The sequence below is a fragment of the Eucalyptus grandis genome, chromosome 9 (assembly GCF_016545825.1).
Source record: "Eucalyptus grandis isolate ANBG69807.140 chromosome 9, ASM1654582v1, whole genome shotgun sequence".
NCBI lineage: Eukaryota > Viridiplantae > Streptophyta > Magnoliopsida > Myrtales > Myrtaceae > Eucalyptus > Eucalyptus grandis.
The window spans coordinates 14,224,016-14,295,601 of record NC_052620.1 but is presented as its reverse complement, the minus strand read 5'-3'; the positions used below and the strand labels follow the sequence as shown (position 1 = coordinate 14,295,601).

Sequence of the window (71,586 nt, the reverse complement as noted above, 5' to 3'; positions counted from 1 at the left end):
CTTGTGGAATCGCCTCTTTAGCACATTAATATCAATGGTGTTAATGGATAATTATTGCAGAGATTTAGCCCTCAATTCAGGGACCAAGATACGACTTAGTTGGGGCATAAGAGTACCATAGATGTCATAACTTTCCTAATTTTCAATGAAAAATCTTAGTAAAGTTATATTAAAAGGATAATAAAAAAGGCAAAAATATTTTTAAACTAAACAAAAAAGGGAAATATATCCACAGTCATTTGTGTTTTTAGTGAGGTCCATTCCACATTGGATAGAAAAAGTAATGGAAACTATTATATTAATATTTTCTGTTAGTCAAATTAGATAAAGTCCCAATTGAACCAATTTGACAACTTTAAATCTTGACTGTACTATTATAAGTTTTATAACTCTATCACGCATTCATGATAAATTTCAGAATTTTCAATACATTTATTCATTTTTTATGTTTCATCATCGCTGTTAATTTTTTCAAGTATATTAAGATAATTTCATGGCATAAAATATATAAAAAAAATTAAAAACCATTTAGACGAATTTAGTCATTTCTCGCATTTCATGATAGAATTTTTCTTAATTTATATTGCAGGTTTTACCATATTTCATCTAGAATTAATTTATTGTCACATAGATTAGGAGACCCGCTTTTATTAGACTAGCGTACTTTTTTTATGCGTCACTCACGGGCCCTGTCCCAGGGCATTATATCAAGGCTTTGTTTTAGTTTTACTCGACACGACTCGGGGTGCTCTTTCTTCTCTTTATTTTTTTTGTTCTTTCTTTATCTTTACTACAGATTGATTAATTCTATTGTACGAGCACTTATGTATGGAATTATAGACTTACATGTACAAGGAATAAAAATAAACAAATAAATATTACTTGAAAAGATGTTTTTATGAAAGAGAAAAGGTACGATACAAGCATTAAGTAGGGCTAGTATAACCAAATCCTTGATCCGGATTCTCTAGTTCACAGAAGTCAAGTGAGTAGCATGCCTTAATGGGTTTTTTATCCGTATAGAATAGATTAGTGGCAGCTCTAACATAAATTTCGTTGAATAATGATAAATCAAAATATGATAGAGAGAGTTTGGAAGAGTTCGTATGAAGTTAAAGCACCACCTTAAATCTACTATATTTCAACTCGGTATGGTCGCGACAGTGCTACGCCATCAAGATACCAGAAAGAGCAATAAAAAGGCGGTCAAAGGATAAATTTTACTCACTTTCCACTACACGTTTTTGAGCCTCGCTCAGCATCATCCACTTGGGCGACTCTCGAAGAACTTTGAAAGCGTTGTAAATCGGTTTACTTTGCCCAAGTCTTAACTGAAAATTAACTTTCTCTGTCTGCATTACAAAATTAAGCCAATGTAAGCATCGAGATTCAAGACTTCGAAAACCACGAAAGCTAAACAAATAAAAACAAATTGATCAGTGCAAGGCATGCTCCAGTAGAGAAGATACTTGTCTAAAATCAAAAAGAGAGGTCATCTCTTAACACACTTAAGTCTTCTAACTTCACCCTTTCTCATCACCCAATAGATCATTTCAAGATCTATCTAAGAGATCCTAGCCCAAGCGAACCAACACCAAAGCGAAAGAAATTACCTGGACTTCCTTTATTGCAGCACGCAGCTCAGCTGTATCTTTGACGTTCTTGAGATGTTTAATGATCGCCCAGACCACATCCAATCGATCCACAATCTTCTCCAATGGCTCCACGAGCTTCGGCCAAGATGGCTCCACTGTCCTCTCTAGTTCCTCCAAATCACTCTCCTTAGGCACAATACACACATTACAAACAATAAGACCTCAAACAACAATCTTGACAAACATCGATCATACGAGATAGACAAAAGATCGTTCATACCAACTTCTTCAAGAGAGCGTACTTCCCAGGACGGACATGCTTGGCCTCGATTGCATCGTATGGGGGGAACTCGAAGTCCTGCAAGAGCGGATTGCTCTCAATGTTGGCGCCAGCCATGAGGGGAGAGAGATCAGGAAGCAACCGCGGAGGAGCAGGTGGTGGAGAGGGATGTAGAGGTTGACTTCCAAGGTTTTGGAGGCGGAAGGAGAAGCTGGAGGACCGGAGGGATCAAGGGAACGACCGTTTAAAGAGAGAATGGTGTATTCCAATGATGGTGGAGGAGAGAGAGAGAGCAATTACATCATTATTAATGTGTTGGTATGCACACGGGAAGGATTTTCTGAAATGTCTGGTTGTCACATGACTGTTTATGGACTTGCCTTCATTAAAGCGATGGAGTTCATGTCATAAATGTGGAACATGGTCGACGCCATTTTCCCTCGTACATTTTGTGAATTAGAGTGTTTGAGGAAGGATAGCACGACGGCTGAAGATGCACATATTGAAGCGTAAAAATTTAGCTTTCATTATTTATTCATTCCAGTATTCCTTCATCCTTCCTAGAATCATCTTGCCCCGAGTATCGTGCAGACCTTAGACTAAAGTGATATGTAGGCAAAGAGTGGTGTGGTGGGTTTTTGAGGTTCTAATCTAAACCTCCATTCAAACCCCAAAAAAAAATTAAATTTATGAGTAAAATCATAGGGTGCAAAATTTCGATTAATTTTGATGATCAACATAAAAGTTAACGTGACAAAAAAGTACAACAACTTTCTCGGGTTACTGTTCACTGTGCTCTCTTCTTGGGCGATTTATTCACTGTTCCTCCTGCTGCTCGAGCAGCTGAATTCGGACTTGCTGATTGGCGATTGAAGCTGGTTCTTGGTGGGAAGTGGCGCCTCCTACCCATCCATAAAACCCACCGAAGATGCTCCTGGTACGTCCCTCCTTATAGACTCGCATGGCTCTTCTAGGTTAGGGTTCTTCCTACTTGGGTTGCTGCTGTGTTTTCTTTGATTGGGATGGATTGGGAGTCGGATAGAACCCGTGTTGTGGATGAAGGGACTAGTTCCCATGGTCTATCTCCTATTACTGCTGAAGGAGCCCCGTCGACAGCTTTACCATTGAATAATCAGAACCTTGGTACTATTCCTTCTGGTATGGAGGAGTTGCGAGATTCCCGTGCATCTGCTGATGCGCAAACCGTCCGTAGGGGAAGGTCCCGATCGGTGAAGCCTAAGGGCAAAGATGTTGCGAAGAATCCTTCGGGCAAGACTTGGGTGGCTGTTGCCAAAACAGTAGCCAAGGGCTACGACCTTGTCTATACGGCCCCAACCCTGGTTAACAACAAACCCCGCATTGAGATAACCGACCGAGACTTGGAAGCTGCGGACCCAAAGATGCATGAATGCTTAATGGGTTACTTCCTTGGTCGCCGGATGCCATTTAAGGTGGTTGAGGAAGCAATGAAGAAGGCTTGGGGCTCGAATCCGGTGGATGTCATGTCGAATGGGAAAGGTTTATTTATGTTCCACGTACCGGACATAGAGTTTCGTAGGAATTTACTTGAGGGTGGGCAGATTCGAGTTGCCAGTGTTCCCCTTGTTCTCCAGCAATGGACCCCGGGTCTTGAGCTGCGAAAGGAAACCCACCTTTCGGTGCCTGTGTGGGTCAAGCTTTCGAACATACCCTTCTCTTGCTGGTCTACCCAATTCATCGGGAAGATTGCTAGTGCACTCGGGAAACCGTTGTATGTTGACCAACGTACTGAGCATGCGAAGAGCTTGTCTTTTGCGCGGGTTTGTATTGAAATCACAGCTAATCAACCTGATTGTGAAGTTATTGAGACAGTACACAATGGTAACATATGTGAGATAGGTGTGGAGTTTGAATGGAAGCCCATTGCTTGTGCGGGTTGCGGAATCTTTGGTCATAAATGTGCTGCTAAAAATAGATCCGCTGGTCCTTCTGATGTTCGTGCTGCTAAATCTCGTCCCTCAGTAGAGACTGTGCCTCAAAACCAGCTGATAGGGGAGTCATTGCTTCCTCTTTGTTGCTGCACCATCTCGAAGTGTATTCGAGTCTCGGGACTTGCCTCGTGAGAATCCTCCCCAGGCTGTTGCAAATAAGGTAAGTGACCCAGGTACAACCTCGGATGGTTCCTCAGCTCACGCTATTGTTTTGGAGGTAGCGCTCCAAGCCAATTCTTCTTCTCCATCTCAACCTGCTTTTGTGCCGAGTGATTCTGTGTGGCAGCAAATTAAAGGTAAGAAGAAGAAGAAGCAGAAGACTCTGGCCCCTGCGTTCTCTTTTGAACCCACCTCTCCTCCTATAGGTGGGCAGTCTCTTAAGTTGAAGGAAGCTGTGCCTACTGAGATTGTGCCTGTACAGAAGCCTCCCAAAGGTCCTTCGAAGCTCTCAGTAAAGGGCAGTCCTGTGTCTTCAAACCATGATGCTGATGACTCATTACCAACTCCTGTCATGCCCCTTGAGAACCCGGATGATGAAATCACTGGTTTTTCTTCGTCTAGCGATGAGGATGAGATCCCAAGCAAGCCTCCCTCTCCTAGAGCTCTTTCAGGATCTACTGGGTTTGGGATACAAGACCAACTTCTCCAACTACATCCTGACCCACCTGGACCGGCGCTACCAGTGGTCCCGAAGGTGACTAAAGCTAGTCGCAAGTCCTCCAAGCGGAGGTAGTTCTCTTCTTTCCTTGGTTCATGTTTTTTGGATTTTGGAGTATCAGAGGGATGATGAACCCTGTTAGAAGGGCTAAGATTAGAAAGTTTGTTGCTTCTAATAGTCTTAGTTTTGTTGGCCTTTTTGAGACTAAAGTCCCCGAACCGTTGTTTGTTTCTATTTCGTCTACCCTCCCGAGAGGCTGGAGCGCTCGCGAATTATGATCATTCTTCGCGTGGCAAAATCTGGATTGGATGGAACCCAGATTCCGTTAATTTTGAGTTGATTTCTCTAAATGACCAAGCTATCCATGGGCGTTTGAAGGGGATTTCTTCTAACTTTACGTGTTGCATCTCTGCTGTCTATGGGGAGCACACTTTGTGCGTCGTAGGCCTCTGTGGGCTGACCTTATTCTTTGTGATGATTTATTTCAAGATACTGCTTGGCTCGTTGCAGGCGATTTCAATGCAATTAAGGATCCTACAGATCGCTTCGAGAGCTCTAATTCTTGGATTCCTTGCTTCGATGACTTTAGACTCTGCCTTGATCAAACGGAACTTGAGGACCTTAGGTACACGGGTCTTCGTTTTACCTAGTCCACTTCTTCGGGGTCAGGCAGGAAAATGCGGAAAATCGACTGGGTGCTAGTCAACACTAAATGGAGAATGGATTTCTCCTTTTCGGAGGCGTCTTTTCTTAATCCCGGAATTTCAGACCACACCCATATGGTAGTTAGGGTTGTTGATCCGAGTTGGAGAAGGAAGCCCTTTAAATATTTTGATTTCTGGGCTGATCACCCTAACTTCCGTGATTCAGTCCGTCAAGCGTGGGACAGCCATGTTTGGGGGAGGCCCATGTATAAGCTGGTTTCAAGATGAAGATCCTAAAGTGCCGCCTAAAAGCACTCAACCTTGAAGCCTTTTCAGACATCTCGATGAGGACTCGGAAGCAAGGGAGGCCTTGCGTTCTACCCACTTCTTTTGCACTCGGACCCCAATAATATCACTCTTGCTGAATTGGAGAAAGGCCACGTCGGACTTTTGTAGATCTTCGAGGCCAAGAAGAATCCTTCTATAAGCAGAAATCCAGAGTTAGATGGTTGAAAGAGGGTGATCGAAACACGAAATTCTTCCACAACTTTGTCAAAGCCAGACATCTAAACAACCGGATTCTCTCTGTTAAAGACAATTCAGGTTCGGTTGTTTCAGACCCCAACTTGGTGCCGCAAGTCTTTGTATTTTTTTCTCAGATCTCCTTGCTCCGCATTCGGGTTTGACGAAGCCTGCGTTGCATGAATTGACATCACTTATTCGGAAGCCTCTTTCGGATGACTAGGTATGTTTGCTTACTTCACCGGTCTCGGATTCTGAGATTAAGAATACTTTGTTTTCGCTTTCTAAGGGCAAAGCCCCTGGCCCTAATGGGTTCACAGCCGAATTCTTCAAAAATAACTGGGACATAGTAGGGTCCTCAGTCCTTGAAGCTGTTAAAGACTTCTTCTACTCGGGTTGCCTCCTTAAGGAAGTGAATGCAACTATTCTAGCTCTTGTTCCCAAAGTGCCGAATGCTTGTGAGGTTAATGACTTTAGACCAATTGATTGCTGCAACACTGTCTATAAGATTATCACTAAAATTTTGGCCAACCGGATTGCAGTGGTCCTTCAGGATATTGTCAGCCCGTCCCAAAATGCGTTTGTCAAGGAAAGGAGGATCAGAGATAATATTTTGCTTGCTCAAGAACTGTTTGTCGGATTCCACCTTGACCCATATCTTCCAAAATGTGCGGTCAAAGTAGATTTGCGCAAGGCTTATGATACAGTTGATTGGGATTTATTGGAACTTACTCTTGAAGCTTTCCGTTTTCCTCAGTGGATTATCCGGTTGATCATGGTCTGCGTGCGTACACCCAGATTCTCGATCTCTATTAATGGAGAGCTCCACGGATTCTTTCCTGGAGGTAGAGGTCTTCGGCAAGGAGACCCGACGTCACCATATCTCTTTACATTAGTTATGGAAATCTTCTCTGGGATTTTGAACCTGAAGACTTCTGTCAAGGAGTTCAAGTTCTATTGGAGGTGCAAGGCTCCTAAGCTTTCTCATCTTTTTTTGCTGATGATGTTTTCCTTTTTGCCAAGCGGATTGGAATTCGACAAGAATTCTCAAGAGAAGCTTGGACATTTTTTCATCATGGAGTTGACTGATTCCCAACAAGAGTAAATCTGATATCTTCTTGTCGGGTGGGACACCTTTGTTACGGAATAGTATCCTTTTAGAGTTTGGTTTTCGAGAAGGCAAACTTCCGGTTTGTTACCTAGGGGTGCTGATAATCTCATCAAGGTTGGGAAAGGCGGATTGCCTTCAGCTGATTAACCGTATTACGGCTAGAGTTCATTCTTGGGCTCATAGATTTTTATTGTTTGCCCGAAGGCTCCAGCTTATAAGGTCAGTTCTCCACTCGATTCAAGCCTTTTGGGCTAGTGTGTTTACTTTGCCGTCCTCGGTCATTTTAGGTATTGAAAGCATTCTTCGCCGGTTTCTGTGGAAGGGCTCCTCCCTCAATAGGGGGGGGGGGGTTAAAGTTTCTTGGTTGGATATTTGTGTGCCTAAGGATGAAGGAGGATTGGGTATACGATCTCTGAAGGACTGCAACAAAGCCTCTATGCTTAAATATATTTGGATCCTCTTTACAGACAAACAATCTTTGTGGTGTCGGTGTATCCATTCAAATTTCTTAAAGAAACATAATTTTTGGGTAGCCCCTCAACCGTCTGTTTACTCTTGGGGCTGGAAGAAAATTCTTCAACTTCGTAGGGGGTTTAGGCAGTCGTTTGGCTGGGAAGTTGGGAATGGGCAGTCAATCTCATTATGGTTTGACAATTGGATGCCTTGTGGCCCTCTCTATTCACTGGTCCCTGACTCCTGCTTGAATGACCTAGACCTTCTTGTGCATTCGGTTGTGGCGACTCTCTACTCTCATGCAGCTACTTCCTCCAGATTACGACTAGAGGAATGGGATCTCTCATTTCCGACCCTCTCTTCGGCCTATGACTGGTTTGTTTGGCGCGTAGACCCTTCGGGATCGTTTTCTATAGCCTCTGCTTGGAACTCCATCAGAGTCAGGAAGATTCGAGTCCCCTGGGCTCCTTTTGTCTGGGATGGGGCATTGACCCCTCGTTTTCAATTTTTGATGTGGCTCATCATTAAGAATCGTTTGCCGACACAAGTGCATCTTCTTGCTTTTGGCAGGATTGATCACTCGGTCTGTATTTTCTACAAGTCCCAGCCGGACTCTATTGACCACATTTTCTTCGAATGCAACACCTCAGCTACTCTAGTTTACTTTTGGGCTTCTAGATGCAATTTGCCATGGAGAAATGGCACTTGGGTGGACAACCTTCTTGGGCTATGAAGTTTCTAGCGGGTAAGGATTTCTTTCATAGCATTGCTCGGTTTTCCTTTGGAGCTTTGTGTCATCTAATCTGGAAGAAAATGAATGACATGATATTTCGAGGAGATACCTTAGCTATTTATGCCCTCAAGAACCACCTGTTTAAGGTGGTCGAAGATAAGGCCATTACATATAAGAATGTCTCTGACACTCCAAGGAATCGTCGCCTTGAGAGGTTGGGGTTTTGACCCGTGCTTTTTCGTTAATCCTCCGGTGTTTTGAGCTATCGGGTGTTGCACTTTTCAGCGGTCTTCCCCTAGTGCGTGGAGGTTCGGTTGGAGTTGTTGTGCCCGTTGCTTTGTGTTTTCTTTTCTTGTACCGCCGTCTGCTTGATTATGCGGCCCCTTCCACTCTTCCTGTTTTTTATGCAGTTAGAGTGTAAATTTTTGGCGCCGTTTGTACTTTTGTTCTAAGCTCAATAATATATTCTTACCATTACCAAAAAAAAAAAAAACATAAAAGTTAACGCGAAATTTCAGGAATCATGATGTATAAGTATTTGATATAACTTGCATCGAGAAGCAAAGTGGAGAGAGTGGATTGGCGGCTTGTTCTTTTCGTGGTTGCTTTTTCTAATCAAACGAAGCAAATAGCATGAGAATTTCACCTTTTGCTACATGTTTGTCTGGATAGTTCCATTCGTTCGCCTGGATATGGCCCACCCACCATCCAAGGGTGGCAGGCAATCATATCGTCCACGAGATAGCTGACACCGTATCGAATGTGGATTGGGAATGGGTAATTATTGAATGCATTTTGCTGTGAAAGCCCAAAACTTTTGTCCAATTTTCTCGTTCAGATCATGCAACGTGTGCACTCTGTACTGACTATAGGCCACAGGTAGCAGGATAAGTCAAATCTGTCCGAGGACAGCAAGCCTGGATGCATCGCCTGAGGTGACTATCAAGGTGGGAAAGGAGTAGAAAGTTGCCACTTGGCATAAGCAAACAGAAAAGGACGATCGAATCTTCCCGCGATTAAAATATTTTTATTTAAAATGGAAGAAAAACGAGGCAAAAAGAGATTTTGGAATCATTCTTGTGATTTGGTTCCACTCAGTTTTCTGTAGAAACCTGTTCAAGGAACGAGCAAGATTAGTGCTCAAGCAATGACGAATCAAGATGACACGCCTAAAAGGGTCTAAGATCGCTTTGCCTAACAGATTATGAGAAAAGAAATTGATTCTTTGGATGGAAACAATTTACTTTCCATTCTACTTTTTATCATAGTATGAACCACAAAGATTATTGACGTAAACTACAAGATCAATTCATCATTTATTCCATTTGATGGGAGATTGTCATTGTCGTGGAGAAACGAGGGATACCTTTCCCAACAAATGAACTCAAGCTGTGTTTGCTAATAGAAGTAGATCCATAGACCGCAAAATTACAATTTCTCAACATATATACCTTTTCCATATTTATTTAAACGTTGAATCAACTATAGTCTAAAAGCCATGTCAATTGAAATGAACAATCATGTCGTATTTGTTCTCCCATTTGTACTTGCTCAATACCTATTACCGCTATATTAGTAATAGTTGAATATAGTTTATATTATTGTGGTAAGTGAAACTTACAAAGGAGTATTATAGTATCCACGAAATACATTTACAACCCCTGCACATAATGGCAAGTTTGTCTAAGGTGGAACCCAACACGATCCAATAACCAAATGTGTGGAATGTGCATCCATTATATGTTTTTTTTTCCCGATAAGAGTAGTAGTTCAAGGTCGAACTCATGAGGTTGGGTGATTTATTGAAATGCAGCCTTAGTGCGGATTTATGAAATAGGAAAATCTTGGAATGCAGGAAATGAAGTGAGCTGATCAGAAAAAGAACTACAAAAGCTTTTGTGGGGAAGAAATGACGTACATATAAAGAGCTTGTGAACATAAACTACATACATGCCAGAAAAAAGACCTAAACCATTCTCACTGTGGCCTTAAATAATATAACTGAAAATCAGTTGCGAACAACTAAAGTTACGGGCCATATCTTTCTGGGACCATGGATCTAGGGTTTCAAATCTCAATCACGCTTCTGGTTTACACGTATGAAGCGCATGCTTGTTTACTTTGCATTCAGCAGAGCGTGCCACGCCTATCTCCCAAAAGCTCTTTTTGCCTCGTTTTTCTTCCATTTCCGTGGACACCTGGTGCCGACGACGAACTAGAAACAAGTGCCGACGACGAACTAGAAACAATCTTTTAATCATAGGATTATGCAGTCCATAATAAACTATTCTCGTACCATGCGATGATTCTCGGAAATGATCTCTACAATCTTTTGAAGTTTCTCGATGAAAAGGACTCCTCTAAATTTGGACGCTAGCGATGCACTAAGCATTTAAAAATGGCTTTTCTAGCTTTATGATGCGGCACCTAACTTTAGTTTTTTTTTTTTTTTTTTTTTTGCGGTAACTGAGAATCTGCCAAGCCTGCCTTTTATTTAGGCTAATCGGAAGACTAGCACAAGACCTCACCACCATGGCTCTCCACTTAAGACCCTAGCGATTGTGGATTTCAAACTTTCGACCTCGGCAATGAGGGAGAAGCTCTCAACCAACACAGCCACCTACCAGTGGGTACCTCACTTTAGTTTTTATATATAAATCATCAACTTTTTTTTTTAGTTGGTATTTACAATCCACTTGAAAGGGATGTTTTTCTCATGAGGTTTATACTTTGGTCTTTTACTGCTGGCTTTTGTAATCGTGGCTTCAGTTGGGTGGAGTGGAGGTTGCGAGAAGATATTGGGAATTCAGATTTCATGAGATAGTGCCGAAGAATTTTGTTAAAAAGTAAATAGACAAAGACATGTCAGTAGCAAATTCTTCAATTATTAAAAATGTCCCTTTTCTTTAATTGGTTGTAAAATAAATTGACACTACTAATCCTTAAACTTTAACCCAATGTAACTATCATCTCAGACTTTTAATTCATTCAATGTGTCTATAGATACTCATACTTATAAAGCCAAAGATATTCATACTTATATTAATCTAGATCTCGTTCCTTTTCATTTAGACTGATAAGATTTTCAATTATCTAAATCTTGTATGTGATTTTTTAGATTGATAATATATATATATATATATATACCTTTGGATTTCCCATTTAAACATTTAGATTGGGTAAGTACCAATTAATATAAATAGATTAATTTCGTTTATTGATATCCTTATGAATAGAAAATAGCGGGAATATTAATCCGATACAGCATTAAATGAGTTTTTACTTTTATTATTATAGAGATCATAAGGTAAAACTTACTTAAACCAAACTATCTTAATATTTTATGAAGACTAAAAATGTAATTCAAAGAATAGCTTTTTTTTTTCTGTTGATTTAGGAAAGAGATTGAAATGAAAATATTTTTTAAAATTTGAGCAATAGTGTAATTATGAAAACTTGTGGAAAATACACAAGAACCAATTTGACTTCATTAGAAAGTTGAGAACCTAAATTGCACAAATTAAAAGTTTAAGAGCTACATTGAACAATTTCTGAGTAGTTTAAGAATAACATTATATGAATTAAAAGTTTGTGGATAATGTTGCACAACATGCCAAAGTTTCGACACTGTCAGTGTTATTTCCCATTTGTTAGAATATTAAAATCTCTAAAGAAATGCAAAGGTTTGAGAAATCGCTGGTCAGACGTCACACAAAATAGGGTCATTTTGTCACACAAGCCTCGCTATGTGCACACTTCTCAAGCCAAAGCATGGGCATTTTCTCATTACTCAAAATTTTAAATAGCTCACACACAACCCAGACCACTAAATATAAGTTAGAGAGTGAGTCTTTTTCTCATGTTGCCACTTCCAATCACGATGCTAGTGAACTAATCGAGAGAGAACAATGGAAATATTTGAGGACTAGGATTTAGTTTAGACTTTTGAAGATTAGAGTTTTATTTGGAAAATTTGAAAATTGAGTCCGGACATTTTCGGACAAAATATGCCCCTATCCATGGCACAAATAATGGTACGTGATATGCATGTGGTTGTTGTCTGGCGAAGATTTTTTTTTCCTGGTGAGATGGGAGATCAATTGAGACGAAATCACCAACTTTAGGGTCTATTTTGAGATAAACCCCACATTGATCGTACTCTGAAAAAGATGTGCCACTTCATCGGGGGCTTTTGCAATATTATTCCTATTTTTTTACTAGACTTTTTCTTCAGTTTTTATTTGTACATACATTAATGTATTCCAGATTTAATTACTCCATTTGTGTTTGTGTATGCCTGTTATGGATTTAATTCTCCAACCCATTTTTTCATGATATATAAAGATGTCCTTAAAACATGTTTAGGACAATAATATAAACAAATATAGTGGATAGACATTAGCATCACAAATTTCAAATTATATAGGTGCTGAGGAGCGAAATGGGAAAAAAAAAAGTTAATTGATTCTTTTTTTTTTTTTTTTTTTTTTGAGTTCGAGAAAATTGGAATGTAAAAGAATTGAACTATAATGGTAAGTATGTCCCCAAATAAATTATAAGACAAAGCCAAGAATTTGTACTTCGACCTAGTAATGGAATGGCTTGCCACTCCCCCATTCACCTACCTCCATTCAAAGATGACTGGAATAAATGCATTTAAAGTTTAAAATTCGATATAAAGTGCAATTAAATCCTAAAAAAATTTAAATCTTTTAAAATAATAATTAAATCATTTCGTTAATTCCATCAAATTAACTAACGGAAAATGCCAACTTGATTTATTTTATTATTTTATTAAGACACATGGCGCCAATCTGGCACCACATAAGAAAAAAAAAAACATAAAAAGATAACTTTTAGAAAAAAAAAAAAAAAGATAAAAGAAAACCATGTCATCTGTCGTCTCCTCCAACGAAGGCCATGGATCTTGGTCGACACCACTGTTATGCTTCTTCTTCTTCTTGCTCTTATCACTGCTATAATCAATCTAGCCTTGTTGAATATCTTTCCGCACCTCTTCAACAGTCTTCTTGCTGAGAGCCCACGAGACTGTGAAGCTCGGCTGCCTCTGCAGCAGAGCAAGTAGGCTGGATTCCATATTCCTGAGGTTGGCAGTGCTCAAACTCTACATCCTCTTAGGACTCAATTGAATTTCTTGAAAGGTTTAGGACTCAATTATACTTATATGATAAGTTTTACGACTTTTAGTACACTAAAGATGATTCCTTTACCAAAATACATTGTTAAAATTTAAATATGTTTCTACTATTGATGATGACAATCATCATTATTACTATACATAGCTTACAAATGATGCATGTCATTTGATTGAGCATGTCATTGGCGATGGAAGATCTGCCTTTAACGTGGCGAGATGAATGGGCATCTCCTTGGCCCTCTACTCAACCACTTCACTAGCAAAATTGTCTATGCTTCTGCTCTGCATTCTTGATCGAGAGTAGCTAATATTACATTTGATTCACGCAGGTTTTGGCCCCCGGTTAGATCAGAGGCTTAGTTCAGTGCAGATTCCAGTTGGTATTTGTCAGATGGCCAAATTCTTCTGTTGCTAATGGGGCCATTTGCAAGTAAACTCCTCTGGAATGCTTTAAGAGCTAAGGATTGATGGTGCCCAGGCGCTAACTTGTTTTGGTTCAACCCATGTATACCAAGGCAAGGGTTTATTACATGGTTTGCAATGCACATTAGCTTGGCGACTAAAGATGGTTTGATTTAGTGGAACTTGGCTGTTTCTCCAATTTGCAGTCTGTGGAACTGAGCTTTGGAGGATAGAAATCACTTCTTTCTATTATGTCCTGTCTCTGCTCCAGTCCAGGCAAGGTTTTGCAGCTTCAACAGGCATCAGGAGGGATTGGCGACTGGATGTCGGAAGTTCATTGGGTTGTGGCGAACTTCAAAAGTCAAAATTGCCAGAGTCTATTGTTCGAACTCTGTTGGAATGCTTTTATTTATTTTATTGGGCATGCTAGGAATGGTTATTTGCTTTCTCCTACCGCTACTTCTATCAGCGTTGCTCTCATTTTTTCGAAAATTAAGAGAACTGTACAATACCACTACCATATATTCATACAAACTCAAAGTACAGCTCCTTTATAAACCACCAGGACTATTTTCAGTGTCTTCTGTATACAATCATTTTTCTTCCTTTTCGTGCTACCACCTTAACTGAATACTAGAAAGATCGCACTGGCATGCAACCCTCACGTACAAGCTGATCTTATTCGTGGAATACTCCCAAGTAGAAAGCTGATCTTGCTCGAGATTCAATCAATTATTATAAACAAAAGAAAGAACATCGAGATACTGATGGATGGCCATTTCAGGTTTTAGAATTCAAAGACTTGCCAAAAATCCATATTACGTTAAGAAATTTCTAACTCTTCACCTTCAGAAGCTGTCTAGTCTCCCCTTGATCCATACATATTATTACTATAGTAACCAACGTACATTAAAGGGAGAAAAGGCTAAAAAAGAGTACACATTTGGAAATTTCTTTTTGACGATCAAATTGCGCTGGTTGGCAGGAACCGAAGGTGAATAACTACTAGGAAATTGTCCAGGACGCCAACCTTCGTTCTGGCCCATAGCAACAGGCCATTAGGACAGCATTATGCTGCAACTGGCAAAAGGCCATTATGCCTCAGTAATGCCTCGGGTGAAGGCTCACGTCCTCGAAATTCAATGAAGACCTGGGTAAGGCAAATTGGTACAGTGAGGACATCAAGTAAAACAAACCAGATTGTGAGAATAATAAAAGTAGATGATGGAAAATTTCAACGTGTGAACCTGTAGTGGCGCTTTTCCACCTCCAAGAGCAAGAATCGTCTCTCGAAACCTTTGCCCTGTTTCTTTGACAGCCTGTCAACCATGATCAACAGATCATGATAAAAGCCAACAATTAATACTGAAAATAAATGCAATATTGAAGAAGGGGCTTCATAACTGAATAGTAATAGACAAGACAAGAAGATTGCCCATGTGCAATGCTTTCACAAAACTCATTGATGAAATCACAAGACGTTGGAGGTAAGGTTGTCTAAAGAGTTAATAATGCAGAAAACATGATTGTAACACCAGCCTAGAAGATTTGTCTGTATGTTATGCCATGGCCTTACTATGTACTATCAATGGTCCAATGGACCTTCGTACAAGACTTGGGTTTCCCAATGGGTAATAGAACCTGACTGCATTTTCAGGTCAGAAATTTTCCACCCGAGAACTGTAAAAAGAATCAAAAATGAAGAAAACCTAATGGACCAATTTTGTCCTTGGTGCTTTGCATCTCGCACTAGTAAAAAGAAACAAATCAAGCAGGAATTACACAAATATGAAAATGCACCTATCCCCCCAGGGGCTTTCACATAAAACGACCAAAAATCACTCATAATAGAGAACCTATATTTGAGATAATGATGATGCAACAGCGACCTCAAACAAAAGACATGTACAAATAAAGCATTGAATGAGCTTCTTAGTCAATTTCTCACTTCTTCTGGTTTAATCTCATGGAAAACAATCAATTTTGCTAAATTCAAGACTGCCAAGCCCATGCTAATGCATAAAAAGGGGATCGCATTGGCTTGCCACTGAGCGGAACAATGAATAAGCCATGCATTTAGGCTGAAAGGTAATGGAAACAGGATTTGGGGCCTATCCATTCATGGAAAGAATTGTAAGGCATTGTCGTGCTGCAGTAGCCCAAGAGTTCAAGTATGCAATCCAACAGGTCTGGGGTCTGCCTAATGTGTACAGTCATTAGAAGTGATGGACATAAGTAATTAAGCATTACAGGCAAGCAGACCAACCAGGTTCGTCCAGGCTTCCATTCTTTGCTCAGACATTCCAAGATTACTCACCAGAAACTCATACAGGGAGGAAACAGAAATGTTGCATTTTTATTACTATCACTGTTTCACACACGTATAAACACAACCATAAATGGCAAACACAAGGCAAGAAGCTTTTTAGCAGCATCATTTTATTCCATATATTTCCACAACTTCTCAGGCATACCTTGCTATCATTTAAACCTGCGTCCTCAAATGCAGAGAAAGCATCTGCAGATAGCACCTCTGCCCACTGAAACAAACACATTCACAATTAGAACCAACACACATCATGAAATAAATCAATCTCAAGCAAAAATGGACTCAGAACTGAACAAGGAAAAGAGGTGTATTATATTTAGAGAGTGTCTTATCATCCATTAGAAACCAACTAAAGACCTGAAAAAAATCTGGCATAACCAACAGAAAAGAATATCCTATACCTTGTAACTGTAATAACCAGCTGCATATCCACCTGAATATAAGTGAAAAGCAATAAATTCATAGCCGTGTAAGACAAAGATGTATCCCATAAGGTACATATACTCTTAAAGAACCATTTTGACAGGTAAGAAGATGAACCTGCAAATATATGGTTGAAGCTACAAAGGAATTGATCCTCAGGAAGTGGAGGGAGCACTTGGGTTCTTTCACAAACGCTTCGATCCACATCATATACAGATTCTGACCCACCAGGTACATATTTTTTATGAAGTCGCAAATCTACACTTGCGAACCTTATCTGAGAAGTTCCACAAACAATAAAAGTAAGTAATAACCAACTCCTACGTTAGTATGATTCCTTAAGAGAGCAATTTTTTCCACATGCAATTTCTGATTTCCCAACTCTCTGATTTTACTTTGCTAACATTCATTCAATGAACAAGACATGATCTCCTCCAGCAAGTAATTTGATCCGCATCCAGACAATAAGCCGAAGAACTTGGCTTGACTTTATCCACAATTGCTCAGGGGTTTATCATGCCTATGAAACCATGGACACCAACCCAAGTAAAAGATGTAGAAAGGGAAAAGACGAAAAAAAGTTAGAATGGAAAGGGAAGAATTAGATGACATGAACATTTTACAGGTGGTATTATAATAGGATAAGATAGGATAGGCAGTAGTTTGTCAATAGGCTCCCATGACCTTATTATATCTACTTGTCAGCTCATATATACGTCACTTCAACACCACCAAGAGGAAATTCACTAACTATATTTAATGGATAAAGAACATCCCAGCTAACCACCAGTCACCAAAAACGAGAAAGTTTTAAAAGAAATTGCTTCTACAACATATGATGCAATTTTTCTTGTAGATAAAATAGCCATAGGCGAAGGAAAAGAATATATGAACAGGGTATGTTCATCAAGTATAAAAGAGTGAAGCAAAACAAGTCTTTGTTAGTGAGAAGTAACCTGGCGAAGGCTTAAGGAGCCTGCACGAAAAGTTCTAGCTGCGAGGAGCTTTCTATATACATCCTCAGGGAGACTCTCACCAGTTTCATAGTGCTTTGCGATTCCCATCAAGGTATCCCTGCGGTTCAAGGGTAACATAATGACTCTCCCCAGTTACTGACATGCATACACTCATACATAGCATTTGAAAAGTTGTGCACGTGTGTGCACCCGCACAGAGAGTACTTTTATTGTGTCAAATGCTTAAGTCTCAAAATGCCCAAGAATATCCCTATAGGGAGAAAAAGACATTGCAATCATTCTTCAACTAGAAATATATACTTGGTGTTTCACAGCAGAAAAGTGACTTCGATAGGGGGCTCTATTGGCAATTGTTCATAGGTCATAGGTTATTGTATTACAATAACAAATAATTATTGAATATAATTATGTCAAGCTTTTACAGCTGAATTTGAAAGCTTTGCATGTTAATTTTAAAGACGACATGATCATATTGACTAAACTGAAGTGGAAAAACAAAATCAATATTTTTGCTAATAATCGCAAAATCTACTATTTGATTTTAGTGAAAAATATTTGATTTGAGGAAACAAGATAGTAAGACGATATTGACAAAGAAATAAAAGAAATACTGTATTGAGATGAAGTGTTCCCATGTTTCCAAGAAAGAATTGGTTATGTCATATGTCCTTAAAGTTCTTTCTTCTAAACAAGAGTTTATTTAATTTTATAGTAACACTTTTTGAGAAACAAGACACTCGATTGACTTTTCATAAACAATCTATCACAATGAGGATGGTAATTAGTTTTCTTTTCGATGTTTTTCATATGCAAAGTTCATTGAAAACATTCTTTTGTTATTTTTCCTTGTTATAGATCATGGTACAAAGTTCATAAATTAAGAAAGAAAGAAAGTATTCAAAATTATAGATTCAAATATTCTGACACTTTTGTGAGGAGGATATTCAGCGCTAACTCCACTTTTGTATATGTTGGAACGTATGACGGTGAGCATCAAATAACCCAATTGACACAATTAACCTTTATGCTTTCTCTAAGTTATTGGTAATTTTTCAAGCGCTGAAAAAAAAAAGGATTAACTTCAAATGACAAGAGAAAAGAGCTTTAACTGCAGGTAAAAGAAAGTCAGGATATCTACTCTTTATAACTCTACAGCAATAAATACTGAAAAAATGGATATATCGTCTCTATATGTTAACTAATACATTTTTTGCTTAAAACTACATAATATGTACTGAGGTGGACTTAATGATAAGTATACATTAGTAATACGTCTTTCCTTACTACCTATTCTTATGAACTCAAGATTAACTAAACTTAAAAAAATAGGCACATGAAATAGGGAAAGTGAAAAAATTATTTCACAATTGAAAATACCATTGTGGAGGTATATTGATATCAACCTGATATATCTCGAAGAAATTATTTTTCATATTTAAAGATTCTTAGGGTAACTAGCCATGCCCAAGTTGTGAGCATGAATGCATAAAACTCAATAGCTTGTAGTATTTCTATTTTGTTATCTGTAATATTGATACTAATAGGCAAACAGAGTAAAGGAGAATAACAAAACTATTAAGAAAGTGCGAACTGGTTGGAATAATATAAAACAAGTCACGACTCAACTGCTATTCATTTCAACATACATTGACGAGAGCCATAGACATCCTCTAATAACATCTACAACAGGGACCTATCATTTGCCATATACAAGAAGGCGCCACTGTCACTTCCTCACTTTTACATCCGGAGATAGTATAAAGGCAATACAACACAAACATCACATAATGGTCTATGAAGAAATCATCTGTTGCTATCCACAGTATATGCATAACCTTTTTTATTTGTGAAGTGCGAGCACATCCAACCATGATGGCAAGTAAATTAGTCCTAAAGCTCTATAATAAATAGTTCTAGACAAAATTACCTGTGGTAACACCAGTTCTCCATAAATTGAGAGGGCAATTCCACAGCATCCCACTCTATTCCTCTAATGCCAGCAACAAGGCCTTCATCTTGTTTGGTTAGCATGTGTTGAAGAGCATGACCAAATTCATGAAAAACAGTTTCAACCTGCCAATTTCAACAATACATATTTTACCACAAATATTTAACCAGCATATACCACTCAGAAGATTAAGATATTTTATGATGGACAAACCACTATAGCGAGCACAATGTCACAAATCTCATCATTCATCTAAGGTTAGCACAAACGAGAAAGAAAAGGCCCCTCAAATAGATAGGCAAAGGGGCCCTTAATGATATTTCCTCTAAAGGGTTGAACTCTCGTCGCACAACAATGGTTCACTCATACCTCACACAAAACCTTCATGGTCAATAGTCACGAATCTATAATTATTAGGTATGAATCAGAAATTTTTTAAAATGAGAGCAGGTAATACTGGAAATTGGACAATAGATCCATCTCTAGATGCAAATATTAACCAAGAGAAGTGTGTATTTTTAGGCATTATACATAGAAAAATATTAGCATTAGTGGGATTCATGAAATCACATCAATGAATAGTCTGGCATCAGAAATTCTCGAGCAAAAAATTGATTGGCATTTACTTCATTAATCTTCTCCCATAGACTAATCTTCTCACGCTAACAAGTGTTATCGGACCTACATATTGATTCTTCCCGCAGCCCCCTCCTGACAGTGTGGAATAAATACAACATACACCGATATCTTCATAGAGATGTCTTTATAATAGCACAATTTTGATCCCTATTTAGTATTGCCTGGAAGTTACCAAAATCCAATCATCAAACTAGGAGTTGTGGAGACCAAATTAAACAACCCTGTTCTGATGGCGATATTTCATTGCCACCGGCTTGCATTCCTGTGGCTACACTAGCTACCCTCCATCTATTTAGTGTTTCAGACTCAAATTGGGGGACCAAAAAACGGTCAACAAACTGAGCAAAAGAGTTGGAAATTGACCTCTCGGAATGTCATAAGGCTTGGCTTGGTCCCCACGGGTGGCATTTGATTGCACACCATGTGAGCAATCGGTAATCTTGTACTTGCACCATCTCGAGATAGCACACGGCTTCGAGCAACAACCTCACGCATCCATGCACCTCCCTTTTTCTCCGATGGTCGAGAATAAGGATCAAAATAGAAGTATGCAATTGGATTTCCTGAAGAATCTTTTACACAGTAGAATCTAACGTCACTGTTCCAGACCTAGAGAATAAATAAGCAATTTATCAGAACACATGGGCTAACAGCACATGAAAGACAGAAGCAAAGCATTTAACTTTTTTACCGGTGCTAGTCCATCAGCAGCCTCAATCTCAATTCCAAAAAGTGTCCTTACAAGGTTGAAAAGGCCCTCTGTTACTTTTGGCAATGAGAAAAATGGGCGTAGTTCTTCCTGGAAATTGCAAAAGTTATGAGGCTACATGTTCATATTCACATGCATAAATCAGGGTCAGGGAGAGAGTTCTGACCTCATTGATGTCATATTTTGATTCACGCAGCCTCTCGCTCCAGAACTTAATGTCCCAATGGCTCAAATCATCAGATTCTTGTGCCCCTTCACTCTTGGCGAAATGTTTTAGGTCCTCCATGTCTGAATAATCAAGCCAATTCATATTAAAAAATGGATGTTGAGTTGAAAGTAAAAGGATCATCTGTAAAAGTATCCTAATATTTGCCATCGACATCATCAAACTGAATTAAAGGCTTGACCACCCACCCCTTTTTCTTTTTCTCTTCTATTTTCCCAGCCCCATCCTCTCCCTCGTTCTAATTCCTTTATCACCAGCCAATAGAGAAAAGACCCCTATGAAGCATGCACAATGATCACCACAGGATCCAGATGACCTCCAACTTATAGATCCACTCCACAACCCTCATCAACATTTGTAAACTCAGATTTGTCTGAAATGCTATTGTTACATTGACTGCATTGTTGTTACAATATTCTAGAGTGCTCCTAGTTTTCCTCATCTCTTTACCAAGGCTAGGTTTGCTTCAGTCAGATTGATCACTCTGTGCCTGTTAAAACTGTACCTAGTGATCAGACGGATAGCTAAACCAAATATTGAGTGGCAATTGGATAAGTACGACTTGAAAGACAGAAATTGGGGATGACATCATTTGTTTTTTTTTTGGGGGGGCGGCACTTATTAATATGCTCTTCATATGGATATACGCAAGAGAACACATATGATGCAAAGTGTACTTCTTTGAAGCTTGAATTACAGGTATAACATGCACAGTTTAAGCAGCTTAAGGAACTATCGTGAATATTTATCATAAGTAAACGCAAAAGTGCATAATCAAATGTTAAAAGTTTACAAGGCTTACATATACTAAGAATATTCATCTAGATCATACCTTGAACTGCAGCATCCCATGAAGCACTCCTAAGTTTTTCTAGGAGCTCTTCCGCTTTATCCACAGTAGCCATTTTCATTGCCATGCTAACCTGATGACAATATTGCATTAATATGTGATGATGAACTGATATCAGAGGATTGTTCACCCAAGCAAATAGATTCTGCTCCAAGATTATTCCAGGAGAATGGAGAAAAGAATTCAAAAGCATACTTAAGAATTTGTTTCAGAGACATTAGATATATAAGAATACAAAATTAGTTTGCATTGGATTATGCATCAAAATGCAATTCCGGAAAATTGAACACCTGAAACTTAAGAATCAAAGTGCAAATATTTCCATAATTATCTACAATATACCAGCAACCACTTTGTCTGCCATAAATTTTCCTCATTTCCCTTGTAAATCATAAAATCATACCAACAGCCAAAAACAATTAGAGTTGTTTATAATTAGTGATTAATTTGAAAAGTACCATCCGAAGTATGACTAAAAATAATTTGTCTCACTTGCCCATTCAAACTTTACACCCACACAAAAGAGAAAAAAAAGGGAACTGAAAAGATGAAATTCAAAGTAGAAAAATCTCATCAATAGCCTTAGAAACCCATACCTCAGTATAATTATTATAACCTAAAAGCTTAGCTTTTTCCAATCTAAGCTTTAAGATTTGGTCAATAATTAAAGTGTTGTCTATATCTCCACTGGAGGCCCGAGAAACATAAGCCCGGTAGATTTCCTCACGTAAAGCTCTATTTCGAGCATGTCGCATGACAGACATAAAACTTGGTGCATCTAAGGTGATCACCCAAGGTCCATCTTCTAGAGTTGCATTTTCATGCCCCTTGAATATGACAAAAAATGATAAAGGATGAATGATCAAACAGACTCTTGAATGAAGAGTGCTGAAAAAATATGAAAAATGACACAACAAATGGAAGCTATTGTGTGTTACCTTAGACACCGCTGTTTGTGCAGCCAAACCAAGAGCTGTGGCAGGCAATCCTTCAATATCCTTCTTATCAGTAATCTTTTTTTCAAATTTCTTTGTGGCATCCAAGACATTCTCATCAAACTTTTTAGATAATTTTTTAAGTTCCTGTCATCAACTAATTAATCAAAAGGCAGAGACTGGGCAATTGAAATATGTAATAAAAAATAATAAATAAATACCAAACTACTTTCTTGCACATAAAAAGTAATCTTAACATAGTCATCGGCATCACATTTTCAAATTGATTGCTAACACATTAGAATGTAGAAACGACTAAAATCTGACCAATCATTCCCGCAATTATAATTAAAGTGTCTTCATCATCTCCCACATTACGTGCTATTTAATGTCACAAGTCGCAGCAAATTTTAGCTTCCATGCAAATAAATTTAAGGCCAAGTATCCCACGATAGCAGAGATAATAAGATATACTGAGAAGTTTTTGCACATGTTATTCATAAGCTAACAAAATCAAGCGAGATGATAGTTATTCAAGTATCAATGTATATACATCAGCAAAGATGGACTTTCCAACACAAATAAGGGTCCTAGAAGAACTGTTCAAGATTAATTAGTAAACCTATCTATTGCTCGACCGTGGTTGGTCGAGAATGCTTTGGGATTTGGTTTCATCACTTGTGGGCATTAAGTGGGTCACACTATAAAGACAGTGCAAGCAGACCCTAAGAGCTTGGTGTGGTATATGCATTAACAAAGAAAAGAGAAACAAGATTCAGTTAAACCCTCTAGCAGCTTTCTGGCTGATTTGGAGGAAAGAAACAGGAGAATATTTAATATATAGACAGACAGCTTGTGGAAATTAGGGAATCTTTGCCTTTTACTTTGGCTTTTGGTATGCACACAGATCGAGTCTTGATGTAAATGCATTTCCAGACCAACTAGACTCCTCCTCCTGTACTTGATTTTGTAAATGGTTTTGCATATCTTTAATGCCTTTTTAATGAATTACCTCCCTATTAAAATAAAAAACAAAATAGTAAATATTAGGATTTTACAAAGTGTCCTTTTTTTCAGTTTAAGGAGAATATTATGTTTCTTATTTCAATTATGTTTCTTGTTTAGAGGTTTCCTATTTCAACTAGAAGTAGAATATTAAGAATCCATACATTGTTGCAATTCTATCTTTTCAATAGAGTTGACAATTAATAAAAACTGGCAATTTTTTGCTTTGGGATTGCATGATGTAATTTTTTTATTAGGTGTGATGCTTAGGATACCCTAGATATAACCCTTAGGAAGCATTGGGTGTAATGCCTAAAGAATTTACTCATTTTGAGTAATTGTTTGTTGGAATTTTTTTTTTTTTCATGTTCTCATTTGATTGGGCTCCCTACCATGAGACCGTCGTTCTACATCGGTTATGGTCTGGAAAATCCCCTACATGAGGCATTTTTGGAGCTGCTTGTTGTTAGGGAAATCCCTTATGATGTTTTGAAGATGACAAAATAAATCAAAGGCTACTAACATGTTTGATGGTTGAGTAATAGACCATGCAGATAATAGAACATGTAGAGGATATTATCAAAGTCCAAGACTGCCCCGGACTCGAGACTCAAAGTCCGAAGACCGTCGGACTCAAGACTCAAAGTCCGAAGACAGACTCTATGCTGAAGCCGAACTGGGTACGACTCGGATTGTAAAGTCTACAGACTCAGATTGTAAAGTCTAAAGACCCAGGTTGTAAAGTCTCAAGACTCATATCGTAAAGTCTCAAGACTCGGACTTTACATCCAGATTCGATGAATCGTAACTCAAGCCCAATCATACAACGGCTAGTGATCTGGTTTGGATTCCACATCAAGATTAATTTGATTGATTCAATCTAATTGATTGACGATTGGATGTTGAAGACAAGATCTTTCTATACGAAGAAGCTTTACTTATGGAAACCAAGATTTCGTTTGTATGGGCGATCGGAATCAATTTGGGATTTTACCTTTGTCACTCAACGGCTACCAAATCTTCTAAGATACAGAGCTGTCCAATGGGTATATTGGAAGACGATTCTCCGGATGCTGTCCAACGGTAGTTTGGAAGTGGAGGAGTATTTAAGAAGATCATGGACCGATGAGCAAGTAAGAGACGGAGCGTAGAATTTATAATTCCAAAGTCTAAGCGACTTTAGATCATATACTTGTCTCTTGAGAGCTTAAACGTTTGTAATCGTGAGAGAAATACCAAGAGAGTGACTTAGTGAGATAGTGTGATCTACTACTAAGTGTTTGCACTCGGAGTTGTAATCTCTTGTTGATTGCATAGTGGAATCCAGCCAAGAAGGCTGTTATCGTGGGAGAGTGGACGTAGGCTTGGATTAAGCCGAACCACTATAAATTTCTGTGTTCTTATTCTCTTCCCTAACTCCTTTATTTTGTTCATACTAGCACTCTCAATTGGTATCAGAGCCAAGTGCTCGGTTTATAAAAGTGTTTTTACTTTTGAGCTAAAGATTCTTTATGGCTAGTATGTTGGCACTAGGACTTATGGAAGGGCAAAGCAACACAAGGCCACCATATTTTGATGGAAAGGAATACGATGTATGGAAGAACAAAATGAAAGCATTCCTAAGATCCAGAGATCTCTTACAATGGGATGTTGTGGAAAGAGGAATCAACCCCATTGCTGCGTCTACATCAAATAAGAATGGCAAAGACAAAAACACCAAAGCCCCCGCTCCTATCAAAAGAAGTTTGGGATAAACTTCATGTTACATATGAAGGGACCGATCGTGTAAAAGAGACAAAAAAATTGTAAACGGTTTGGCATGTCAAGGTCATCCTATTTCTTCCCCAATGAAGGTCAACAAACTCTTGTGAGGTCTTTCAAAAGATTGGAACCATGTCAAGACCTCAATCCGGGAGACTCAAAGGATTATGCCACTCTCCGTTGATGAATTGATCGGCACTCTTCAATCCTATGAAGTGGAACAACTTAATGACGAAGATCCTGAAGGTAAGAAGTCCATTGCTTTAATATCTAATGCTGTTTTTGATGAAACAGATTCAGAAAATGACATGGATGATGAAGAATTTGCCTTTATGGTCAAGAAATTCAAAAAGCTGAGTAGAAAAGAAAGGAAATTCAGTGGAAGAAGTCAATACAAGCAGAATGGCCAGAAAAGAATCATGAAAGAAGATGATGAGCAAAGAAATCTATGCTTGATGGCACATTCAGAATCTGAGTCTAACTCAGACAGACTCGTAATCGAGTCTCATTCGAACCGCACTCAGAATCCGATGAGGAAATCAAGGGGAGAAATCGAATCCAAAGAAAAGGAAAAGAATCGTGATCACCTCAAAAAGGCAACAAATTGAGGGGGAGCTTTGATCAATTATGGAAAAATCTTTTTGATTGATCGTGATCTTATTATGGATGGAAGGAAAGGTAATTGTGTCAGAATTTATTCTACAAAATCCGGTTAGTGCATCTCTTATTACCTTTTGTCATTAACAAATCTCATATTGATATTATCATTTTATTATGACAAAAATGGTACGTGAATTTTATGATGCATCCGTGATTTTTATTGGATATTTACTGATATAATCGAAGTGAGCTATATTGCATATCTTTAATATTCGATAAAAGCTGATTTTTCGAAATTGTGATTCATGCAAGATATTGTTATCATTCTCTACGTGAATCCATTATCGCTTTTTGATTATGACAAAAGGGGGAGAAGATATGAATATGCATATGTGCTGATTGGTTGATATTATTTATTGCATAATATTGAGCTGCAATTATTTTCTATCTTCTGATATCCTTTGATTTAAATTTTTAAATCTGCATATTCAGAGATTGTTTTGTCATCATCAAAAAGGGGAGATTGTTAGGGAAATCCCTTATGATGTTTTGAAGATGACAAAATAAATCAAAGGCTACTAACATGTTTGATGGTTGAGTAATAGACCATGCAGATAATAGAACATGTAGAGGATATTATCAAAGTCTGAAGACTACCCGACTCGAGACTCAAAGTCCGAAGACCGCCGAGACTCAAGACTCAAAGTCCGAAGACGAGACTCTATCTTTGAAGCCGAACCGGGTACGGACTCGGATTGTAAAGTCTGAGACTCAGATTGTAAAGTCTAAAGACCCAGGTTGTAAAGTCTCAAGACTCATATCGTAAAGTCTCAAGACTCGGACTTTACATCCAGATTCGATGAATCGTAACTCAAGCCCAATCATACAACGGCTAGTGATCTGGTTTGGATTCCACATCAAGATTAATTTGATTGATTCAATCTAATTGATTGACGATTGGATGTTGAAGACAAGATCTTTCTATACGAAGAAGCTTTACTTATGGAAACCAAGATTTCGTTTGTATGGGCGATCGGAATCAATTTGGGATTTTACCTTTGTCACTCAACGGCTACCAAATCTTCTAAGATACAGAGCTGTCCAATGGGTATATTGGAAGACGATTCTCCGGGATGCTGTCCAACGGTAGTTTGGAAGTGGAGGAGTATTTAAGAAGATCATGGACCGATGAGCAAGTAAGAGACGGAGCGTAGAATTTATAATTCCAAAGTCTAAGCGACTTTAGATCATATACTTGTCTCTTGAGAGCTTAAACGTTTGTAATCGTGAGAGAAATACCAAGAGAGTGACTTAGTGAGATAGTGTGATCTACTACTAAGTGTTTGCACTCGGAGTTGTAATCTCTTGTTGATTGCATAGTGGAATCCAGCCAAGAAGGCTGTTATCGTGGGAGAGTGGACGTAGGCTTGGATTAAGCCGAACCACTATAAATTTCTGTGTTCTTATTCTCTTCCCTAACTCCTTTATTTTGTTCATACTAGCACTCTCACTTGTTAAATGAAGAATACACGAGTTAGCCACATGTAGATGATTTCAACCTCACATCGTCCTCTTCTCTCAACATATTTCAACCTTAAACTCTTCTTTAAAATAGTAAAATAGTTTGAATGACTCGTTGTTCTAAACTCTTCCTTCTAACAATTGTTTTCGTTACTTGGGTTAATTTCTTCAACCCTTCCCTTTGTACTTCAAGTACTCTCTACTGAACCTAAATATTTTATTTTCTCGAATAAAGGTGACATCACAACTGGATCTCTTTGACCAAAGTATTAGGATTATTTGGGCAACTTAGTCTTGCTTACTAGGGAGGACTTTGTCTGATTACATCACTTTGTAAACCAATAGGTGCAGGACAAGCAAAGCATCCACTGGAATGAGAGAGTATTAGAGCCCCTTGAATTAAATAAAGAACCAACGCTATGGTCAACATGCTCCTACTGGTAATAGAATTCTACACTTATTCTTTGTTTTCATTTAACTTGACATTTGTTCTTTTTGTAAGAGAGATGTTGAAAAATGATTTACATGAGTTCAAGATATATATGAGGAGGCCACATATATAATAGGTAAGTACTGATAGTGGGTAAGGCATTGACATAAAAATCCACCAACAGGAGTGCTGGAAAGGGTACAGATTTGAGAGGCTGAGCTTAACAAAAGATAAAATAGATGAGACTAGAAGTACAGGAAAGAAGTTCAATTTTATGCATTTCCATAGTGTGCCTTCATCAACAAGATGTGGGGTTCACTTTGAAATTCTCTGTATAAGTGAGATTGGAAGTGCAGGAAAGAATCTAAGTTTTATGCACCACCATAGTGTGTCTTCATTGACTAGACGCAGGATCCACTTGAAATCCATGCTATGTGTGTGTACATCCATATATATGCTCATAAGCCAATCAAACAAAACATTATATATACTAAACCAAAAACACCTTACTTTGTCACTGCCACCAACACAGAGATTTCAATTTATTTGACATATTGGTAAAACGCATTACACCTGCTCAATTTCGTTAAACTCTTCTCTTTTACCGTCTTCTAGGGCAACCCCATTCAGAACTGCTTCCTTTATTTGGTCTGCAACAAGATTATTTTTAAACCGAATGTCAACCAATCTCATTATAAAGGACAAGCACTACAAATCAATGAAAGTACAATGATATAAATTGAATGTATGAAATACTATGTATTACTCAAAAGACAAACATTAGGTGATCAAAGGACATATGTTTTACTCACTTTCCACTATACGTTTTTGAGCATCGCTCAGCAGGTTCCAATCAGGCGACTCTTGAAGAGCTTCAAAAGCATTGTAAATAGGCTTACTTTGCCCGAGTCTAAGCTGAAACTTAACCTTCTCTGCCTGCATTACAAAAGTAAGCCAATGTAAGCATCACTATTCAAGATTTTAAAAAGCATAAAAGCTAAATGGATATCAATGAATCAACCAGCCCATAGCATGCTAGAGTGACAAAGATACTTATCTAGAGGCAACAAGAGAGGCCATCTCCTACTCCAGAACACAATTATGTCTTCTAACTCACCACTTTACATTACTCGATAAATCATTTCGAGAACTACTTAAGAGATCGTAGTCCGAGTGAACCAAGACCGAGAGAACGAAATTACCTGCACTTCCTCTATGGCGGCACGCAACTCAGCTGTATCCTTGACGGACTTGAGATGATTGATGATTCCCCAGACGACATACAATCGATCCACAATCTTCTCCAATGGCTCCACGAGCTTCGGCCACGATGGTTCCACCGTCCTCTCCAATTCCTCCAGATCACTCTCCTGCGGCATTCCCACAAACACATTACAAATGCCAAGACATCAAACAATAATATCAACAAAAAACGATCAAACGACAGAGACAAAACGAGGACCATACCAGATTCTTCAATAGAGCCAGAATCCCAGGACGGACGTGCTTGGCCTCGACGGCGCTGAAGGGTGGGAAGTCGAAGTCCTGCAAGAGGGGATTGCTCTCGACACCAGCATCAGCCATGGGCGGAGCTCAGGGAGCGATCGGCCGGGTGGAGGCGGAGGCGGAGGAGCAGGTGGTGGATAGGGACAGAGACGTGGGTCTGCGCGGGTTTTGGAGGCAGAAGGAGAAGGAGGAGGACCAGAGAGGGCAAGGGAATGACTTCCTCGAGAGGGAATGGTATCTCGCGTATCGATGGAGACAAGGACGGCGATGGTGGCCGGAGCATGTTGACTATAATAAGGAGAGTGGCCGTCGGCACTGAGCCTGTGGCCAATAGGGGTGAGCGCCGGCCAACCAGAATCGGAACCGGCTAGGATTCCAAAAATAAAAAAATAAAAATCCTAAATCAACGGCAAGCACGTAATTTCCCTTTCTCTCTCTCCTCTTTCTCCTCTCTTTCCCCTTCTCTCGGCCGAAACCCCACTTCTTCTTCTCTTCTTCTTCTTCTTCCCTCCTCTTGCTGGCTGCTGCTTCACCCACCACCGCACTGCCGCCCCACGCCCTACTCATTACCCAATAGATCATTTCAAGATCTATCTAAGATATCCTAGTCCAGGAGAACCAACACCAACGCGAAAGAAATTACCAGGACTTCCTTTATTGCAGCACGCAGCTCAGCTGTGTCCTTGACGTTCTTGAGATGTTTAATGATCGCCCAGACGACATACAATCGATCCACAATCTTCTCCAATGGCTCCACGAGCTTCGGCCAAGATGGCTCCACCGTCCTCTCTAGTTCCTCCAAATCACTCTCCTTCGGCACAATACACACATTACAAACAATAAGACCTCAAACAACAATCTTGACAAACATCGATCATACGAGATAGACAAAAAGATCGTTCATACCAACTTCTTCAAGAGAGCGTACATCCCAGGACGGACATGCTTGGCCTCGATTGCATCGTATGGGGGGAACTCGAAGTCCTGCATCGATCATATAAGAAATTGATTCTTTAGATGGAAACAATTTACTTTCCATGCTACTTTTTATTACAGTATGAACCGAAAAGATTATTGGTGTAAACTATAAGATCAATTCATCATTTATTCCATTTGATGGCAGATTATCATTGTCGTTGTGAAATGGTAGATACCCTTCCCAAAAATTGAATTCAAGCTGTGTTTGCTAATATAAGTAGATCCATAGACCTCAAAATTACAATTTCTCAACACATATACCTTTTCCATATTTATTTAACCATAGAATCAACTATAGTCTAAAAGCCATGTCAATTGAAACGAACAATCATGTTGTACTCGCTCAATACCTATTACCACTATGTTAGTAATAGTTAAATATAGTTTATATTATTGTGGTAAGTGAAACTTATAAAGGAGTATTATAGTATCCATGAAATGCATTTGCAACCTGTTTACATAAGTCGTTGGCAAGTATGTCTAAGGTGGAACCCAACATGATCCACTAACCAAGTGTGTAAAATGTGCATCCATTATATGTTTTTTTCCTTTTTTTTCCGATAAGAGTAGTCATTCAAGGTCAATATATCAACTCGTGAGGTTGGGTGATTTATTGAGATGCAGCCTTAGTGCGGATTCATGAAATAGGAAAATCTTGGAATGCAGGAAATGAAGTGAGCTGATCAGAAAAAGAACTACAAAAGCTTTTTGGGGAAGACAATGACGTACATATAAAGAGCTTGTGAACATAAACTACATACATGCCAGAAAAAAGACCTAAACCATTCTCACTGTGGCCTTAAATAATATAACTGAAAATCAGTTGCGAACAACTAAAGTTACAGGCCATATCTTTCTGGGACCATGGATCTAGGGTTGCAAATCTCAATCACGCTTCTGGTTTACAGGTATGAAGTGCATACTTGTTTACTTTGCATTCAGCAGAGCGTGCCTCGTCTATCTCCCAAAGGCTCTTTTTGCCTCGTTTTTCTTCCATTTCCGTGGACACCTGGTGCTGCCGACGAACTAGAAACAATCTTTTAATCATAGGATTATGCAGTCCATAATAAATTATTCTCGTACCGTGCGATGATTCTCGGACATGATCTCTACAATCTTTTGAAGTTTCTCGATGAAAAGGACTCCTCTAAATTTGGACGCAAGCGACGCACCAAGCATTTAGAAATGGCTTTTCTAGCTTTTATGATACGGCACCTCAATTTAGTTTTTTTTTTTTTTTTTTTTAACCGAGGATCCGCTGGACCCACCTTTCGCTTATGCTAATTAGCAATTCATAGCATGTTTAGTGCCCGAACGGCACATCGAACCAAGCATCAATACCTTGGGAGAGACTAGTATAGAATCCTACCACCATGTTTCCCCACTTAAAACGCTAGCCACTACGGGTTTCAAACTTTCGATCCCGGTGATGAAGAAGAAGCTCTCAACCAATATAGTTACTCACCAGTGGGTACCTCACTTTAGTTTTTAATATATTAATCATCAACTTTTTTTTTAGTTGGTATTTACAATCCACCTGAAAGGGATGTTTTTCTCATGAGGTTTATATTTTGGTCTTTTACTGCTGGCTTTTGTAATCGTGGCTTCAGTTGGGTGGAGTGGAGGTTGTGATAAGATATTGGGAATTCAGATTTCATGAGATAATGCCGAAAAATTTTGTTAAAAAGTAAATAGATAAAGTAGCAAATTCTTCAAATATTAAAAAAGTCCTTTTTCTTTAATTGGTTGTAAAATAAATTGACACTACTAATCCTTAAACTTTAACCCAATGTAACTATCATCTTAGACTTTTAATTCATTCAATGAGTCTATAGATACTCATACTTATAAAACCATAGATATTCATACTTATATTAATCTAGATCTTGTTCCTTTTCTTTTAGACCAATAAGATTTTCAATTATCTAAACTTGTATGTAAGTTTTTAGATTGATAAAATATATATCTTTGGATTTCCCGTTTAAACACTTAGATTGGGTAAGTACCAATTAATATAAATAGATTAATTTTGTTTGCTAATATCCTTATGGATAGAAAATAGTAGGAATATCAATCCGATACGGCGTTAAATGAGTTTTTACTTTTATTATTATAGAGATCATAAGCTAAAACTTACTTAAACCAAACTATCTTAATATTTTATGAAGACTAAAAAAGTAATTCAAAGAATAGCTTTTTTTTTTCTATTGATTTAGGAAAGAGATTGAAATGAAAATATATTCTAAAATTTGTGCAATAGTGTAATCATGAAAACTTGTGGAAAATACAAAAGAACGAATTTGATTTCGTTAGAAAGTTGAGAAACTAAATCGCACAAATTAAAAGTTTAAAAACTACATTGAATAATTTCTTAGTAGTTTAAGGCCAATATAAATGAATTAAAAGTTTAAGGATAATGTTGCCCAACATGCCAAAGTTTCGACACTATTAGTGTTATTTCCCATTTGTTAGAATATTAAAATCTCTAAAGAAATGCAGAGGTTTGAGAAATCGCTGGTCAGCGTCACACAAAATAGGGTCATTTTGTCACACAAGCCTCGCTATGAGCACACTCCTCAAGCCAAAGCATGGACTTTTTCTCATTACTTCAAAATTTTAAATAGCTCACACACAACCCAGCCCACTAAATATAAGTTAGAGAGTAAGTCTTTTACTCATGTTGCCACTTCTAGTGACGATGGTAGTGAACTAATCGAGAGAGAACAATGGAAAGATTTGAGGACTAGGATTTAGTTTAGACTTTTGAAGATTAGAGTTTTATTTGGAAAATTTGAAAATTGAGTCCAGACATTTTCCGACAAAATATGCCCCTATTCATGGCAGAAATAATGGCACGTGATATGTATATGGTTGTTGTCTGGCGAAGATTTTTGTTCCTGGTGAGATGGGAGATCAATTGAGACGAAATCATTAACTTTAGGGTCTATTTTGAGATAGGGGCATTTGTACATACGTTAATGTATTCCAGATCCAATTACTCGGGGGTTTTTGCAATATTCCTATTTTGTTGCTAGACTTTTTCTTGAGTTTTTATTTGTACATACGTTAATGTATTCCAGATCCAATTACTCCATTTGTGTTTGTGTATGCCTGTTATGGATTTAATTCTCCAACCCATTTTTTCATGATATATAAAGATGTCCTTACAACATGTTTAGGACAATAATATAAACAAATATAGTGGATAGACATTAGCATCACAAATTTCAAATTGTATAGGTGCTGAGGAGTGAAACTGAAAAAAAAAAAAAAAGTCAATTGATTCATTTTTTTCAAGTTCGAGAAAATTGGAATGTAAAGGAATTGAACTGTAATGTTAAGTATGTCCTCCAAATAAATTATAAGACAAACCATGGGTCTTGGTCGACATCATTCTAGCCCTGTTAAATATCTGCCTCTGCAGCAGAGCAAGTAGGCTGGATTCCATACTCTTGAGGTTGGCAGTGCTCGCATTCAATTACACACCCTCTTAGGACTCAATTGAATTTCTTGAAAGGTTTAGAACTCAATTACACTTTTATGACAAAGTTGTACGACTTTTAGTACACTAAAGATGATTCCTTTACCAAAATACATCATTAAAATTTAGGTATGTTGCTACTACTGATGATGACAGTGATCGTTATTACTATAAATAGCTTACAAATGATGCATGTCATTTGATTGAGCATGTCATTGGCGATGGAAGATCTGCCTTTAATGTGGCGTGATGAATGGGCATCTCCTTGGCTCTCTACTCAACCACTTCAGTAGCAAAATTGTCAATGCTTCTGCTCTACATTCTCGACCGAGAGTAGCTAATATTACATTTGATTCACGCAAGTTTTGGCCCCCGGCTAGATCAGAGGCTTTAGTGCAGTGCAGATTCCGGTTGGTATTTGTCAGATGGCCAAATTCTTCTGTTGCTAATGGGGTCATTTGCAAGTAAACTCCTGTGGAATGCTTTAAGAGTTAAGGATTGAGGGTGCCCAGGCGGTAACTTGTTTGGTTCAACCCATGTATACCAAGGCAATGGTTTATTACATGGCTTGCAATGCACATTAGCTTGGCCACTAAAGATGGTTTGATTTAGTGGAACTTGGCTGTTTCACCAATTGGCTGTCTGTGGTACTGAGGTTTGGAGGATAGAAATCACTTCCTGTCTCTGCTCCAGTCCAGGCTAGGTTTTGCAACTTCAACAGGCATCAGGAGGGATTGGCGACTGGATGTCGGAAGTCCATTGGGTTGTGGCGAACTTCAAAAGTCAAAATTGCCGGAGTCTATCGCTCGAACTCTGTTGGAATGCTTTCATTTATTTTATTGGGCATGCTAGGAATGGTTATTTGCACTCTCCTACCGCTACTTCTATTAGCGTTGCTCTCATTTTTTTGAAAATTAAGAGAACTGTACAATACCACTACCATATATTCATACAAACTCAAAGTACAGCTCCTTTATCAACCACCAGGACTATTTTCAGTGCCTTCTTCTGTATACAATCATTTTTCTTCCTTTTCGTGCTACCACCTTAACTGAATACTAGAAAGATCGCACTGACATGCAACCCTCACATACAAGCTGATCTTATTCGTGGAATACTCCCAAGTAGAAAGCTGATCTTGCTCGAGATTCAATCAATTATTGTAGACAAAAGAAAGAACATCGAGATTCAGATGGATGGTCATTTCAGGTTTTAGAATTCAAAGACTTGCAAGAAATCCATATGAGGTTAAGAAATTTCAAACTCTTCAGCTTCAGAAGCTGTCTAGTCTCCCCTTGATCCATACATATATTCTTACTATAGTAACCAATGTACATTAGGGGGAAAAGGCTAAAAAATAGTACACTCATTTGGAAATTTCTTTTTGACGATCAAATTGTGCTGCTTGGCATGAACCGAAGGTGAACTAATTACTAGGAAATTGTCCAGGACGCCAACCTTCGTTCTGGCCCATAGCAACGGAAGTAACCATTAGGACAGCATTATGCTGCAACTGGCAACAGGCCATTATGCCTCAGTAATGCCTCGGGCGAAGGCTCACGTCCTCGAAATTCAATGAAGACCTGGGTAAAGCAAATTGGTACAGTGAGGACATCAAGTAAAACAAACTAGATTGTGAGAATAATAAAAGTAGATGATGGAAAATTTCAACTTCTGAACCTGTAGTGGCGCTTTTCCACCTCCAAGAGCAAGAATCGTCTCTCGGAACCTTTGCCCTGTTTCTTTGACAGCCTGTCAACCATGATCAACAGATCATGATAAAAACCAACAATTAATACTGAAAATAAATGCAATATTGAAGAAGGGGCTTCATAATTAAATAGTAATAGACAAGACAAGAAGATTGCCCATGCGCAATGCTTTCAGAAAACTCATTGATGAAATGACATGACGTTGGAGGCAAGGTTGTCTAAAAAGAGTTAATAATGCAGAAAAGATGATTGTAACACCAGTTTAGAAGATTTTTCTGTATTGTTATGCCATGGCCTTATATGTGCTATCAATGGTCCAATGGACCTTCGTACAAGACTTGGGTTTCCCAATGGGTAATAGAACCTGACTGCATTTTCAGGTCAGTAATTTTCCACCCGAGAACTGGAAAAAGAATCAAACATGAAGAAAACCTAATGAACCAGTTTTGTCCTTGGTGCTCTGCATCTCGCACTAGAAAAACGAAACAAATCAAGCAGGAATTACACAAATATAAAAATGCACCTATCCCCCCAGGGCTTTCACTTAAAACGAGCAAAAATCACTCATAATAGAGAAAGTATATTGGAGATAATGCTGATGCAACAGCGACCTCAAACTCAAGACATGTACAAATAAAGCATTGAATGAGCTTCTTAGTCAATTGCTCACTTCTTCTGGTTGAATTTCATCGAAAATAATCAATTTTGCTAAACTTCAAGAGTGCCAAGCCCATGCTAATGCATAAAAAGGGGATCACATTGGCTTGCCATTAGAGCTGAACAATTAATAAGCCATGCATTTAGGCTGAAAGGGAATGGAAACAGGATTTGGGGCCTATCCATTCATGGAAAGAATTGTAAGGCATTGTTGTGTTGCAGTAGCCCAAAGAGTTCAAGTACGCAATCCAACAGGTCTGGGGTCTGCCTAATGTGTACAGTCATTAGAAGCAATGGACATAAGTAATTAAGCATCACAGGCAAGAAGACCAATCAGGTTCGTCCAGGCTTCCATTCTTTGCTCAGACATTCCAGGATTACTCACTACAAACTCACACAGGGAAGAAACAGCAATGTTGCATTTTTATTACTATCGCTGCTTCACACATGTATAAACCCAACATGAATGGCAAACACAAGGCAAGAAGCTTTTTAGCAGCATCATTTTATTCCATATATGTCCACAACTTCTCAGGCATACCTTGCTATCATTTAAACCTGCGTCCTCAAATGCAGAGAAAGCATCTGCAGATAGCACCTCTGCCCACTGAAACAAACACATTCACAATTAGAACCAACACACATCATGAAATAAATCAATCTCAAGCAAAAATGGACTCAGAACTGAACAAGGAAAAGAGGTGTATTATATTTAGAGTGTCTTATCATCCATTAGAAACCAACTAAAGACCTGAAAAAAATCTGGCATAACCAACAGAAAAGAATATCTCATACCTTGTAACTGTAATAACCAGCTGCATATCCACCTGAATATAAGTGAAAAGCAATCAATTCATAGCCATGTAAGATAAAGATGTATCCCATAAGGTACATATACTCTTAAAGAACCTTTTTGACAGGTAAGAAGACGAACCTGCAAATATATGGCTGAAGCCACAAAGGAAGCGATCCTCAGCAAGTGGAGGGAGCACTTGGGTTCTTTCACTAACCCTTTGATCCACATCATATACAGATTCTGGCCCACCAGGTACATATTTTGTGTGAAGTTGCAGATCTATACTTGCGAACCTTATCTGAGAAGTTCCACAGAATAAATGGTAAGTAATAACCAACTCCTACATTAGTATGATTCCTTAAGAGAGCAATTTTTTCCACACGTGCAATTTCCGATTTCCCAATTATCTGATTTTACTTTGCTAACGTTCATTCTATGAACAAGACATGATCTCCTCCAGTAAATAATTTGATCCCATCATTTCAAAGTATGTACAGCAAAACAGCAAGGTTGAAACCATGCTTGCACTATGGTCAAATAAACCAGTAAGCTTTTCACTCCCTCATTGTCTTTTGGACATGACCTAATGACATATCCAGTCCTCTCCTTATTGTTTTATCATTTCAAACTTGTGTACTTGGATGGCCACAAGATAGACAAAGGTGGAACCTCAATAAACAAGAGGTGTAGCATTCAGCTTTTAATAAATGCAGCACCACGAGGACATAGTACAGGAGAGACGATTTCCCCCACGGACAGGGAAATGCCTGCTAGGATAGCTTTCTTGTCTTTGGAAGCTATTTAAAACAGTCCTAACTTCAAAAGATGTCATAAAAAAGATGTCACAAAAGTACGAAGCTGATGAAATAGTGAATCATCTCCAGTAGCTCCTTAACCAGACAATAAGCTGGCTTGACTTTATCTACAATTTGGTTGGGGTTTGTCGTGCCTATGAAACCATGGACACTAACCCAAGTGAAAGATGTAGAAAGGGAAAAGACAAAGAAAGTTAGAATGGAAAGGGAAGAACTAGATAACATGAACATTTTACAGGTGGTATTATAATAGGATAGGATAGGCAGCAGTTTGTCAATAGGCTCCCATGACCTTATTATATCTACTTGTCAGCTCATATATACGTCACTTCAACACCGCCAAGAGGAAATTCACTAACTATATATAATGGATAAAGAACATCCCAGCTAACCACCAGTCACCAAAAACGAGAAAGTTTTGGAAGAAATTGCTTCTACAACATATAATACAATTTTATTGAAGATAAAATAGCCATAGGCGAAGGAAAATAATATATGAACAGGGCATGTTCATCAAGTATAAAAGAATGAAGCAAAACAAGTCTTTGTTAGTGAGAAGTAACCTGGCGAAGGCTCAAGGAGCCTGCACGAAAAGTTCTAGCAGCGAGGAGCTTTTTATATACATCCTCAGGGAGACTCTCACCAGTTTCATAGTGCTTTGCGATTCCCATCAAGGTATCCCTGCAGTTCAAGGGTAACATAATGACTCTCCCAGGTTACTGACATGCATACACTCATACATGGTGTTTGAAAAGTTGTGCACATGTGTGCACCAGCACAGAGAGTACTTTTATTGTGTCAAATGCTTAAGTCTCAAAATGCCCAAGAATATCCCCATAGGGAGAAAAAGACATTGCATTCATTCTTCAACTAGAAATATACTTGGTGTTTGACAGCAGAAAAGTGACTTCAATAGCAGGCTCTATTGGCAATTGTTCATAGGTCATAGGTTATTGTATTACAATAACAAATAATTCTTGAATATAATTATGTCAAACTTTTACAGTTGAATTTGAAAGCTTTGCATGTTAATTTTAAAGACGACATGATCATATTGCTTAAACTGAAGTGGAAAAACAAAATCAATATTTTTGCTAAGAACCGCAAATTCTACAATTTGATTTTAGTGAAAAATATTTGGTTTGAGGAAACAAGATAGTAAGACGATATTGACAAAGAGATAAAAGAAATACTATGAAGTGTTCCCATGTTTCCAAGAAAGAATTGGTTATGTCATATGTCCTTAAAGTTCTTTCTTCTAAACAAGAGCTTATTTAATTTTATAGTAACATTTTTGAGAAACAAGACACTCAATTGACTTTTCATAAACAAGTCTATCACAATGAGGATGGTAATTAGTTTTCTTTTCGATGTTTTTAATATGCAAGAGATCAAGTTGAAAATGTTCATTTTGTTATTTTTCCTTGTTATAGATAATGTGTACAAAGTTCATAAACATAGAAAAAAATAAGAAAGTAAAACTTTATTTCAAAAATTATAGATTCAAATATTCTGACACTTTTGTGAGAAGGATATTCAGCACTAACTCCACTTTTGTATCTGTTGGGACACATGACAGTGAGCATCAAATAACCCAATTGACACAATTAACCTTTATGCTTTCTGTAAGTTATTGGTAATTTTTCAAGCGCAGAAAAAAAGGGATAACTTCAATGACAAGAGAAAAGAGCTTTAACTGCAGGAAAAACAAAGTCTGGATATCTACTCTTTATAACTCTAAAGCAATAAATACTGAAAAAAATGGATGTATCATCTCTATATGTTAACTAATACATTTTTTGCTTAAATCTACATAATATGTATTGAGGTGGACTTAACGATAAGTACACATTAGTAATACGTCTTTCCTTACTGCCTATTCTTATGAATTCACGATTAACTAAACTTTAAAAAAAAAAATAGGCACATGAAATAGGGAAAGTGAAAATTATTTCACAATTGAAAATACCATTGTGGAGGTATATTGATATCAACCTGATATATCTTGAAGAAATTATTTTTCATATTTAAAGATTCTTAGGGTAACTCGCCATGGTTGTGAGCATGAATGCATAAAACTCAATAGGTTGTAGTATTTCTTTTTTGTTATCTGTAATATTGATACTAATGGGCAAACAAAGTAAAGGAGAATAAAAAAATTATTAAGAAAGTGCAAATTGGTTGGAATAATATAAAACAAGTCACAACTCAACCGTGATTCATTTCAACATACCTTGACGAGAGCCATAGACATCCTCTAATAACATCTACAACAGGGGCCTATCATTTGCCATATACAAGAAGGCACTACTCTCACTTCCTCACTTTTACATCCGGAGATAATATAAAGGCAATACAACACAAACATCACATAATGGTATATGAAGAAATCATCTGTTGCTATCCACAGTATATGCATAACCTTTTCTATTTGTGAAGTGCGAGCACATCCAACCATGATGGCAAGTAAATTTGTCCTAAAGCTCTATAATAAATAGTTCTAGACAAAATTACCTGTGGTAACACCAGTTCTCCATAAATTGAGAGGGCAATTCCACAGCATCCCACTCTATTCCTCTAATGCCAGCAACAAGGCCTTCGTCTTGTTTGGTTAGCATGTGTTGAAGAGCATGACCAAATTCATGAAAAACAGTTTCAACCTGCCAATTTCAACAATACATATTTTAACACAGATGTTTAACTAGCATATACCACTCAGAAGATTAAGATATTTTATGATGGACAAACTGCTATAGCGAGCACAATGTTGCAAATCTCATCATTTATCTAAGGTTAGCACAAACGAGCAAGAAAAGGCCCCTCAAATAGATAGGCAAAAGGGCCCTTAATGATATCTCCTCTAAAGGGTTGAACTCTTGTCGCACAAGAATGGTTCACTCATACCTCACACAAAACCGTCACGGTCAATAGTCACAATTCTATAATTATTAGGTGTGAATCAGAAATTTTTAAAATGGGAGCAGGTAATACTGGAAATTGGACAATAGATCCATCTCTAGATGCAAATATTAGCAAAGACAAGTGTGTATTTTTAGGCATTATACATAGAAAAATATTAGCATTAGTGGGATTCATGAAATCACATCAATGAATAGGCTGGCATCAGAAATTCTCGAGCAAAAAATTGCTTGGCATTTACTTCATTAATCTTCTCCCATAGACTAATCTTCTCACGCTAACAAGTGTTATCGGACCTACATATTGATTCTTCCCGCAGCCCCCCTCCTGACAGTGTGGAATACAACATACACGGATATCTTCATAGAGATGTCTTTATAATAGCACAATTTTGATCCCTATTTAGTATTGCCTGGAAGTTACCAAAATCCAATCATCAAACTAAGAGTTGTGGAGACCAAATTAAACAACCCTGTTCTATTGTCCTTGTTTCTGATGGCAATATTTCATTGCCACGGGCTTGCATTCTTGTGGCTACACTAGCTACCCTCCATCTATTTAGTATTTCAGACTCAAATTGGGGGGCGAAAAAAAGGTCAACAAACTGAGGAAAAGAGTGGGAAATTGACCTCTCGGAATGTCATAAGGCTTGGCTTGGTCCCCACGGGTGGCATTTGATTGCACACCATGTGAGCAATCGGTAATCTTGTACTTGCACCATCTGGAGATAGCACACGGCTTCGAGCAACAACCTCATCCATCCATGCACCTCCCCTTTTCTCAGATGGTCGAGAATAGGGATCAAAATAGAAGTATGCAATTGGATTTCCTGAAGAATCTTTTACACAGTAGAATCTAACATCGCTGTTCCAGACCTAGAGAATAAATAAGCAATTTATCAGAACACATGGGCTAACAGCACATAAAAGACAGAAGCAAAGCATTTGACTTTTTTACCGGTGCTAATCCATCAGCAGCCTCAATCTCAATTCCAAAAAGTGTCCTTGCAAGGTTGAAAAGGCCCTCTGTTACTTTTGGCAATGAGAAATATGGGCGTAGTTCTTCCTGGAAATTGCAAAAGTTATGAGGCTACATTTTCATATTCACATGCATAAATCAGGGTCAGGGAGAGTTCTGACCTCATTGATGTCATATTTTGATTCACGCAGCCTCTCGCTCCAGAAGCTAATGTCCCAATGGCTCAAATCATCAGATTCTTTTGCCCCTTGACTCTTGGCGAAATGTTTTAGGTCCTCCATGTCTGAATAATCAAGCCAAATCGTATTAAGAAATGGATGTTGAGTCGAAAGCAAAAGGAACATCTGTAAAAGTATCCTAAAATTTGCCATTGACATCATCAAACTGAATTAAAGGCTTGACCACCCCCCCCAACCCCTTTTTCTTTTTCTCTTCTATTTTCCAAGCCCCATCCTCTCCCTTGTTCTATTTCCTTTATCACCAGCCAATAGAGAAAAGACCCCTATGAAGCATGCACAATGATGACCACAGGATTCAGATGACCTCCAACTTATAGATCCACTCCACAACCCTCATCAACATTTGGAAACTCAGATTTGTCTAAAATGCTATTGTTACATTGACTGCATTGTTGTTGCAATATTCTAGAGTGCTCCTAGTTTTCCTCATCTCTTTATTAAGGCTAGGTTTGCTTCAGTCAGCTCAATCACTCTGTGCCGGTTAAAAGTGTACCTAGTGATCAGACAGATAGCTAAATTGGGGATGACATCATTTTATTTTATTTTTTGGGGAGAGGGGCACTTATTAATATGCTCTTCATATGGATATATGCAAACGAACACATATGATGCAAAGTGTACTACTTTGAAGCTTGAATTACAGGTATAACATGCACATTTTAAGCAGCATAAGGAACTATCGTGAACATTTATCATAAGTAAACGCAAAAGTGCATCATCAAATGTTAAAAGTTTACAAGACTTACATATACTAGGAATATTCATCTAGATCATACCTTGAACTGCAGCATCCCATGAAGCACTCCTAAGTTTTTCTAGGAGCTCTTCCGCTTTATCCACGGTAGCCATTTTCATTGCCATGCTAACCTGATGACAATATTGCATTAATATGTGATGATACAGTGATATCAGAGCATTGTTCACCCAAGCAAATAGATTCTGCTCCAAGATTATTCCAGGAGAATGGAGAAAAGAATTCAAAAGCATACTTAAGAATTTGTTTCAAAGACATTAGATATATAAGAATAAAAAACTGGTTTGCATTGGATTATGCATCAAAATGCAATTCCGGAAAATTGAACACCTGAAACTTAAGAATCAAAGTGCAAATATTTCCGTAATTATCTACAATATACCAGCAACCACTTTGTCTGCCATAAATTTTCCCCATTTCCCTTGTAAATCATAAAATCATAACAACAGCCAAAACCAATTGGAGTTGTTTATAATTAGTGATTAATTTGAAAAGTATCGTCCGAAGAATGACTAAAAATAATTTGTTTCACTTGCCCATTCAAATTTACATACACAAAAATAAATAAATAAATAAATAAATAAAAGAAGAAGAAGAACTAAAAAGGAACTAAAAGATGAAATACAAAGCAGAAAAATCTCATAAATAGCCTTAAAAACACATACCTCAGCATAATTATTATAGCCTAAAAGCTTAGCTTTTTCCAATCTAAGCTTCAAGATTTGGTCAATAATTAAAGTATTGTCTATATCTCCGCTGGAGGCACGAGTAACATAAGCCCGGTAGATTTCCTCACGTAAAGCTCTATTTCGAGCATGTTGCATGACAGACATAAAACTTGGTGCGTCTAAGGTGATCACCCAAGGTCCATCTTCTGGAGTTGCATTTTCATGCCCCTTGAATATGACAAAAATGATAAAGGATGAATGATCAAACAGACTCTTGAATGAAGAGTGCTGAAAAATATGAAAAATGACACAACAAATGGAAGCTATTGTGTATTACCTTAGACACCGCTGTCTGTGCAGCCAAACCAAGAGCTGTGGCAGGCAATCCTTCAATATCCTTCTTATCAGTAATCTTTTTTTCAAATTTCTTTGTGGCATCCAAGACATTCTCATCAAATTTTTTAGATAATTTTTCAAGTTCCTGTCATCAACTAATTAATCAAAAGGCAGAGACTGGGCAATTGAAATATATAATAAAAAAAATCTACTAAACTACTTTCTTGCACATAAAAAGTAATCTTAACATAGTCATCAGCATCACATTTTCAAATTGATTGCTAACACACTAGAATGTAGAAATGACTAAAATCTGACCAATCATTCCCGCAATTATAGTTAAAGTGTCTTCATCATCTCCCACATTATGTGTTTTTTAATGTCACAAGTCACAGCAAATTTTAGCTTCCATGCAAATAAATTTTAGGCCAAGTATCCCACGATAGCAGAGATAATAAGATATACTGAGAAGTTTTTGCACATGTTATTTATAAGCTAACAAAATCAAGCGAGGTGATAGTTATTCAAGTGTCAATGTATATACATGAGGAGGCCACATATAGAATAGGTAAGTACTGATAGTGGGTAAGGCATTGACATAAAAATCCACCAACAGGAGTGCTGGAAAGGGTACAGATTTGAGAGGCTGAGCTTAACAAAAGATAAAATAGATGAGACTGGAAGTACAGGAAAGAAGTTAAATTTTATGCATCACAATAGCGTGTCTTCATCAACAAGATGTGGGGTTCACTTTGAAATTCTCTGAATAAGTGAGATTGGAAGTGCAGGAAAGACTCTAAGTTTTATGCACCACCATAGTGTGTCTTCATTGACTAGATGCAGGATCCACTTTGGAACTTGAAATCCATGCTATGTGTGTGTACATCCATATATATACTCATAAGCCAATCAAACAAAACACTATATATACTACACCAAAAACACCTTATTTTGTCACTGCCACCAACGCAGAGATTTCAATTTATTTGACATATTGGTAAAACGCATCACACCTGCTCAATTTTGTTAAACTCTTCTCTTTTACCATCTTCTAGGGCAACCCCACTAAGAACTGCTTCCTTTATTTGGTCTGCAACAACATTATTTTAAAACCGAATGTCAACAAATCTCATTATAAAGTACAAGCACTACAAATCAATGAAAATACAATGATATAAATTGAATGTATGAAATACTATGTATTACTCAAAAGACAAACATAAGGTGATCAAAGGACATATGTTTTACTCACTTTCCACTATACGTTTTTGAGCATCGCTCAGCAGGTTCCAATCAGGCGACTCTTGAAGAGCTCTAAAAGCATTGTAAATAGGCTTACTTTGCCCAAGTCTAAGCTGAAACTTAACCTTCTCTGCCTGCAATTCAAAAGTAAGTCAATGTAAGCATCACTATTCAAGATTTAAAAAAGCATAAAAGCTAAACGGATATCAATGAATTAACCAGCCCATAGCATGCTAGAGTGACAAAGATACTTATCTAGAGGCAACAAGAGAGGCCATCTCCTACTCCAGAACACAATTATGTCTTCCAACTCACCACTTAAGAGATCCTAGTCCGAGTGAACCAAGACCAAGAGAAAGAAATTACCTGCACTTCCTCTATGGCGGCACGCAACTCAGCCGTATCCTTGACGGCCTTGAGATGATTGATCATTCCCCAGACGACAGTCAACCGATCCACAATCTTCTCCAACGGCTCCACAAGCTTCGGCCACGACGGTTCCACCGTCCTCTCCAATTCCTCCAGATCACTCTCCTGCGGGCATTCCCACAAACACATTACAGACGCCAAGACCTCAAACAACAACATCAACAAACAACGATCGACCGTACCAGTTTCTTCAACAGAGCCAGAACCCCAGGACGGACGTGCCTGGCCTCGACGGCGTCGAAGGGCGGGAAGTCGAAGTCCCGCAGGAGGGGATTGCTCTCGATGCCGGCGTCGGCCATGGGCGGGGCCCGGGGAGCGATCGGCGGGGTGGAGGCGGAGGCGGAGGAGCAGGTGGCGGAGAGGGACCGAGACGTGGGGCTGCTGCGCGGGTGTCGGAGGCAGAGGGAGAAGGAGGAGGACCAGAGAGGGCAAGGGAACGACAACTTGCTCGAGAGGGAATGATGGCGTCTCGCGTATCGATGGAGATGAGGACGGTGACGGTGGACGGAGCGAGAGAGAGCGATGCGGGTCGTACAAGCCACGACCGCGAGCATGTTGACTATAATAAAGAGAGCGGCCAAGGACCTCTTTGGAATGCGCCTCATTTTTGCCTTCCTTTGTCGATGTGTTTGTTGCCTTGCCTTGCTTGATGGATAGGGTTTTGGGAGGGCGAAACGTGAGTTACAGGCCCGGTCTACTGAGCAGGCCTGAGCCTAACACGAACTGACGTGTGGTAGGATGTTTTTATGGGTTGAGTTATCGAATTGGTTTGATTAAGCTCGTGGGACTAACTGATGATTTGTACAGCGACCCTGTGAAATTTAAAAGTGAAATACTAGTGAAAAATCTTGGGTAATATTGGAGGGGAATGATTTCGTGTATTGCAAACCTTAGTTGACTATACCCGTCAATCAATCAATTGATTGGAAGGTTAAAAGCTAGGAAAAAAAATTTAAAGAATTTGATAGAGTCGATATAGTTAACTTCACATATCTAGTTATGTGAAATCCATATAATCGGTGATTGCTATGGATCCTTTAATAAGTCATACGATGGAGCGAAAGTTATCCTGGCCAAGACTGATCTTTTTACAGGAAGATAAAAAAAAAAATGATAATAATAATAATTAAAATGTTTGAATCAAGCATGTAAAAGCCCACATGACCGAAAGAAAAAGGGAGGCGGAAGGTCACGTCATGTGACGGTGCAACAAGCTAATGTTGGGCCTTCCAAATTCAGGGTCTTGAAGAAGGCTTAGCGATGGGAATCCGGCACCATCTGTTCGCGTGAGAATCCAGCTCTAATCAATTCCTGCACCGATTTTTATTTTACATGTCGAGTCCGAATAACAAATTAAGTCTCATATCCATGTCATTTTGAAGATCATCTCTTGTAACAAGTTTGATAAAATACTTAATTGGATTATTGGGCTTGTACAATAGATCCCAAAACAAGCACGGAAATTTTATGTAATAAATCTCAAATGTTAAAAGTATTTAAATGCTGAAAATGAAAATAAGATATTGTTTGATGATAACTAGAAATGATAGCTAGATGATGTCAGTTTCTTAATTAAATATAAAAGATTAATATTATTAAAGAGGATGGCGTTGGCAATTAGAGTGAGACGGATGCAAAGTGACTCTTTTAGGAAGGGACGACACCGACGAAGGTGCATAGAACCCAAGAGAGTGATTTTAGTAGCCATGGGCGTGGCCCAACTTGGGTTGTGCTTCATTTGAGATTTTTGGTTGCTCCGTCTCTCCCTCTCTTTCAATGCTAAGCCCCTGTCTTGGGGAGAAAAAATTGTCTACTTGCTCGATGGGTAGGATTTATCTATACAAAATATATATATATATATATAAGTACTTACCGATAAAGAAACACTTGGCTAAACTTTAATCTACCTTATTAATCATGTCAGAACCAATGATCATGTGAAGGTCTCATAGACCCACAAAAAATTCATATGATTAACCATTTTGACAAATCTGACCCTAGTAGCACCACAAATCTCGCAAACTTAGGGGTCCGCTAGCTAGTGGCGCCTTGGTCTTTTTAGGTCGGGGTAATATGTAAGATCAAGATATTGATCATGAACTTAAAATACCAAACTACAATCACCGCCAATCAATTTAGGTAAGTCTAGCTTGATTGGAAAGTCAAAGAGCCTAGATAGTGATGGGAAAGTCAATTAACTGGGTTCACCTGTAAAAGAACTAGTTAAACGAAAACCAGAAATTTTAGGTCCTCATCACGTGTGGATTGATTTCCCAATTTTTGGTATCACACGACATCCTTTAGGTATTCACAACATCCTTTAGGTATCACATCCCTATTTTTGGTTTAGTCTTAGGTCACCCATCGATTGATTTCCCAAGCATACATGGTATTCAATTCTTGAAATGTCGCCGAAACACTTATTTAGCATTGACATTGATTAACGAGGTCATTTTCACGACACATAGTACTGTGTCTCATTTTGTGTGTGAAGTGTGTACATAAATATAAATTGAAATGCAAAATTTAATCATGACATTTCGAGAATGGCATAACACAACAAATACCAAAAAGTAGTGGTTCAATTTATAAATGTGGAAGCAACCCACATGCACAAACCAAGAGGCCGTTAATGCGGCCGATGCTATAAACAACTTATTTAATGGTTCACCTCGACGGTTAGCTACAAACAGGATGCAAAGGTTTCCATTAGCACACTAATTTTCAGGTCCAATACATAGTTTTTATTTTCAGGGAGAATGGGTTTTGTTAGTAAGATTAGTAGACTCATAAATAAAGAACGTGCAAGGATTGTTTTTGATGGGCGGATCCAAATGGAGAGCACGAAGATGAAGCTTCCGTTCAAAAGGGAAAAGAATGAAGGTTTAGAGGTGATGCGTAAAGGCATGCCAACAGCCTTCAATGAGGCACCTCTCTCTCAAGTTCTTACCTCATGGGATGTTTTCATTTTAAATTTGGGATTAATCCTAAAGGGTATTTACATGAGATGGAAGTCGCCACTAACTTTTTTGAGGGTTGACTAGAAATTAAGCAAGATAAGGGAGTTTGTCTCACTTCCTATGCAACTAGAATTTCCTAAGTTCGAGGACTTAATCACACTAATAGTCTAATTAATGCCCTTTCAGTACTTTTAACTTGGTTTGGTTATTCATCTAAGTGATCAAACCATCTTTTTTCCAATTATGAGTCCTAACTATCATTCAAGATTGTTAAGTGTTCATGCAATGGTTGTTTATTGTGATTCTAAATCTTATCTTAACCATACTATAAAGCAAAAGAATAACCAATATATTGAAAGTGTGAGAATTAGACACCCAAGTATTTAAAAGCTCAAAGTAAAAGTGTGAAAAAGAAAATTCAATACTTGTCGAACAAAGAGGATATATGGCTATGTTATAAATCAAGAAAATTATCCAAAAAGTTCTAAATGTATTTTATTTTTACCAATTCAATTATAAATCTTTCAGTTTTGTCAAATGAGTCAATCTAGCCAATTCTAGTAGGAAATTGCTAACGTTAATGGCCAATGCTGATATGGTACTTTTTAATAATATTTTAATGATATTTTCATAATTTTGTATTTTTTTACTCTTCTTTATTTTATTTTTTTAGTGTTTCAGAGAGAGGGCTAGCAAGGGTGCTCGACAGACCCACACTAGCCCTAGGGGAGGACGTTGAGGCCCTCGTTGATTTTGGGGGAGGGTGTGCAGTGAGGGCTCATGTGCCCTCGTTTTGGTTGGCGAGGGTCGATTGACCCTTGCTTGTGGCCGGCAAGGGTCCATTGGGCACCCTCGCCAGCCCTCTCTCCAAAACCCTAGAAAAAGAAAAAAATAATAATAATAATAATAATAATAATAATAATTTAAAAATTATTGAAATATAATTAAAATATTATTTTAAAAAGTGCCACATCAGCACCGACCATCGACGTTAATAATCCCACGTTAGCTGAATAGATTTAATTGACAAAATGTGAAAAAGTTTATGACTCAATTGGCAAAATTAAAAAGTTTATGGCTGAATTGGCAAAAATACAATATGTTTAGTAGTTTTTGGACAATTTTCTCATCATAAATCTCAAAACATGATCTCTTGTACCAAGTCGGGCAAAAAAACGTACAAGGCTTCGTTACTAACCTTGGGACGGTGAGCTAAATTCCTAAAATCAAGTCTCAATCTAACTCTAGACATGCTAAGAGTTAACCACCGATGACATGTAAAGAGAAAGCATGCAAATGCGAAATGATGTTGATAACATAAAAGAACCTACCCTGGGTCATTGCCACCTATTAAGACTATCCCGGGGACACGTTATTTAACTGAAAAGAAGACTAGTGCTTGCTGCCCATGAGTTGGACATCAGCATATGGCCTTGCCTTTGTCTGGAAACAAGACCAAAACATGCTAGGAATGATGAAAAATCAATAACATGTCAATGTGTCGTCTTGAACAACCAAAGCAACCTCCAAACGGCTTCGAAATGCACCAGATTCACCCTCAACGAATATTGAACAGCAGCATTGCAACAAATACAATTCATATTCCATGCATAAGAATGTTATCTATATCAAAGGGACGAGGAACTCATGGGTTATTAACCCCTAATCATGGACGAGCAAAAACAGGAATCGAGAAAGGCCAAAACCGTCCAGCATGCATTCATGTTGACCCGCCAGCTCAACGTAACCATCTCCCATAAGATTGCACATGCTTATGTGCATTCATGGACAGCCCACCAGGGCCACCCCTCAGTCCCACTTAATCAACATAAGACATGTACAAGCATGGGTCTGGCGAGAAGTTTGCATGTATCCCACAGTTAGCTCCTACATTGATATGTGCTCTTATATAATCGAAATGACATGCGAGTCGAGTCGAATAACACTCATCAAGACTGAAGACTATAATATGGACAGCAAGTAATCATTGAACACAATCATCGTCTTTCATCAGTCATAGTGACCAGAAGATGAGGCCAACGACTGTGCCTGCATAGGTTTTATGTAACAGGCTAACAGCCAAATCAAGCCCATAAAAACTTGAGATTCTCCGTTCCTCATGCGAAACGACAAGAAGGAAAAGGGCGCATGCTCTGGCACGTCTCTTGATAACCGATGTTGAAGGATTCCGCAATTTTATGCATGGAGAGAAGGATGCTGGTAAGGATGGATATGAAGGATTTCGCTCCACAGCCCCACCATGTAAGGACGCTGGGGTGCCTCCGTCGCCATCATCCTCTTCCTCGGTTCAAACAGGAGGATCTGCTGCAGCAAGTCAACGGCCAGAAGATCAGCCTGTCGGTACAGCCGGGAGAAATGGGTGCTCCTCAAGAACGGCAGAGCCTTGATGTACCTCTGGGCCTTCGGCTACTTCGGGTATCCATGAACTCGATGTCCTCCTCCCTCTGGCTCCCGATCGTATTGATGATCAGCTTCAGCAGGTTGAGGCACTCTTTCCCGGGGAACGGGGGCTTGCGCCCGAGGATCTCTGCAAAGATGCAGCCCAGCATGTGACCACGTACTCGGTCATGAACTCCTCGCCTGCTTTGGCTGGTCCGGGTGAACCGGAAGTCGCACTTGGTGTTCACCTGGAGGTTTTCTGGGCTTGAGGCCATGGTGAAGAACGTTGGCCAAGTGGAGAAATTTCAGCCCTTGCGGTAACTGAATGTGCAGAGTAAAAATCAGAACAAGGGTTAGATTTCGAAAATACATGCGATGCAAAGCAACAATGTATATCATGAAGTCAGTCAAGCAGAGTTTAATGACTCAAAGTCAGAAAGTCAATATATTCCCAAGCCCACACAGGTGATGTTTGAAATCAATAAAACCAGTTCATTCAAGTCTAAACACATGTTCCCGCAGAGAAAGTTAAATGTCGTTTCCAACTATGATTAAAACAGGAATTGGAAATTACCCGATATGGAAGCAGCTAAAAGCGCTCGAGCCTACGACTGAAGTTTTCAAAAATGACTCCGATCGTAATGGACTAGTGAAGGGCTCTTTGAGCAAGCTGCTACAAGCGCCCGAGAGCCTACACTGAAGTTTTCACAAACAACTACAAGCGTAATCGGGACTAGTGAAGGGCACTTTGAGCACTCCGCAGCTTTCGATCGCGAAACAGAGTACTACTTCCGGTGCTCCTTCAAAAATGAGTCCGACAGATGGCGACAAACAATGACTAATAGCATCAACAGAGGCCTGAATCAGGGGCTACTATTAATCTTCAACCGAGATCAAAGCGTTTGAAAACTTTTGGTCACAGAATAAAGGAAGATGGAGCTTGGCAAACCGCAACCATGGACGTCACTGATAGCGGCAATATATCTATGCAGATGACTGAAAACTGAGATTTTATATCATCTGATTTTTCTCTCAGGTGCCTTGAATCTTCCCCGTGAAGTCTCTCTCTGTGGCGGTGTATAGAGAAAGAGAGGTCGAGAGTCCCCTCCCTTGCACGTAAAAAACCTTGAAGAGCAATATGTACATCACCGATAACAGTACACTCACCACCAGCTGATTTACCACATCGATTACACACCCCAACGCACACAACCTCTGCAGAATGATCTTTGAGCTGTACACCGACGTGATTGGACCTATACCTAAGGAAGGAGTAGGCCACATAACACAAGGTGATGCACACGGCCAGTGGCCACCACCTGTACGAGTTTCATGTTGTTATGGTCAATGATGGTGAGACACATTTCAAGGGAGTTGAGCATGAAGATCTACTCGTCAACGCTAGTCAGCAATAATGATTGTCACAATCATTGTTGCGGGTAGCATCAATGGGATGATCTTCTCCCTCACCTCCTTTGGAATGTGTCTTATCATGATCAATCATAGCCACATAGATGGTGACCATGTGCATTGTCCCCATTTTGTCCCACGTGGCCTTCTTCTCCATTGGGATAGGCCCAGTCACATCGGTGTATAGCTCCGAGATCTTCCCACTGAGGTTGCGTGCTCTGGAGTATGCATTCGGCGCTGTCTTGAACTGGGTGCTTAGTGGAGTGTTAACGATGACGTTCTTATTGCTATATAAGGCCATTATCGTTGTATTTAGTATGATCATAAATTATGATATAACCATTCAACTAAAAAAATGAATCACAACACACATTTACATAAAAGCAATAACAACAAACATATCAAGAATACTAATGAAGAATGAATAAAAGGTAAGGTATGGCAAAATAACTTGATGCAATGTTTGGTGAGGAACATTACAAGGCCTCATTTATGTGCCAGAGGAGCAATCCTATGAGCTAAAATTAAATAACATCCATAGCATGATTTAAATTCTAATCTCTAAAAAGGAATCTACCATTAATGGAAATATTATAAAAGAGGAAAACATTTTTATGTACTAATTCTTAAATGCAAATCTATTATTAATGTAATGAGATTTTGATCTTTTCGATTTTATATAATTTTGACATTTTCTTAATTTTTTTATTTTCTTTTATCTCTTTGAAAAAAGGGACTATCTAAAGTTTGGATTCATTTGAAAAATTCAAAGAAAATATCTCCCTAAAAGGAAGAGCCCCAACTAAAATGAAATTGAATTAACATTGCAACCTAAAATGTAATGACCTACATAAGGCTTGCACTTATTTCTCTCTCTTTTAATATATATATATATATATATATATATATATATATATATGTGTGTGTGTGTGTGTGTGTGTGTATATGTGTGTGTGCACACACACACAGATTTTTTAATTAGTTTTTTAAATCTTTTTTACTAGTTTTTTTTTCCTTTCTTTCTTTTGGTCTCTTTCTTAGTCCATCACTTTCAGAACATGAACTCACACTTCGCTTGGCTTCCCTTTGCCTCTTTCATTTATTCTTTCTTTCCAAGATCGTATAGAGACATGATTAACTCTTTGTTTTCTTCATTCACTCAGCTCTCTTCATCATTTTTCCAGCTTCAAAAACCAACATCCTCGAAAATCTTCATAAACCAGGGAACTCATTAAAGCAATAATCCATATTAAACATGTTCAAAATCACAATCAAGAGCTCAATGGCGGATGATCTTCAGGGAACCAATGTCCTTGTCTTTGTTTCTCCAAGAACAGAGTATAAAGGCACTTATTTTGGAGATGTAGATGTTGATTTCAAAGGATGGTCAAACTAAGAATCTGATGTCATGGAGGCGTCATTGCTGAAGATTGACATTTGTGAAGAATAAATGAGCAGGAGCCGAGCTACTCGAAAGTCTCTGATAAGAAAACGCAGTAAAACAGTGGCGCAATTAGTGAGATTCTGAAGTGGCGAGTGGTGTCACTCAGCGGTGGCTTTCGATGTTAGGGGGCAATTCAGGAAAAGATCGAGGATCAATGCCATTGACTGAATCAAAAAGGGAGGGTCAGAGAATGAGGGAGAACTTAGCTTTAAATCTTGTTGCAGTAACCGGCTGATTGAAGTGCTTGGAGTGACTAATCCGAGTTCGATTGAGTTTTCAGTCATGATTGTTCAAAGGAGAAGCTTCAACTGAATGTAACATAATCAAGACTGATCGAAGCTGAAATCCCGGAACTACTGGGCGCCACTAAAGCCCCAAAAGTACTGAACCGGTACCCCTGCCTTCCACATGGTTGGCTAGCAATTGAGCATTTCTCCTCCTGATTGTTTTATACGATAATAGAACAAAAAATCTTGTTCATGCATCTCATCCATTTTTCTAGAATTTGCAGAGGTAAACTACTTTAAATGACAGTGTTTCACGCAATTCGTACACCTCAAAATAATCCCTACTTCTTCGGTAAGAATGTTTGAGCTCAGCTCGATGTCGAAAGTGTCAAACCAATAACAAGTTAACAATTTGACTTTACATGGAAAGATCTGTCCAAGAATACTTCGAGATGACTGGTGAAGAGATGATACGGATCCTGCAGATGTCGCTATTCTAGTGCTTGTACCACGGGTTTCCTTCTTAATGTTCCTATCAATAATCCCCAAATCCAACTTCATAATATTTCTTCATTGCTGGAGACTCACCAATTTCGGTTGAAACTGAGAATTTATTGAATTACTCTTCACGCACCGTGGTTTTTGATGGAGAGGTTCCTGTACATCATTGCGTTAGCGCAAAATCTGCTTCGAAAGAAACAAAGGCAACTGAAGTTGAATGTCACAGAAGGAAAACCAAGACATTTGAACGAAGGCATAGATGAAGTCAGGATACATGCTGGTGTCGGCTGTTCAGATCTAAAGGATAAAGGTTTGACATGTGCGGACACTGGCGAAATTCAAACTTCATATGCACAGAATGTCAATGAAACAAGAGAGAAATATGTACCCTGGCCCGCGGATTCTCGAAAGAGGGTGCATAATGCGCAAGCAGATCAGGTTGCTGGGGGCACGGCTGCGGTGGAGCAAGCAGGACACGGCGGTGGGAAGCGTCAGGTTGCTGCTGGGTCTTCGGCTTGAAAGCATTAAGGCCCAACGCCAGACGATGATGATCTATTTGAAGGCGTCAGGTTGATTCAAAGTGCCGATATAAGTGAGATCGAGATGATGATATTGTTAAGATTTCCTGGATTTCCTGGACGTGTTGACCGATTTTGATGGTGAAAAGATAATAATTCAACTCCAAAGAGTTCCAGTTTGAGCCCTCATCTATTTCGCAGCCCGAATCTTTCTCTCTCAATTCTCCAATTTTTCGGTTCTTATCTTCGGCCTTTGACCAAGATCAGTCCCTCCAATCTTCTCCAACTTCCCAACATCCTCTAAACCGCTCTCTTTCCTAGGGTCATCTTCTCCCGAAGTCAGCCTACACTTTCGTATGATCGTATCTTTTCATTATATTTTAGAACCTCATTCCAATTTCTTCAAAATCACCCGGCCTAATCCCCTTCCTACTCGGGAGAGTCTCACTCGAAATTACTCTCAAAACCTCATCAATGTCGTCGAATCCAGGTCTTGTTTCCCCTTTACCTCTCATCCAAAATCTTTTGAACTTTTCTTTGTCCCACGGGATACCAATTCTCCAACGTTAATCCTTATCATGGATGACAATATGGGAAGGCAATATAGCATGCGCTCGTCCATGGTAGTATCGCGTAGAAGCCGTGTCACGTGCGAGGCATATGAACTCTCCTGTTAAGTGCCTATTCTAATGCATGATAGCCCTAAAATGCAAAGAAACAGAATAAAGATCCAAAGTTAACCGTGCTTAGATAGGCACACTGCCGGAACGGGTGACCGCTTAGGAAAAGATAAGACTGTGAGGCTCAATATGGGACGAGACAAAGCAAGAAATACCTGGAATGAGTTAATCTAGGATATCACACTGCTTGTCACCAGAAAATATCATAATGCTTCTCTCTAATATCATACATATCGAGTTTTCAATGGCAAGACTCAACACGATTATTGGAAATTTGTCAATAGTTGTATTTGGAGATCTTGTTGTAATTGACTAGGTCTGTAGATCTCATAGTAAAAGCCAATCGAGATGTAACGAGATCTCAACCATTAATGGACTCAAGATCACATCGAGAGATACTAAATGAATCTAGTACATAAATTAGATGAATTTGAATCGTCGACCTTGATAGGTCGCACCATTTTTACACTTCCTTGGCCTTGGCGGTGGACCAAGAAGATAGGTGAGACACATCCTTCTCTTTCAAAGGAAAGTCCACTAACATTAAATGGACCGCTAGCTGGAATTTTGCACAGCATGGAAATCATTTGCGTAGTACTTATAACTTAGTAAGCATTTACATGGGAGAAATTCGAATGCCAATATAACCACTATGGGTAGCTCATATGTATGATTTATCACGGAAATCAACTAGTTGCAGCCATGAGTACCAAAGAAGCCAGCTCTTTGCAAGCAAAGTAGATTAGTGATGCAGCTCTGCTCGGTCAGTGTTTTAACAGGATTTTTTTTTTTCCGCAGTAAACTCTGGCTCCACTAAATGGTCTTGCTCTAATACTATTTAATTCATTGATGTTTTGATCAAGTTTCTATTGCGTGCCACATTGTCATTTATTCACAAATCCCAAACTCTCTGTATTTTCCATTTTTGGATTGTTCTTGTTGGGAATGACTGATCCCCGAAAACCGGATTCGACACTAAATCGAACCCCTAAATCAATGCGGAAGCGAAGCTCGGGAAAAACCACGTATCACCGATCCTAAAGCACACCACGGATTCGAGCGTACCTTATTAGCCACAGATTAGACGCCAACACTGAAGAAGAGGAAGGTATTTTGATCCGATGATGTCAATTCGCCTTGAAGGGAAGACGGTGTCGCCGTTTGCGCTTCACTGTTTTCTTCTTTTTGTCTTTTGGAGAGAGAGAACGCGCACGGGAGAAAAGCGTACGTACGTCTGTTTTTCCAACTAGTGTCTTCTCTCTCTCTCCTCCCTTTTATACCTTCCCCTTCCACGGGCCCTATTCCCGTGGGCCGGGCCTTTTGGGCCCAGCATGGGCGGACGGGCCTTAAGCCCATCTCATAAATCCATCATCTCCCACTCGCACATGGTGGTCCAAAACCAACATGGGCGGACAGGCCCTACTCAGCCCCATCGAGAAAAAATCCATCATAGACTCTCACTTAACATGATGGGCCGAACAGAATCCTCTTTTCCTCTCTTCAACATTCATACCGGTGAATAATCCGTGCGACCAGCATACTTTGAGAGCTCGTTGCTATACATCTGTTAGGAATATATAGCAGCTCATAATGGGCATCACATCCTGAGTAGATTTAGTATGCAGGTTCCCTAGATCGATCGATCACATTTATATATCTCTTGATCTCTTTTAAACAATGATATATATATATATATATATATATATATATATATATATTGTATTCACAATTATGATTATCACAAAGACAGTCATAATTGGTTAACCGGTGAATACAAAAACTACAATGTGATTCTCCAAATTCGATCTTCCTCTTTTCTTCAAACTCTCAATTTCAGTTCAGCTTGCTTTTCTAGAAACGCCCCATTAGATCGAATCAACACATGACCATTGGCAACATCCTAAGATAGCAAACACTAAATAAAAATCTTGAGGATAAGTAAGAGTCATGAGGGGAGTAAAAATTGAGGAACTCTTTTCCTCAAGAGCCTCACACGACATAAAAGTTGAGATCAAACTCTTGCCTCTCTTATTGGTCGTCTCATGCATACGTAGTATGAAACACGTATTACGGTATTAACTCCTTTCCCATGGAGCGTATGTCTATCCCTTTCAATACCGTACAGATGATAGTTCAGACATACCCAATGTCTAACTTGAGTTCACGTATCTACTCATTCACTAAATTCATCGAACTCACATCGGCATCATAGACAGATAAAGTAAAATATGTGGGGTATTTTACTCTCGGACATAGTAAGTATTATGTCCTCATCTTAACACCCAGTTAAGGCGACATACGTGTTTTAAGCTTGAGCTCTCGATTATCACCTAGATAATAAGCTTAAAAACAGTCTCATCTCTATTTATCACACAGTAAATAGATGCGATTACCCGTGTGAGTGGGCTAATCTCATATCTGTCCGACATACTTTCCTAACTTAAAGTAATGCACTGAGCATTAAGATGCATAAAGATCAAACAAAGATTCATAGGCATTAATGATGAAAAACATAAATTCATCATATGTGAACACTTAGGGAAAATTATAATATTCAGTACATTAGCCTCTACGCAGTCCTAGAGATTTCATATGGCCACAAAACACATCTCTAGGTACTGGCTTTGTCATAGGATCTGCTACCATTCTATGCGTAGTATGTACTCTAAGTTCACATATTTTCGTGCAATCATATCCATGACAAAATTATACTTGGTATCTATATGTTTGGTTTTGTCATGATATTTTGGATCTTTGGTGTACACTTTTGCTGCTTGGCTATCATAATTAACCAACAATTAATCTGCAGCACTTCCAATAACACCTAAATGATCCAAAAAATCTCTTAAGCCAAACATCTTCTTATATTGCTGTTGATAATGCCACGAACTCAATTCCCATCGTGGACATGGCTATACACTTTTGTTTCTTACTGCTCCAACACATGGTGCCATTATTCGATAAGAGAACAAACCTAGAGGTAGATTTCCTTTTATTTAAATCTCCTCCCCAATCATCATCAGAATAGCCTTAGAGTCGCAGATCCTTTCCATAATGACTCAGCGTATAATCAGTAGTCCCCTTTAGATAACTTAGTATTCTTTTAACGGCTTTCCAACGTGCTTGACCTGGATTGGATTGGTATCTGCTCACCATTCCAACTACATAACATATGTCAGGTCTTGTACACATCATAGCATACATCAAGCTCCCAACAGCACTAGCATAAGGAACATGTTTCATTTGTTCCTTCTCTTGTGGAGTCCTTGGACACAGTCTATGGCTCAATCCTTCACCTTTTGCAATAGGAGTGTTTATGGGTTTACAATCCCATATCATTCATCTCAAAATTGGAAGACAACCAACTTTTGACAGTATGAACAAACTCCATATTACTTCCGGCAATTAGTATATTATCAACATATAATGATATGATCACAAATTGATCCTTGGATCTTTTGATATATATACAATGATCCTCATCTATCATTGTAAGATCATATGCTATTATGGCATTATGAAATCATATATACCATTGTCTTGACGACTACTTAAGGCCATATATCGACCCCCAAAGTCGACATACCTTTTCTTCTTGGCCTTTCACTATGAAACCAGCAGATTGTTCCATATATGTTTCTTCCTCTAATTCTCTATTGAGGAAAGCAGTCTTTACATCCATTTGATGTAACTCAAGATCCATACCAAACACTATTGCCAAAATTATGCGAATCAAGGTAAATCTCACTACAGGAGAGAATGTTTCTACATAATCAATTCCTTCCTGTTGATTATACCCCTTCGCCACAAGGCGAGCCTTATGCCTATCTATCGAGCCATCAGCCTTTCGCTTTATTTTGAGAACCCACTTGTTCCCAATAGCTCTGCGTCCCTTTTGGAAGATCAACCAGTTCCCAGACTTGGTTTGACTTCATTGACTCAATCTCCTCTTTCATTGCATAAATCCATTTTTCCTTACTAGGGCATTTAAGAGCCTCATTAATATTTCTTGGCTCATCCTCATCTTGCGGAGCAATCATAAAAATTTCCCCTTCAATGTCAAGACGTCGATGGGGAATACTTTGGCACCTTTTTCGCCGTATGGGAGATTGTACACTTAGCACATCATTCCCAATTATGCTCCCACTCGGATTAGATAATGATGACATCGTCTCATCATATGGTTGTAATTGAGAATGAGTTGAATTCAATTCATCACTTCTCATATTACTCCCACTTGGACGAACTCCATTAATATCATTATCTTGATCCAAGGTTTCAAATATGGAGTGATCTTCTCCTATTTTGCCCTTCTTAGGAAAATTCATCCACTTAGAATGTGACATCCCGTGATTCATATTCAGTTATACTCCCACTTTCCTGCTCACCTATGAACACGTACCCTTTCGAGTGTTCGAAGTATCTCATTAAAATACTCTTCCTTTATCTGGGACTCAATTTCCCAAACTTATGAGAGAATTCATGAGTATAGGCAACATAACCCCATGGCTTAAGTAAACTTAAGTCAGGTTTTCTACCTGTCCATGACTCATATGGAGTGGAACTAACTGATTTGGAAGGCACTCGGTTAAGTATATAGGCAGCAGTTAACAACGCATCACTCCAAAAAGTAATATGTAAGTTAGCATGCGCCATCATGGGCCTAACCATTTCTAGTAGGGTTCTGTTTCTTCTCTCTGCAACACCATTTTGTTGAGGAGTATATGGAATAGACAACTGTATTTTTATTCCTTTTCACCACATAATTTTCTGAACTCATCAGATAAATATTCTCAACCTCGATCGGATCTTAATGCTTTTATTTTCTTGTCTAATTGATTTTCTACCAAATTCATAAACCTTTTGAAAATAACTTATTGCTTCAGATTTATGAGAAATCAAATAGACATATCCGAATCGAGTATAATCATCTATAAAAGTGATGAAATAAACAACCCCATGCCTTCCTCTCACATTCATTGAACCACATACGTCAGAATGGATTAAATGCAGAGGAAATTCAGCTCTTTTACCTTTTTCAAATGGTTTCCTTGTCGTTTTCCCTTCTAGACAATGCTTTCATATGAGCAAATCGACTTTTTCAATATTGCCCAACAAGCCCTCTTTGGCTAGTCTTTTCATATGTTGTTGGCCCATATGACCAAGTCTAGCATGCCACCATATTCACATCATTATCATATAAAATAGAAGACGTGAAATAAGGGAATAACATATTGACATCACCACAGTCAACATTTAGTACAATAAAACCATCCAGAAAGTGACCAAAATCATAGTAGTTTGTATCCAAATACAAATCTACACATATATTATGGAAGTTCATACTAAAACCAAGCTTAACCAACATCAAAACAGACACTTAAATTTCGACGAATCTCTGGAGCATATAGGACATCATGTAGGAACAAGGTGCATCCACCACGCATATTCAATTGGCAGATGCCAATCCCTTTAACTTCAACTCTGAAATTATTTCCCACATAGATCCACATAGTTCCAGTTGGTATCGTAGGAATTTCACGAAGGATCCTCTATCCTTCCTTACATGTTCTGTCGTTCTTGAATCTACAGTCCACAAAGGATTGGATTCAGCCAATAATGCAGAACTCGACACATAAGCAAAGTTCTCAAATGTGCAAGAGGTGTTTATCTTTTTTTTTGGCTCACAACAGTTGCGAGCATAGTGACCTCTCTTGTCATAATTGTAACACCTCACCCTTGACATTTTCTTTACTTGAGGACATTTTCCTCTCTTGTGTTGGTTAACTCTTGATTTCTTGCAATAAGGACTTGATCCTTTGCATTCCCACATATTGAACGAATCAATACGCTTGCGCTTAGAGCACAAATCCCTTTACGAGCTAGAACCAGCATTGCAAATATCTATTTTCTGCTCAAATGCTATTAGTCGGTCCTCAGCTAGCTCAAAGTGGCGCACATCATTTATAAGATCTTCCATAACATGGTCAAGAGCTTCTAGTGCTTCTTGCTTTTCCATCACATATTGAATCTTCATATTCAATATTCCACAATCGTTGCCGTTCATATCAGCAATTACGTTCTTAGTTGCTGAAACCATCGATCTGAACACATCAGACTTATATGCACGAATAATTAATGCCTATCATTTATGCATCCCTTTTGCACAGACCCATCATATTAATGAACATTTTCAAGTAAGGTTTTAGAATCAAAAGGTCACTACGTTTCCAATCATCCTCCAAAAACCCTAACTTAAAACTATCATTAATATGATTGTCATATGCAAAATCAATTCTATGAAGCTACAAAAACTTCTAAACTACCCACAGCTAATTACCTACAGCAACCAGCAATAACAGAAAGCAAATAAAATCTTAACATCCAATAAAATAACAATGCTTTCACATGATACAACTTACATATCGGTTGCTACATCAACAACAATCAGGTAGTAAACATTACATAATTAATCAAAGAAATAAATAGGGAATGTCCCTTCTAATCTATCAGTCAAAACATATGAGAAAACTGAAGGCACATTTGCCAACCATGGAAAAACTTTTGGAGAGCATTCATGTCGCCACCAAGGCGCATTCACTCTGCGCCATGTGGCGCTCAATCTAAGGGGTTGAAGTTTTTGCCAACTCAATCCTATAGTACTATCTTACAAAAGCTTCCACTAGCCCCCTGTAATCCGGGACCACATTGACCTCCCATAACTGATCTAACACTTCTTGCCATTCGGGTGGAAGAGTGTTCATCAAAGCCGGCACCTTCTCAAAATCCGGCATAAGATAACCATTCCAGATGATTTCCTGTATCATCTGATTGACCTTGACCATGTATGATACTAAATCACCATCAAGCCATCGATAATCAGCTAACTCTTTCATCAGCCTTTTCAGTCTAGCTTTTCCTTCGTCCATAACGCATCATAGCTCCTGCAACGAATGCATAACTTAAATGGATCACTGATAATCCACAATTAACAAAATGGAAAATACATAATTTTACATGATTCATGCAACAAATGCAAAATAAATAATTGATTACATATAAGCCACATAGTCATACATGAAAAAGAAACAAATTTCTTTTTTCTTTTTTTTCTTTTTTTTTTTTTCGGTCAACGATCAACGGTCGGTCAACGGTCAGTCAACGGTCAAAGGGCGCGCGGGTCGGTGGACCGGCCGTGCCGGTCGGAAGAACCGACCGCACGTGCCGCGCGCGCGCGCTGGCCGACACGCACGCAGACGTCGGCCGGCACGTGCCTCGCGCGTGAGCGTGCGGACGTCACGCGGACGTCGGCCCGACACGTGCGCGGCATGCGCTAGGCTGATCGGGTCGGGTCGGTCGCCGTCGGGTTGCCCGGTGAAACGTCGTCGGCGATGATGTCATCGGTGACGTCATCACGTGACGTCAGCACGGCGTCGGTCCGCGGACCGGCGCGTGCCGTTTCGCCGGTCGGCTGGCGCGCACGTGCCGGTTCGTCATCGGCGCGTGTGGCGCACGCGCCGCCATTGCCAGCACTTCGGGTGTGGCGCCCACGCGCAGCGGCTTGTGGCCGCGCGTGTGGGCGCGTGCGGCGTCGTCCGGCGACGCACAACATGTCGCCGGACTCGTCTCGACGACCTCTTTCACCCAATGTTTTCAGAATTCAATTTCGACTTACGAAAACTCAGAAAAATGGCCGAACAGCGCTCGAGTGTCGGGATTTTTCTCCCCGATCCGTACGGCCGAAGTTCTTTCGCGAAAAATCAATCAAAAACATCAAATTGATCGGGAAAAACGTGAACTAGGGCTCTGATACCAATGTGGGGAATGACTGATCCCCGAAAACCGGATTCGACACTAAATCGAACCCCTAAATCAATGCGGAAGCGAAGCCCCGGAAAAACCACGTATCACCGATCTTAAAGCACACCACGGATTCAAGCGTACCTTGTTAGCCACAGATTAGACACCAACGCTGAAGAAGAGGAAGGTATTCTGATCCGATGATGTCAATTCGCCTTGAAGGGAAGACGGTGTCGCCGTTTGCGCTTCACTGTTTTCTTCTTTTTGTCTTTTGGAGAGAGAGAACGCACACGGGAGAAAAGCGTACGTACGTTTGTTTTTCCAACCAATGTCTTCTCTCTCTCTCTCTCCTCCCTTTTATACCTTCCCCTTCCACGGGCCCTATTCTCGTGGGCCGGGCCTTTTGGGCCCAGCATGGGCGGACGGGCCTTAAGCCCATCTCATAAATCCATCAGTTCTTGTTTAGTCCCAAATCCATACTAGGTCATCTAAACACAAATCGTCGGGAGAAGTGTTAAAAAAGTCATAAACATTTTTTATTTGTGTCAATTTAGTTATAAACTTTTTTTTGTGCCAATTTAATCGTAAACCTTTTTACTTAGTGCCGATCCAGTCATTTCTAACCAATTTTGGTCAAATTTTGTTGACTAGGCGTCATCCGGCTAATGTGACCCGATTGGCGCTAACGTGGATAACTTTTAATAATATCTTTGAATTTTTGAATTTTTATTTTTTCCTTTTCCTCCCCCTTTCTCCAGCCGGTCGCCGGACCTCATTGGCCACCTCGCCCATGGCCGCGAGGCTTGACCCTCGCTAGCCTGGCGGGAGGCTACCCTCGAGGTGGCTTCGCACCGAGCTGGCGAGAGTTGAGCGAGGGTTGAGCCTCGCGACCATTGGTGAGGTGGCCGGCGAGGTCTGACAAGGTTAATGTCGCTGGCCGTCGCCTCTAGTTGGTCACCAAGGTCCGGCGACCGGTTGGAGAAACGGGGAGGAGAAGGAAAAAAGAAAAAAAAAAAAAAAAAAACATAAAAATAAAAATAAAAATTTAAAAATTTAAAATATTATTAAAAGTTGTCTATGTTAGTGTAGATCGAGTCATGTCATGTCAACCACCCAACACTCAGTCAGCAAAATCCGACCAAAATTGGCTGGAAATGACTAAATTAGCACAAAAAAAATGTTTAGGACTAAATTGATACAAATACAAAATATTTATGACTTTTTTAACACTTTTCTCCAAATCGTCCATTTGCCTTAGAAAGGAAAGTACTAATATTAAGTTACTGAACGGGCAATGGCGGCCACTAGCATTCTTGTAACTACCATATAATGCGACAAATTCATTATGAATCAATAAATATTTACGATGTATGAAGATGGTTTTATCACATTTATGCACGTTCTTGGATGTTTTACGGCTCGCGAAATTTTCGTCACTTAATGCAAAAGGCGAAGTTTTATTATTCTAAAAGTTTGCGGGATATGAGAAACAAAAATGCCATACAGGTCTTATAATCATTGTTGCAAGCGCATGTTTTTTATATCCTTTTCTCGGTGGAAGTTTTGCTTTCTATAACCGTATGTCAATACGTATGCACTCTAATCATGCTCATCAAAAGAACAATGATTTAATAAAACCACATTGTATAATTATCATCAATTAAGGGTTCTTATGTGTTTTCCGGGGGCCAGGATTTTGTTCTCAACCTAGAAATTTTTCTTCCCCACGAAGGGAATACCCTCGTATGGCCTTTGGGCCCAGAGAAAGTCTGGGAGGCACGGCATTACCCAGCTGCGTGGGGCCTTGTTATTGGGGTTGTCCCCCCGAAGCGCTGCAGTTTAAGGTCATGCCGAGGACCAATCATGCTCATCAAAAGAACAATGATTTAGTGAAACCACATTTGTATAATTATCATCAATTAAGTTATGCTTTGTGGATATGAATCCTTACAATATGAAATAAGCCTAAGCAATTAGGAACTTATATAGCATACAACGTCAAAGGCAAAAAAGATCCTCTATCATAATAATTGTATGCTTCTGATCAAATCATTTATGTGAATAAAATTGTATAGATATTCTATACATAGGATATGAAGGAAGATCGCGTGACATGTAATTGGCCTTGCTTTTTGCTCATATTTCTTCCGTATCTCATCCACTCTCCATACATTACATATCGTTCATATATTCTTCGATAAAATTTCCCATGGATTACTTGATTATCTAGCGGGGACTCATCTAAAATTCTTCATTAGTCTATACACGGAATTAAAACTTGTCATTACATAACAGTGTCCTTCTTTAAATCTTTCTATCGTCATAGTATAGGTAGAAGGTGTACTTAAATGGACGTCGAGATTGCAAAATTCACAAAATTAAACATCCTACGCCAACAAGATAAACAAGGTATTGCATGATAAAAAATCAGAATTGCTTGATACGAAATAGTAATGAAGGATTGAGTTCCACATCATCTCCCTAATCACATGCTCCCCCATACTCTCGTCGATGTCAAGGTTAATAGGGTACTGAGCTGGCGGGTTGCATCGTGGTTCGTACAGTCCCGCCATGTGAGGATGCTGGAGTGCTTCTGTCACCGTGATCCTCTTCCTCGGCGAACACGAGCATCCGCTGCAGCAAGTCCACAGCCAGAGGATCAGCCTGCAGGTACAGCTGAGAGAAGTGTGTCCCCCTCGAGAATGGCAGCACCTTGCTGTAGCTCTGGGCCTTCGGGTGTCGATGAACTCGATGTCCTCCTCCCTCTGGCTCCTGAGCGTGTTGATGATCAGCTTCAGCAGGTTCAGGCACTCTGTCCCAAGGAACGCATGCGCCTGAGGATCTCCTTGAAGATGCGGCCCATGGACCAGACGTTGAGCGAGGTCCCGTAGTCATCGCATGAGAGCAGCAGCTCAGGGGCGTGGTGCCAGCGCGTGACCAACTACTCGGTCATGAACTGCCTATCTGCTTTGGCAGGTCCACGCGAACCCAAAGTCGCATATCTTCAGGTCGCAGTTGGCATTCACCAGGAGGTTTTCCGGGCATAAGGTCACGGTGAAAAACGTTGGCCGAGCGGAGATATTTCAGCTCCTGCAATAACTGAATGTGCAGAGTCAAAATGAGAACAAGATTAAGCAATTCTCAATGGCAATACCTCTGCGAATCAACACATTTCAACCAAACCAGCTACAGAAAACCAAATGAACGAATACCCTATCAGTGACTCGCTTATTTTCCTCGCGGATGATCACCACAAGCAGGACAACAGGACATCACCGAAAGTACCGCACAAAAAAAATAAAGAAATCAATGGCATCGGATCTATGTACTTAATAAATCAACTGATAACAAGGGATTTTCAACATGCTTTCAGATCAGAGGATATCATTGACTAATTCTCAGCCGTGCCCGTGCAGAAGACCTCCCAAGCCACACTCTCAATCATCGCAAACGAGAAGAAGGCCTTACTAATGGTGATCGCCTTGTGGAGCGATACGTACATCATCGACAATACTGCACCCACCAACTGGTTTACTACAACGTCAATTGCACATCCCAATGCACACAACCTCAGCAGAAAGATCAACTATACACCGATGTGATCAGCCCCATTAGTAGGGGTGAGCGTGGTTCCGGGTAGAACCGGGAACCGGAACCGAACCGGAGGAGGTTCGGTTCGGTTCCCGGTTCTAAGGGGACCGTTCCGGTTCCCGGTTCTCTTTTCCAGGAACCGACCGACAAAGTTAAAAATAAAAACCCTAATCCCTTCCGCGCGAATTCCCCCCCCTTCAATTTTCCTCCATTTCCCTTTCTTTTTCTCTCTCTCTTTTCTCCCCTTTTTCCTCCTCACGTCACTTCCTGCCCCCACTTTTTCTTTTCCCCTCTCTCTCTCTCCTCTTTCCTCCTCTCTCAGCTGAACCCTCCCACCTCTTCTTCTTCTTCTTCTTCTTCTTCCTTCCTCTCGCCGGTTGCTGCTTCACCCACCACCACACCGCCGCCCCCGCCCTACTCACCACCACCTCTTGGCCACCGAACCCCACCACCCACTGCTCGTCCGACAAGCCGTCTCACCGTTGAGCCCGACGAGCTGTCTTGCCGTCCGCGCCGCCGTGAGGCACCGCCGCCGTCCCCAAGCCACCGTCACCACCTCTTGCTGCCGCTTGCTCGGCCGTCCGGGCCGTTGTTGCTCCGAACCGTCACCACCTCCGCCCGAACCCGGAACCTGTTAGGTTAAGCCCCAAATTAATTTACCCTAGTCTCAGTTCCCACTTTCACTTCGCACTTCCTCTCTGTCTCTGCCCGACGTTGCTCACTATGCTCCGTGCTCGCCCTCGACGAGTTCCTCGACGAATCTCCACACGGAGTCGGGCCTCAAGTCCCTCGACGAGTTCCTCTCCGGCAAGACCTACATCTCCGGGTAAAGCTCGTCTACAAGAAGCCGGCGAAGAAGACGACCGCATCCCCATCTTCGTCGGCTCGGAGGACCTCGCGTGGAACCATGTATCATCCCACCAGAGGCAGCGTTCGCGGTGGCAAAGATCGTAAGCTCTCTCTCTGCATCGTTCTTTTTAAGCTCTTGAGCATTTGTGTTGTATTCTCTTTGCTCGATTCGAAAGCGGGGCTTTGAAGCTTGGGCTGGCTTTGGCCTCCTCGACAACGAGATTCTCACCCTCAGGTCTGTCCCTCTCTTTGGACGTCGATGGCTTTGGTTGGATTTGCTAGGGCTCGTGGCGCGGGTTTACTTGTTGTTGGGGGCTTCGTGCTTCGGCTCGTGCGCGAGGGTTTCTTTTGAATCTTAATTTGGGGTCCGTGCATTGATGGGGGTTTTGATGGGATTTCGTTTGTTTTTCTGTTTTGTGATGGTAGGAGGAGATGCAGAGGACGAATCTGGAGCTGGAGTCGTATAAGGAGAATATAAAGGAGAATCAAGAGAAGATTAAGCTCAACAAGCAACTCCCTTACTTAGTCGGCAGTATTCTACTCTTTAATGTTTAATGTATGCTTCTGCTTTGGGCAGGATGCAAGGATATTGATGATGCCCTGCACTATACAGCCCTTTCCAATGGAAATTTTGAAGTGGAGTTCGTATCCTTAGTCTAGTACATCATACTTTCATAAAAGGGGGCCTTTGACAGTTGAGGCTTTTTTGTGCAGTAGCAAATATGGGAAGGACATGGATAGATATGAAGAATACAGTAAAGCAGTACCAGCAATGTTGGTGGCTGCTTTCACTCTCTCTTTTGTGACAAAGCTCAACTTGCAGGTTATGCCTTTCCCATGTAATGCTGCCATTCCATTTTCTTTGTGACTCATGATGCTTCTTGGTCCAACATATTGGCATTATACATGCGGCAATGGGATTGACACGTTTTCTTTTTTGTATCAGGAGAATATGCACTTGATAGATTATGTCATTGCAAGCGAATGGGTTCAACCTCAGTGGCTGAAATTTTTGTTTGCCTTGCTTTATAACCTCAGCATCCTCTTTTACAGGAATAAGCAAGTAGAAGAGGTCAGTGGAAAAATGTCTTTGAAAAATTGATAGCTGAAAATGACAATTTACTTGCTTTGCCCATAACATGTTGAAATGTGATTGGGCGACAAACATGTAATTTCTCTATGACGCTGAGATTGGCTTTGCTTATCATGATGATTTTACCCCATGACTTCATAATTACTCAATTCTCTTTTCATAAGAGTCATGTATGCGATTCTGACTTGTCTGGAAGTTTTTGTTTTCTTTTTAATCTCGAGTTGAGGAACGTTTATATTAGGAACCATCGTAAAGGCAATAAGTGCCCTTAAAGTTGCTTATAAGTAGAAATATATTATGTGAGAGGAGCCAAGATGTCTGTGTTTAACAACAAGGACATCAATTTTTGAGGCAGACATATTAACAAAGCATCCTATTGTTTAATCAACGCTTGAACTTTGTTGAGCATAATGCACTGATTAGCTGCAAAGAAGCTAATTGTGAATGAAACTAAGGGCAATGCTGTTATGATGAGTAACAAGCTAACAAGTTGATCAGTTATGCCTATGTTCTTTTGTTTAATGATCACTTCTGTAAACTTCGTATGGTTACTTTCTTGCAACTTACAGTGCTGTGTCTCTGAATGATTTGTCAATAATCTATCCACATCCATTATATTACAAGGTATCTAAAAGACGTGATTTTTCTGAATGCAGGAGCAAGGATTTGTAAGGAATGGACATGCTGATAAATGGGAAAGGGTTCACCAAATTCGAGATAAGTTTGAATATGATAGAGAGAATCTGTGCAAAAAGATGGCTCCTCTTGTTACGTTACTCTCTGCAGAACCAGAGATACAGTATGTTGCCTTAAGAAATATCAACCTCATTGTCCAAAGGCGGCCTACTATTCTCGCCCATGAAATTAAGGTTGGTCCATTTAATCTTGCCAACTCTAAGTGACCCATATTGGGTGCATTATGAGTAAGAAAGGCATGCTTATTGATCTCTCGTCATTGCCAGGTGTTTTTCTGCAAGTACAATGACCCAATTTATGTGAAGATGGAGAAGTTAGAAATCATGATAAAGCTTGCTTCGGACAAAAATATTGACCAGGCATGGAAACTGGAGCATTTAACCTGTTGAATTTGCTTGTTTACTCAAAATGGTTAACTTTATGTTGTCTTATTAACTAAATGCTGCAGGTTCTGCTGGAATTCAAGGAGTGTGCTACAGAAGTAGATGTCGATTTTGTTAGAAAGGCAGTCCGTGCTATTGATCGCTGTGCAATCAAGTTGGAGAGAGCAGCAGAGCGATGCATCAGTGTTTTGCTGGAGCTGATTAAGATTAAAGTCAATTATGTGGTTCAAGAAGCCATTATTGTTATTAAGGACATATTCAGAAGATATCCTAACATGTTAGTCTTGATATCTGTAATTTTTGGAGTACGTGAACTAAAAAGCAGTTCCATTCATCTCTTAATTCTGTTTTCAACTTTTTTATGTTCTACAGCTATGAGTCCATCAATGCTACCCTATGTGAGAGCTTAGACACTCTTGATGAGCCGAGAGGCCAAGGTACTCTTTAAAGTATCATTACTCTTTTAGTGTAACAACCATGTTATATGGACACTGTACATTTAAGCTTCCTTGATTCATTCTACTCAAATTTTAACCACCTTGTGCCTCTCCTTTTTTCACTTGGCAGGCATCAATGATTTGGATTATTGGTGAATATGCGAAAGAATTGACAATGCTTTGATGAGCTGCTAGAGAGCTTTCGGAGAGTTTCCCTGAAGAGCCTTCACAAGTCCAGTTGCAATTATTGACAGCTGACACAAATTATTTTTGCGAGGAAGCCAATCGAAGGCCCGCAACAAATGATCCAGGTTTGACCTCCTCCATATTTATATGTATCGACATGTCTGCCTATCGTCGCTTCATTTGTTGTGTTTGTCAAAGTTTGGATATGTTATTTGAGATGCTGCCTTAGTTGTTCCTCATTCATTTTGAGCCCATCATTGCTATTTGGTGACACCTTTTTAGCACTCCCCTAGCCTTGTAAGCTGAATCCTGTTCGTGAAATACGAGTCATGGACATAGTTGCTTTGGCGATATAACTTGGGAACAAAAAGAGTGATAGACAAAATAAGTAAAGCGTGTCACGCCCGATCCTCGAGCACGTGCACATCCTTCTATTTGGTCGATTTTATAATGCGATATCCCAGGGACTAGTATCGCCGACCCTTTCTATTATTAAGCACATGCGGAAGCAATTAAAATCCCCACAATAAAACGATGGGATAGAAAAGCAGGGCCATATTTTTCATATTGAAATTTATAACCAAACTTTTATACAAAACAAAAACCACTTCAAAACTATTCACATCAAAAAGAGATCTCAAAAGAAGGTAGACTTTCAGCCCATCCAGGCCATACTCAAGGCCCCTCTCGGGTTTATCTTCTTCTTCCAAAAATCCTTCTCTTTAAGTTTCACCTCCGAATTCTCCTTCTCGACTCCTCCTCATCGGCTCCTCATCTAGGGGTCCCGAAATGTTTTTCCCCAAACCGGGATGAGACTACGTCTCGCGAGTTCTACCCCACTAAGCCCAATTAGTAAACTATTATACTATAGGCCGCCTATACACGCATAGGGCGAAGACGTACCTTGGCATTAGATCCCACCCGCAAGTCGCATACAATTCATAATAGGCACTCAAGCAATCGTATCACCGATCAAAGATCGATCAAATCGACCTAGTCGATTACAAGTCGACAAGACCACT

At 39.4% G+C, this 71,586-nt stretch overlaps 5 protein-coding genes and 1 pseudogene across 6 annotated transcripts in view; 1 reads left to right on the top strand and 5 right to left on the bottom strand.

Annotated features, from left to right (window-relative positions):
• The window catches only part of LOC120288193 (probable cytosolic oligopeptidase A), a 3,776-nt gene extending 1,467 nt beyond the window's left edge, over positions 1–2,309 (bottom strand). Inside the window, exons 1-3 of the mRNA XM_039301676.1 lie at positions 1,876–2,309; positions 1,614–1,781; positions 1,229–1,352 (exon numbers count right to left, since the gene is read on the bottom strand). Of these exons, the coding sequence (XP_039157610.1) occupies positions 1,229–1,352; positions 1,614–1,781; positions 1,876–1,992 (409 nt within the window). The 5' untranslated portion in view covers positions 1,993–2,309. The remainder of the gene's footprint in view (positions 1–1,228; positions 1,353–1,613; positions 1,782–1,875) is intronic.
• Positions 2,310–14,292: 11,983 nt separating this feature from the next.
• On the bottom strand, positions 14,293–29,783 carry LOC104432016 (organellar oligopeptidase A, chloroplastic/mitochondrial-like). Its single transcript, XM_039301378.1, has 17 exons — positions 29,347–29,783; positions 29,082–29,249; positions 28,692–28,815; positions 28,453–28,529; positions 22,566–22,709; positions 22,224–22,454; positions 21,610–21,700; positions 20,718–20,839; positions 20,534–20,641; positions 20,206–20,451; positions 19,183–19,328; positions 17,235–17,352; positions 16,396–16,555; positions 16,257–16,288; positions 16,001–16,066; positions 14,774–14,845; positions 14,293–14,676 (listed from the first exon to the last, which is right to left on the bottom strand). Exons 1-17 carry the CDS (start codon positions 29,461–29,463, stop codon positions 14,596–14,598), a joined length of 2,103 nt encoding a protein of 700 aa, XP_039157312.1. The 5' UTR covers positions 29,464–29,783; the 3' UTR covers positions 14,293–14,595.
• An 84-nt stretch (positions 29,784–29,867) lies between these two features.
• LOC104418360 (probable cytosolic oligopeptidase A) lies at positions 29,868–30,546 on the bottom strand. 2 transcript variants are annotated; one of them, XM_010029683.3, is made up of 3 exons: positions 30,292–30,546; positions 30,029–30,196; positions 29,902–29,944 (listed from the first exon to the last, which is right to left on the bottom strand). In XM_010029683.3, exons 1-3 carry the CDS (start codon positions 30,373–30,375, stop codon positions 29,915–29,917), a joined length of 282 nt encoding a protein of 93 aa, XP_010027985.2. In that variant the 5' UTR covers positions 30,376–30,546; the 3' UTR covers positions 29,902–29,914. The 2 variants fall into 2 exon arrangements, with proteins under 2 accessions (XP_010027983.2, XP_010027985.2); XM_010029681.3 differs by having other exon boundaries at positions 29,868–30,196.
• A 4,479-nt stretch (positions 30,547–35,025) lies between these two features.
• On the bottom strand, positions 35,026–46,009 carry LOC104420308 (probable cytosolic oligopeptidase A). The gene is made up of 17 exons (XM_039301377.1): positions 45,572–46,009; positions 45,327–45,494; positions 44,971–45,094; positions 44,732–44,808; positions 43,720–43,863; positions 43,380–43,610; positions 42,737–42,827; positions 41,883–42,004; positions 41,701–41,808; positions 41,373–41,618; positions 40,339–40,484; positions 38,388–38,505; positions 37,148–37,307; positions 37,009–37,040; positions 36,755–36,820; positions 35,525–35,596; positions 35,026–35,427 (listed from the first exon to the last, which is right to left on the bottom strand). Exons 1-17 carry the CDS (start codon positions 45,992–45,994, stop codon positions 35,347–35,349), a joined length of 2,409 nt encoding a protein of 802 aa, XP_039157311.1. The 5' UTR covers positions 45,995–46,009; the 3' UTR covers positions 35,026–35,346.
• A 19,707-nt stretch (positions 46,010–65,716) lies between these two features.
• LOC108955167 lies at positions 65,717–67,795 on the bottom strand (annotated as a pseudogene).
• LOC120288410 (beta-adaptin-like protein C) lies at positions 67,353–70,534 on the top strand. Its single transcript, XM_039302373.1, has 9 exons — positions 67,353–67,870; positions 68,196–68,410; positions 68,484–68,592; positions 68,716–68,841; positions 69,519–69,731; positions 69,825–69,917; positions 70,007–70,218; positions 70,314–70,378; positions 70,509–70,534. Exons 2-9 carry the CDS (start codon positions 68,328–68,330, stop codon positions 70,532–70,534), a joined length of 927 nt encoding a protein of 308 aa, XP_039158307.1. The 5' UTR covers positions 67,353–67,870; positions 68,196–68,327.
• The last annotated feature ends 1,052 nt before the right edge of the window (positions 70,535–71,586 follow it).

Excerpts from the sequence above, each read along its gene's own strand:
- LOC104432016 (XM_039301378.1), bottom strand. The coding sequence starts at position 29,463 with ATGGCTGATGCTGGTGTCGAGAGCAATCCCCTCTTGCAGGACTTCGAC. Across the intron at positions 29,250-29,346 it reads TGGCTCTATTGAAGAATCTG|GAGAGTGATCTGGAGGAATT; the intron begins GTATGGTCCTCG and ends GGAATGCCGCAG. Across the intron at positions 22,710-28,452 it reads AGTTTAACGAAATTGAGCAG|GAACTTAAAAAATTATCTAA; the intron begins GTGTAATGCGTT and ends AGTTGATGACAG.
- LOC104418360 (XM_010029681.3), bottom strand. The coding sequence starts at position 30,375 with ATGCAGGACTTCGAGTTCCCCCCATACGATGCAATCGAGGCCAAGCAT. Across the intron at positions 30,197-30,291 it reads ACGCTCTCTTGAAGAAGTTG|GAGAGTGATTTGGAGGAACT; the intron begins GTATGAACGATC and ends ATTGTGCCGAAG.
- LOC104420308 (XM_039301377.1), bottom strand. The coding sequence starts at position 45,994 with ATGAGGCGCATTCCAAAGAGGTCCTTGGCCGCTCTCTTTATTATAGTC. Across the intron at positions 45,095-45,326 it reads CCGCCATAGAGGAAGTGCAG|GCAGAGAAGGTTAAGTTTCA; the intron begins GTAATTTCTTTC and ends TTTGAATTGCAG. Across the intron at positions 41,619-41,700 it reads CTGCTGATGGATTAGCACCG|GTCTGGAACAGCGATGTTAG; the intron begins GTAAAAAAGTCA and ends TTTATTCTCTAG.
- LOC120288410 (XM_039302373.1), top strand. The coding sequence starts at position 68,328 with ATGCTTCTGCTTTGGGCAGGATGCAAGGATATTGATGATGCCCTGCAC. Across the intron at positions 68,593-68,715 it reads TGACAAAGCTCAACTTGCAG|GAGAATATGCACTTGATAGA; the intron begins GTTATGCCTTTC and ends TTTTTGTATCAG. Across the intron at positions 70,219-70,313 it reads TTCAGAAGATATCCTAACAT|CTATGAGTCCATCAATGCTA; the intron begins GTTAGTCTTGAT and ends TATGTTCTACAG.